Raw genomic sequence first — 72,089 nt, 5'->3', positions numbered from 1 at the left:
CTATTGGAGTTTTTGAAACCTGTGGAGGTATTCAGTGATGTTTTACTCAAAGTGGATCCACTGAATTTAATTGCTATGAGTAAGTTAGGCCCATTAACCCTACTCACAACCTGTGACATCCCCTCCCCTTCTCTTTCAGAGATTGGAAGAAGCTGGAAACCGTCATAATGCATTGCCCTTCATTTAGGTCCTTTCTGTCTGTATTTCAACAAGGTACAAATAGGCAGACAAGCTGAAATAATTGCAAACAAAGTATCTTCAACTGCACACAGTTCATTTTTCATTCTGTGAAGGGACATTTCCTTTCCAGCATATCTTTGGGTGATACCATGAAGTGGTCCTAATAGCTCTGGATCTCCCCCTTACCTCTCTGTTCACGACAAAAGCAATCCTTTGTTTCAAAACAAAATAAAATTTAACAGCAACACTCGCAGTAGCAACAGCAACAGGGAAGTTGCTCAGATAATTTTTGGGAAAAGATCAATTTAACATTTGGTCTTGAGTGAATAGCAAGGTTAAAAGTTCAATCTGACTTGGTTTTCATACTGAGAAGCAGGACAAATGACTTACATAACAGTGGAACTCATTTCTGGAGGAGTGCCAACACAAAAAGTATATATTTTGCATTTGTTTTATGAATGTAATTTTATGGTTGATTTTATGCTGGCCATCAGCATAGTATTATCACTGACCCTCTTGGGCTTGCCGATCGGAAGGTCGGCAGTTCAAATCCGCATGATGGGATGAGCTCCCGTTGCTCTGTCCCAACTTCTGCCAACCTAGCAGTTCGAAAGCACACCAATGCAGGTAGCTAAATAGGTGCCATTTTGGTGAGAAGGTAAACAGCATTTCTGTGCACTCTGGCACTCATCACGGTGTCCTGTTGTACCAGAAGCATTTTAGTCATGCTGGTCACATGACCCGGAAAGCTGCCTGTGAACAAACGCCGGCTCTCCCGGCCTAAAAAGCGAGATGAGCGCTGCACCCCATAGTTGAAATCGACTGGACTTAACCATCCATGGGTTCTTTACCTTAGCTTATTATTAAAATGCTGTTGTTATTATTTATTACCCACCATTTACCCTAAGATCATTGGGTGAGTCACAAGAATTTAAAATACAACATTTAAAACAGTTTTAAAAAGCTTCCCAAAAAATAAACATTGGCAGTCTAAATCAGTGTATGTATAGATAGGTATAATAATAATAATAATAATAACAATAGTAATAGTAATACCAGACTACTTTACCAAGGGTAGCTTTCTCCCTCTCTGCTAAGCTGATAGAGTTACGAGCTTGGTAGATCAGGGGAATGCTGTGGATGTAGTGTATCTTGATTTCAGTAAGGCTTTTGATAAAGTCCCCCATGATATTCTTGCAGAGAAGCTGGTAGGCTAGATGAGGTTACTGTTAGGTAGAATTGTAGTTGGTTGACTGACTGAACCTAAAGACTGCTCACTAATGGTTCCTCATCATCCAAGAAAAAAGTAGAGTGTCACAGGGTTATGTCTCGGGCCTGTTGTTGTTCAACATCTTTATAAGCAACTTTGATGAAGGAATTGAGGGGATGCTCATCAAATATACTAATGACATCAAAATGGAATTGGGATTCAGTATGACCTTAAGCGATTGTAAAATTAGGCCCAACCAACAAAATGAATTTCAACAGGAACAGATGTAAGGTTCCACACATAGGCAGTAAGAACCACCTGCAACAATGTAAGTTGCAGGGACATCTGGCTTGCCAGTAGTACATGTGAAAAGCATCTAGGACTCTTAGTTCTTGACATGAGTCAACAGTGTATGGGTATTTTGTCAGTATTCTTTGCTTCCTACATACCTAGAGTTCCTCTGTAATTTGTGATGAACAGTTACAACTCAAAGTGTTCAGGAAACTGCATTGCCTTAGGAGAAAGGGTTTTCCAATGGTGGTCACAGATCACTCTCTTCTAGTTTTCATAAGAGACAAATCACTTACATCACTTACCACCACATCATCACAGCTATCAATTTGCACATAAGTTACCAATCTGGCATCCCTGAGACCTCAACTGTTCAAGTGTTTGCAAAGAACCCTCATCCTCACTTCAGCAGGTAATAGTAATTCGCAGTCAAGGACCTTTAAATGTCAATTTTCCCCTCTGTTCATGGAAAGAGCTTTACAAAATGTATTTTTGACAATTGCCCTCAACGTTTTGTGCACAGAGGCAATCTTGCCTCGCTGGAAGTTTGGTTTTAAGTCCAGGCACTTTACTGGCTGTTTTGAAGTAGGCCACTTCCAATGTCAACATCCTTCTTCAAAAACAATCGATAAAGTCTTTAGATTAGATTACTGGATTGAATGCCAAACCACCAATGAGTAGGGATTCAGGAGAAATTTGAATCAGTATGCATCTGAAGCCAAATATATCAAATTAACTCTTTCTGAACTAATATGCTATCTGAAATACATCTATTCTTAGAAATTCACACTTATCTGAATTTTGCAATGCAGTTTTCCAACCAAACAGTGCTTACAAAAATGCAGATATTAGGATAAAGTGTGTGTGTAAATGAAGACATTAGTGAAAACATACAAAAATGCATTGTATTAGGGGAAATTGCTTGCAAAAATGTGTACATTAGTCAAAATGGCATATAAAACATGCAAATTGCTGTAGAAGGTAGAGATCTGAATTTAAAACTGGAAAAATGGGAAGCTAAGAGAACTGAAATTGGCAGATCCTTCCATCCTTACCAGTGATAGACATGCTTGCCCCTGTGCATGACCCATTGAATCTATTTACCAACATTTCCCCACAAGGCCTCTTGCTATATGAGAATGTTACCATTAGCACCATTCAAGAAGACATCCAATGAGATAGTATATGACATCCAAATGCGCAAAGTATGGCATAAAATTCTGGCCGTGCTGAAGTTCCAAAGCCTCCCAATTCATGCAAAAACTGCAAGCACAATAACAATCAAATGTTATTTTCACTTATAACTCAAATGCAAAGTCACAGTGATTCAAACTTTGCAAACTGAATATTCCAAAAGGCATATCATGTGTTCAAAATCAAAGTAGTTATTGTGAATAAAGCAAGTTCTGTCTCATAGACTGAACATGAAGCAGATAGATGACTCGAGGCACCTTTCAGTAAATGATGAAAGTCACTAGCAAGTGTGTGTTTGCGTGTCTGTGTATCAATTAAAAAACAGTTTCATTTATCTCTTTCTACACCTGAGCTGTATGCTTGGAGCCATCTGTCAAAAGTGTGTGCAAGGCAATAAAGAGCATTTTGTTTATCTGTGAATAAACGGAAAGACTCAAACAGGATTTCTGCAGAAGTGTGAGTAGCTCAACAATTCCATTACAATCCAGATTGGCAGCTCCCCTTTGAAAGACTTCCAGCAGACTTCAGATAGACCTATTCAGAAGGTGGATTTCAAAGATGACTCAACTACATCAAAAACACATCAAAAATGCATCCCACTTTCCCCCCTTACTATTGTCCATCATTTAATGAGAAAAGAAAAGAAACTCCATTTGAAAATTAGCAAAGGGAAAAGCAATTTTTGGTGAAATTTTCATGGGTGGGCAAAAGAGTTTCTGTTGTGCCCCATAGAAACCAGTCATCTCACTGTGGGGACTGCTAGACAATCTCTACACAAGCGACACACAATTGGCATTGACTAAGAGCTGTTCCATGTGATGATATGCTTTCAGATAATGTGCTTACCCCATCATAGAGCTACCACAAATCGAAGGAGTGCCACAAATGACCATCATTCAAAAGAAGAAAACTTCTTAGGGTGTGGATTTTGGCGAATCGGGACCAAACTATATATTAAATTTATTAGGTAGTGATTTTTGGGGGGGTTCTTTGTTAATTACATTACAGGATCTGTGTGTGATTTCTACCAGAAATGTATAATGTAGGAAAGAGAGGTGCATCTCTTCCCACCCTCTGCATGGTTAGGGTACCAATTTAAATTTATTTTTTTAAAGCCACTAGCTGTGTGTCATGATGTTTTTCCATATTCTATTCTGATAAGGGTTGAAGAAGTAAGAGGAGAGTCCTCCCCCACCCCCGTTCACTACATTTCTGAGAGGAATTGCACCTTAGTCTTTATAATTGTGCCAAAAAAGAGGAGCCATAGCTACGTGCTGTATAGTAAGTGTTCACATGAGGTTTGGCCCCTATTAATAATTCTTCCAAGAAATGATAGGAAGCCAGCAATGGTTTCTATTTGTGGCACATTTAATAGCTATATCTGTGGAAAGTCAGTATGCGCTGGAAATTTCTACTTTTTCTACAGGAGCATCTCTATATATATATATTACAAGAACTCCTACTCACTTTATGTTCAGGCAAACAAAACAAGCTGTTTACTGGGCAACTGAATGACACTGGAAACAAGTGTCTAAGCATGGAACATTGGAAGCAGTCCAATACAGAGTCAGCCCATTGGTCTATCTAGCTCAATATTATCTGTACTGATTGGAGCTACTGCCAATCTGAGAATCTTTCTACCCAGAGAGGTCAGGGATTGAACCAGGGACCTTCTGCATGCAAAGCAGATGCTACAACACTGAGCCCTTCCACATGGAGCCTTAGCTCAGCCCATAATCACGAGAGGTTTGAAATTTAACCCCATAATGCTTAGATTTCTACTCTGATTACCACATGAAAATGACTTGAGTTAAATGTACCCCATGTGATAAACGTTATCCACGTCTCATATATGTGAATGAAAACGAGCCAATCTGACAAGAAGCATCAAGAGTGGCTGAGAGCTGGAACTGCAGTGATGATTTTTTGGGAGAATGGGTTATTGGTTCATAGAAATCATAGTGTTGGAAGGGACCCCAAGTGTCATCTAGTCCAGGCATAGGCAAACTCGGCCCTCCAGATGTTTTGGGACTACAACTCCCATCATCCCTAGCTAACAGGACCAGTGGTCAGGGATGATGGGAGTTGTAGTCCCAAAACATCTGGAGAGCCAAGTTGCCTATGCCTGATCTAGTCCAACTGCCTGCAATGCAGGAATCTCAGCTAAAGCATCCATGAGAGATGGCCATCCAACCTCTGCTTAAAAACTTCCAAGGAAGGAGAGTCCACAACCTAAGAAAGTTCTTCGTAATATTTAGTCGGAACCTCCTTTCTTCTAACTTGAAGCCATTGGTCCTACCCTCAATGCAGGAGAAAACAAGCTTGCTCCACCTTCCATGTGACAGTCCTTAAGGTATTTGAAGATAGTTCCAGCCCTCAATTCGGTATTTTGTAAAGCAACCTGATTCAGCTAGAACAATTGGGAGGCTGCCCAATTTGACTTTGGAGTCAATTCTGCTTCATTTCCCCCAAAGCCTGCTTCATTTCAGGATCATAGTGGGTAAGACAATGGTTAAACCATACCCTACTCATACTGTGGTCTGAATCCAGATCATGAGTCCCTAAAACTTGTTTGTTGAAAAGAAACACAAACCTATCATTGCTGTGACCCGTATCATAGGCACAGCATTAGTTTGGTTTATTGATGTAGCGTTTGAAATCTAAATCAATAAGGCTGCAATTCAATGCACACTTAAGTAAAACCCACTGAACTCAATGGGTCTTACTTCTGATTTGACATGCATAGGGCGTCAAGAAAATAAAAGAAATTAAAGATGTTCCAAATTCTAATACTGCCTTTGAAAACCTCATCTTACATATGATCTGTATTACAGCTTTTCATTATTCCAATGTCTCAGTGGAATCCCCAGCAAGTTGTGCTTTAAACCCTCAGGCTAGATAATAAAAAAGTGAGAATGTGAGACTCTCAAATCTAAGCAATGCAAATAAAGCGAAAGAGAATATGAACTTCACGACGGCAGTTCAGCATTGCTAGAGATTGTTTTATGCAGATGCAAGAAAAAAAGAGCAACAGCCTCCCATGATCCACATCAGATATAATGAAATTTGTTAGCCACTCCCTTTGGGTGGAGGAGCACAGGGTGAATAGATGTCTCACATAATTTATGCTAAGGATTTGTGCATGCTTTAAAAGCATTCTGATAAACAGTGTGCAGGATATGTGTGAGTTTTTAATGGAAGAGAACTGTTCCCTAGTTTACTAGCAGTTCTTTGAGTGCCCTCTCATGCTCACTTAATTAGAGTGACCCTGCCTCAAGTCTCTGCACTATATAACACAAATTAAAGAGAGGAAAACGGCAGGAAACAACAGAATAGAACCAGCAGCTATGTTTCCTCTCTGCCATGAATGGAAAAACATCCTTCAATGGTAGCCTAAGCAAAGACTAGTCCTCTGCAACAGAAATGAAGATGATTCCCTGAAGAATAGGAGTGGGGAACTGGTTCTGACAGGTGAATTGGATCCTGAACACCTCCAGCCCTCTCAGGTCACTTCACCATGATGACGGGTGATAGAACTTCATAGAAAAGAAGCAGGAACATGTTCAACATGAACTTCTGGTTCTTCCCCTTCATCCACTGCAGGTACAGTTTAATCTGAAGCCACACCTCCAAAAGAATATTTGTTTCCGTTGCAGCATAGCTTGAATAGCCACATAAAAATCTTCCTTTGCATGTTGGGCTTTGAATCAAGCTTGGTAAGCACCTTCACAATGGGCACTTGCTTCTGGAGAAGATGCCATTTTAAAATGCAGCTGAAGTGAAGCCATTGCCACACCATGGCAACTAAGGTGGGAAGTCCCACAGTGAGACACGGTGGCAAAAGTAGTGGTTTAAGCACTGAGCAGGCAGGGAGTTTGACATATCTGGCCACATTAGATAATGCCGCTTGAGTGGCAGGTAAACTTGGATAACAAAATGGTCTCAGGGGACATCCGAAAAGACTGAACAGGCCCAATTGGACTGGGGGGGGCTGGAGGTTTCCCACCACTGCTATAGAAGTGCCGAGACAGGGATCTGCTGCTGGGGGAGGCTGTGAGGAAATATACTAACCAAAATGCAGCTACAGTGGTACCTCGGGTTAAGAACTTAATTCGTTCTGGAGGTCTGTTCTTAACCTGAAACTGTTCTTAACCCGAGGTACCACTTTAGCTAATGGGGCCTCCTGCTGCCGCTGCGCCGCCGGAGCATGATTTCTGTTCTCATCCTTAAGCAAAGTTCTTAACCCGAGGTACTATTTCTGGGTTAGCGGAGTCTGTAACCTGAAGTGTATGTAACCTGAAGCATATGTAACCCAAAGTACCACTGTACTTTTCGAATTGTACACTTCTCCCAATGTTATGATTTGGTTCTCTAGCCAAAAAATGTGCTAAACAAGAAATCACTCATGAACAGAAAGTGTGCACAGAAAAGGGTGTATTAGGGGATCAGACTGTCTTTAGTTAACAGTATCTTCAAGCCTTGGCTCCTATCAGCATGAATGTATCCTAGGCCAATTAACTTGAGCCAATGCACACATCACAAGCAACGATTTATTTTCACTTTCTCTCTTTGTTTTCTGGATGAGCGGTGATGTGCTAGTGTTAGTTGTGTGAGATAATCAGAAAAGGATAGGACACCACTCTAGCAACATCCATGATTTGGGAAGTAGATATTGCAGTTCTCTTGATCACAGGAGTTGCCCCTGCATTTCCTGCTCCCATAATTCCATGCTAAGTTGAAAAATACTTACATGAATGAAAAAGCAAATTGTATTAAGTGGCTTGGTCCTAAAATGCAATCAATTTATTAACTAGTTCTGAGTTCCATAGACATCATTGTGGGAAAGTGAGAATATTGTGACACTTCATTAAAAGTGAAAGTCAGAGTAAACAATATGGAATCAGTTGTATCTAGTTGCATTCACGGAAGGTGCTTGTGCTCACACAAGGCAAGGCATTCAGTTTCTCAGCTGTCCATCCTATGTGCCATGCTGTTTTCGAGAATCACCAGCCCTCAGGACCAGATTTAGCAGACATGAGCAGCAGCAGGATTGTGTGAAAATGTCCTCTAATACAAAGCCACTATTGGATTAATCCCAACATCTGCAATATCTCTCAATTCTTGAAACATTGCATTAAAACAAAAGCATAGTCACTTTTGAGTGTAGGCCAGTTACTGTCAGAAATCTCTGTAATCTGGTGAAAGAAATGCTGTCAGACACACAATCCTTTTCCAGATGGACCTATGCAACAGATATGAATGAGCTATAGGATATTTAAAGAGAGAGGAGCACTTGGTGGATTAAGTGAATGCACAGAGCACAATGCAAATTAATCCAGGCAATGAGAAATTGCTTTGCTGTGATCTGTATTCCAGTAAGTAAACAGAAAAAACAACTTTGAATATCTAGTTATTAGTCAGCTGTAGGATAAAGCAATTCTCCTCTATAATAATATACATTATAATCTCTTTTGATTTTGTTTGTCAATGGCACTTCCCTATTATTCAAGAAAGAACTTATTGCCTTTAATGCATGCCAGGAGCTCTTCATGAGATGTATTAGGCAAGGAAAAAAGAAACTGAAAACACCATTGGTCAGCTTTTGAATAAGAAGAGATACTGAATGAGACATACTGAATGAGAGCCATCTCATTATTGATCTTTTTACCTTCAGCATTTTCTACTATATGCAAATTAGGGACTTAGATTATTGTTACTATTGGGTAAAACACTCTCTGCCTTCCTAATGCCACATATTTCAGTGATACTGAGTTCAAATCTCTGTTTTTTGCTCTATACACACACCAGACATTTAAAACTGATGACTTCCCTCAGAAAATCCCAGGAACTGTATTTCATAAAGCATGCTGGGAAGTGAAACATTGTGAGGTATAAACTACAGTTCCCAGAATTCTTTGTGGTACTTACTTCTGAGTAGACGTGGTTAGAACTACAGCCATAGTCTTGAACCATTTAGCCTTTCTCATGAAGCTAATCACAAGCAAGTTTCGCATTAGTAGTAGTAGTATTTCATGTTTGAATTAATTCCATAAATGTGCACAAACACCTGTACGGAACTTTGAGCCCTGATACAGTGGGAAAAGTTATGAGTCATAAAAGTAATAATAATAAAAGAAATTAAGGTGTTGTTTGATCACAGCAAAAGAAAGGAAGCAATGATGCCAAATGAGCAAAACAGACAATTGCTTTCTGTCACACCCAAGATATGATTCTAACCCTTGATTGCTCTTCAAATAAAAGGATCTCAAAGGTGTACAAGGGAACGGTTCCTGTGATTTGAGTTCCTAACTTTACACATTCCCAGATGAATAAAAGTAGTGAGGTAGCAAGTGATCTGAATAAACCAAAGCCTCAAGTAAAATTATACCTGAGTTTTCGGTAGTTATATAGGTCTGAACTCTTATTAGGAAATACCTGGCAACAAACATGGTAGACTAAAGTATGCATTTTGGTATTTTTTGAGAAGAATCTGGAGAAAAAACTGCTCAGAACTGAGCTGACAGAAATAAGTTGAAGATCTATGGCTTGAATTTGACAAGTAATAATGACTCTTTTTCATGGTGGGTAGCCTTTGTTGTAGATAGCTCATGTTGACTAGTGAGGCTGCACAGTGGGACCACCCACATATTAAGGGGATACAGTTTTAACATGATCCAATATATAGGAAGGTGTACACAATAATGTTGATTAAAAACAACAAAGCCAAATAATTTGTAATAATTTGTAAACTGCCCAGAGTTGTATAAATGCAATTCAATCAAGGCATTTCCATTTCAATTTCCTTCATGATTCCATGTAACCCTGTCACATGACTTTCCTAGTATTCAAATCTGCATAGACTGCAAATTAATATAAGAAACACAAACACATGCACTATGGCAGATTCTGATCATATATATATATGCCTTATACCTCATTCACAGATGAAAATCATACAACAATCCATGTATCTGAAAGCTTACTTCAACAGGACTTCAGGTTTTTCCAATGTATACAATGGACATTTAAATTTTTTGCATTCAAATCTGATTTAATGCCGCTTATGTTCTTAAAGGTGAGCTCTTCTTAAGGATTAACAAGAGTCTTGTCTCCAGCAACTTGCAGACTGCAAGTCTCTTCTGAATGACATTAATGCCTATTGCAAGAGCAAGTCCTATTTCACTGACCTATTAAGAGTTCTTTGAGAATTTCTGCAGCCATATAGATAGAGGTGATCCAGTTGACATTGACCTTCAAAATAGCTTTTGACAAGGCATCCCACCAAAGACTCCTGAGGCGGCTTAGCAGTCAGAGAATAAGAGGAGAGGCCCTTCTGTGGGTCCCGATTTTTTCTCCCTCTCTCATAACACTAGAATTCATTGGCACCCAATGAAGCTGAATGTTGGAAGATTCAGGACAGATAAAAGAAGGCACTTCTTCACACAGCACATAGTCAAAACTATGGAACTCATGCCTACAGGAGGCTGTGAACAGCACAAAACTAGATGGCTTTAAAAGGATTGGACAAATCTGTTGTTGTTGTTGTTGTTGTTGTTGTTGTTGTTGTTGTTACTATTATTATTAATAATAAAACTTGTATACGTCTGCCTTCATCTGAAGATCACAGGGCAGTTCACAACATAAAATTCATGGAGAATAAGACTTTCAAGGGCTACTAGTGCTCACGGCTATGCCCTGCCTCCATGCTTTGAGGCAGTGTTCTTCTGAATACCAGTTACTGCAAATCCCAGCTTGTGGGTTTTCTACACGCATCTGACTGGCCACTGTGAAAACAGGTGTTTAGGTTAGATGGGTCACTTGCCGGATCCAGCAGGTTCTTCTTGTGTCCTTATGTAAGGGATTCTCTCAAAGTTCCTCTCCTTTAAAAAAGTGATTATTTCTCCATTATTTGTAATCATATTTTAGGACTCTCTTAGCTATCCTCCCATGGGGTTTTAAAATAGACGTTAATGGTTTGGCTGCCTAGGCATATTGCCTTTTTTCTCAATTCCCCAACTCCTCTCCCCTCACCTCATATGAGGCACCATCCATTAGAAACACATTTTAAAAGAATTTTATCAACTCTTACAGAAAATATAAAACGAATCTCTAATGTAAGGTATAATTAATGTACTTACACATATATAATGTGTTGGGGCGGAGGGATTCTGGTGCTAAAGCTGATGAAAATAGCAGTTGGATCTTTGCCTATCATACATTTGGAAATACCATCAGAACAGAAGTAAATATACAGGGGAAGATCCAACACAACACTCCTCCTTCTCCACCCTGCATCTCCAAGCATCCCCCCAAAAAACAGCTTTGGAGGGCTGGGGACACACACCCCAAGCAGAGTTTTTGGAGGGTATGGTGGGGTTGGAGGAGTGAAATGCAAAACAGGAAGTCCTGTTGCAATAGCATAGTCTCCAATTGCCCCCCAAATACCAGGACCTTCACAAAAACCCTTAAGCCATTGTGGTGTCTCACTTTACCATGCAGTATGCCAAATTCCTCACTGCATGCTTTTCTTCCTGCCCCGCCCACCCACCCCTCAAAAATGCCCTCAAATCTTTCTCCACCTTTTCATTCATTGCTTTTTCCATCTTCTGGCCAGGGAAAGAGTTCTCATCTGCATTCTCTTATGAACTGCTAAGCAACATCATGCACAACAGGGAGAGTCTGCTGTGCATCCAAAATCTCTAAGGTCCCTGCACAGTTTCTTTGAATCGTTGCCTCACTTTTCATTGCCAGTTTCATTTGGGAACCTGAATTGAGCCACAGTCACGTGAGTGTGCATTGGGCATTTCCTCTTTGGCTCCTTTTTTGAGAGGATGCAGGAGATTTGACCCTTCAGCTGGGCACTTTTTCTGGCTTAAAATGAACCAGACTAGATTCAGTGGAAGGGGATTTGGGGAGATGGGGCACAAGCTAATTGCAATAGTTTTATTTGGGCTGATTAATAAAATCTTTAGCCTTCATCCCATCCACACATTTGATGTGTTCCAAATCCAATAATAACCCCTGAATCTAAAAAGAAAATGCATATATTTATATGAGGAATAAAATGGGTGCATAGCAACTCAAAACCCAGGCCCCAGTAGGTTAGGGGTTAGGAAACAGCACATTTATAGAGTTTTAAGGGAACTATAACCACTGATAACTTGTGGGGGTTTTTTACCAGTTTGTCACTGGTCAGGGGAATAGGGTTAATAGAGTACCAGTGAGCTTTACATATACTGTACAAGCATTCCAATTCTGCACAACAGAGTGCTGTGCGTATCAATAAGATCAATGCATGCTTTGCTGCATGGCACATGAGCTCTCCAGTAATAATATTAAGTGTGTGCATGAGGAGTGGGATTGCTTGAAATGACAAGTCACAAGCAGGAGATTGCTATTCTCAAGCTACATTCTGAATACATAGTGGATACACAGATCAAGGAAACCAGCTGAAAAATCATTGGCTTGAAATATGTCACTGTTTGAAGATGAGATCTGATTGATTTTTTTAAATGCCCAAGCTTGTAAACAAGGAGAGAAATTGGCTAGAGGATTTGTGAATATTTTCTAGGGATAAACATAGACTTCAGGCACATGTTTGTGTGCAGAAAGCATTATGTGTATGTATATATGTACACACACACATATATATGGTGCTGTGGTCTAAACCACTGAGCCTAGGGCTTGCCAATCGGAAGGTCGGTGGTTCAAATCCCCGTGACGGGGTGAGCTCCCAATGCTCGGTCCCTGCTCCTGCCAACCTAGCAGTTTGAAAGCACATCAAAGTGCAAGTAGATAAATAGGTACCGCTCTGGCAGGAAGGTAAACGGCGTTTCCATGTGCTGCTCTGGTTTCACCTGAAGTGGCTTAGTCATGCTGGCCACATGACCCAGAAAAACTGTCTGCGGACAAACGTCGGCTCCCTTGGCCAGTAAAGAGAGATGAGCACCACAACCCCAGAGTCATTCACGACTGGACTTAACTGCCAGGGGTCCTTTACCTTTCATACATATACACATATACATATACATATACATGTACATACGGAGCTGATCTAGTACAGCCTAATATATTAGAAGGAATGTGGTTTCTCCTAGAGCTTAAATAATGTGAGATAACTATCACTCTCTGCTTCTGTAGTCACAATTATTAACATAAATTGGAATTGCCACATCACACATTAGCATGCATTGAAAGGGCAAGAAAACCCACCCTTTTACTCCCATTAATAATCATGATTAAATTATATTGAGCAATAAGTCATCCATATTAACAGACTTTAGCAATAAATGCACTAAGACAAATGTTGTTTTGGGATGCAAGGGAGAGGAAAATAAGAAACAAGGATCAAATCCATTTTAAAATTCAGATAGAATGGCAGGAGTGTTCACAACTGGGACGAAGTGGATGGACCCAACCTAGAACAGATGAAATTTAGCATTTTTCATGAAAACAGATCAAGCACATCAGTAAGACCTGTTTGGTGGAGAATCTCAAGTTAGGAAGGCCTGTCAGACTGGTACATTTTTTTCAACAGATGTCTAAAAACAAGCAGGAACCTTGATGGGACAAGGAATGTCACAGGGCAGGGCTTGCCACACTGAGAGCTCTGCTCTTGATAAAGGTAGACCAAACGTCGGGGGCAAAGGGGATCATCAAAACTGCCCCGCTTCTGTCTACCATCATCAAAATTTTAGATTTAAAATTCTACAGAAAATTACAAGAGGCTTTTTCTGAGATTATCCAACTTCTCTCTGAATTACCAGAGGGAAGTTAAAAAATTCAGAAAGAACACCTTTTTAAATAACCTGTTATAGAGCAACAAGTCACCAGGCTGAGACTTACCTGACCACAGGCTGCATCTTCTCAAGAGAAGGTAGGAACCCAACGACAGCTGTTGAGCAGAAGCATCACTCCTACAGGAAATCCTGCAAGAAAGCCACTTGTAAAACAGTACTGGGCATGATCACCTCCGCAATATATAGCTGTTGAGCTGAGGCATCGATCCTGCGAGGCGTAGGTGCTGCTTTTCACTGCCTCTGCACAACAGCTGTTGAGTGAAGGCAGCACTCCTATGAGGTGAGTGCTCATTCTGAAGCAGCTTGGCCTTGATTGGGGCTGGTGCTCCTGATTGGCCTGATTGTACCCCGCTCCCCGGACAGGGTGGATTGGTGGGGGTTGAACACAGCCCTACTTTCCACTTCTGTTTCCATTTTTCTTAGAATTCTCTGACATCCTTATGCCTTAACAGCACCCATTGACTTGGGAATATAATATAATGACCTCAAACCACCCCCAGTTCATCTAACTCACACTTCCTCAAACTCGGCCCTCCAGATGTTTTGAGACTACAGTCCCCATCATCCCTGACCACTGGTCCTGCTAGCTAGGGATCATGGGAGTTGTAGGCCAAAAACATCTAGAGGGCCAAGTTTGAGGAAGCCTGATCTAACTATTCAGGTTAAGCCAGTGCAACCCCAGGTAAATACTTGCATATCCTAATTCTTCCCCTCCCAAACATCCAAAAATTAACCCATATTCTTATCCTGTATATATAAAAAAACATTTCTAAGGCCATCTTATTTGGAGTTGAAAAACAGGTGGCGAGGAAACAGCTAAGACCCCCCTTCCCAACCATGGCTTCTATAGTCAAAAGCACCATCTTCCAAGGATGCTTTTCATTTTCATAACACTATGAAATTTTTATGAACATCAGTTTTCTCTTTCTTTTCTTTTTTAGAAAAACTAAGAAAAGAACATTGAGGCTTTGTTCCACTGATTTGCATCCAGTATGTTTTTTGCCTCTATTTCTACAACTTCTGTCAACTATCCAATATTTAGGCTGGTTGTCCCCCCCCCCCCGATATTCCTGCAGCAATGCAATCCAGTCTGATGGGCAATCTTGTATGTTCAATATGGTGATTTAGAAATAGTCTTTTATCATCCCATTCAATATCTATTATTCCAGTTTATTTTGCCTAACCTTCAACGAGAGCTCCATATCACTGTAACTCTATGTAAATAGCCCTTCCATTTATCTACACCTCCTACTGTCCTTTCGCTTTGTTTTCTACCAGGTCATTCTGATAAATGGTGTTGTTTTTTGTTTGTTTGTTTGTTTTTGTGGCACTAGGAATTCGATGTTCCACTAGAATACCAGAAGAGAAAAAGGTGGTGGTGGGGAGACAGACGCAGCTGCTTGTGAATTTCTGAATGATTTATTAATGTTTTCAGTCTCTAGTAGTCCAGTATATATCACAACTTCAGCTCTTGCATTTCAAATGACAGGAAAGCCATTTCATTTTCCCATCAATTTCAAAATCCTTAAAAGCTGTGGGAAGAGCTCGCCATATTCCCAAAGATCACCCTGAGAATAGAAAATATGTCATTTCGGTAAGCGGCAAAGACAGAAGATTTATAGGAACCATTCTCTCTGTCACTCTGCATTATTCCTGAGGTACGGAGTCAGTTCAAACATAATGCGAAACCATGGTTTAATACTGGGAGAACAAGTTGCAGCAAACCTCGGGCTCACACGCCACCCCCTTCTCCCCTCCTCCTCTGGTATAGCCACAAGGAGGAGTCTGGAAGCTTTCATAATCTTTTCTTCTCTGTGTTATTTACACAAATGTATTCCTTTTCATACACCACTTCCCCTAATATACTCCTTTTTGTAAACAATGCTTAGCTGGAGAACTGCATTGCAAAATTCAGAAAAATGTGACTTCCAAAGGATAGCTGTCTTTTGGGCTGCGTATTCTTTCAGGAAGTGCAAATTTGGAAGATTTGCCATTAAATGCAAATGACTCAAATTTATTCCCCATCCCTGAGCACACCCTATGATCTTTAAATTGCTTTGTCGGTGATTGGCCATTTAAAGACATGCGTTGGTATATATAGTTGCTTATGTTGTTTGGATCTGGTTTTGTGCTCAGACGTACTATTCACCAAACCTGCTGCTTGAGAGGACTTACAATGTGGGGTGTTAAGTTGTGGGTGAACATAGTAGACGACACAGCGATGTCTCCAGAGCAGCTCTTTACTTGTAAGCTGGACAGAACTGAACAGCAACCAGCTCAGCCGGCCTGCTTTTATAGGCAGCCGGCTGTCAACATTGTAGCAACAACAACCCAGGGTTTCCCGCCTAAAATAACTGACGTGGACCTGAGTGAAAACTATCTACAGTATCCCCCTGCTGGCCCAGGGTGAGAACTTCAATACATAACACCCCTCCCTACCAAGATAAGGCGTTAGTTACAATCGTAATGGTTTCCTTATATACAGCACTACACGTAATGGTTTAATTAGGCACAAAAGCATATCGGTTACATTTCCCATACTTAGACCAACAGTGATACATGTCCAACAACATAGTCCTTTAAATAAGTTGGGCGCTTGGAAACTCTGCCAGACCGCCGGGGACTGGTAGCCAAGTCCGGAGGGCCACACAATTCTTGCTGAGGCTGTGGTGCGACCCTAGGTGGCGTTGAAACCAAATCCCCTGGATCCGCTGCTGTGGGTGGAGCCTCCGCAAGTGGAGTGGTCTGAGTCTGTGGTAAGTCTGGTAGACCCTCTGAAGCGGCTTGGTTCGGCTCCACGCTGGCAGTTTGCGAGGGAGGTGTAGGTGGAGCCTCGCCATCTGTAAGGGTCTCTTCTGGAGCCACAAGCGCAGCTGGGGGCACCACGGTAGTGTCCAAGTCCCCAACCCTGCGCCTAAGCTGGTCTATGTGCCGGCGCCACAAGCGTCCGTCTTCGAGTGCCACCTGGTACGAGCGAGGTCCAGTGACTCCCACTACTGTGGCTGGCACCCAAGGAATGTCCCCCACATAGTTCCGGGCAAAGACCTGGTTTCCTGGAACAAATGACCGTGGCGCGTTGGCACAGCCTGGGGGTTCAGCCACAGCAAAGTCCGGGTGCAGCCTCTCGATGAAGCTGGAGCCGGGTCTTCCACAAACGCTGGAAGAGGGCAACGGCTGAGGGCGTCGGCATGGCCCATCGATTTCCCCAGGCGATGGACGAGCCGGTAGTGGTAGGCAGCCAGAAAAACAGTCCATCGCAGCATGCGTGGCGAGAGGACCGGTGGAGTTGGACGATCACCGGCGAGGAGGCCCAGGAGCGGCTTGTGGTCAGTGATGAGGTCAAAAGTCCTGCCATAGAGGTATTCATGGAACCTCTTCACTCCAGCCACAAGTGCCAGTGCCTCCTTGTCGAGCTGGCTGTAATTCCATTCTGTCGGAGATAGCGTCCTGGAAAAGTAGGCGAGCGGTGCTTCTCTTCCGTCTGGAAAACGGTGACTAAGGACAGCACCGATGCCAAAAGGTGAGGCGTCGCAGGCAAGGACCAGTGGCCTGGATTCACTGTACTGTACCAGCACACGGTCCGATGAAAGGAGAACCTTGACTGCATTGAAGGTCGCCATCTCCCTATGACCCCAGGCCCAAGGCGTCTTTGTGCTGAGGAGTCGGTGAAGAGGCTCAGCCACCGTGGCTTTGTGGGGCAGGAACATGTTATAAAAGTTCAGCAGCCTCAGGAACGCCTGCAACTCCGTCTTGTTCTTTGGGATGGGGGCCTGCTGGATAGCGAGGATCTTGGATGTGGTCAGGTGAAGGCCGGAGGCGTCGATAAGATAGCCCAGGAACTCTACCTGTGGAACGGCGATCTGGCACTTCTCCCTCTTTACCTTGAGCCCGGCCTCTTGGAACCTGGTCAGCACGGCACAGAAGCGCTCGAACAGCTGCTGGTGTGAGGCTGTGGACACCAAGACGTCATCAAAATATGGTACCACGCCCAGAAGCCCTTGCAGGAGACGCTCCATAAGGCTTTGGAAGATGCCAGGAGCCACACTCACCCCGAACTGCAACCGGCGGCAATGGAATGCCCCTCGGTGGGTGACAATCGTCTGGGCTTCAGCAGTGGCATCATCGACGGGCAGTTGTTGATAGGCTTGGGCAAGGTCCAGCTTAGCGAAAACCTTACCCTCACCCAGGGAATGCAGCAGGTGTTGGACAACCGGAACCGGATAAGCGTGCTGCTGAAGTGCCTTGTTGATCGTGCACTTGTAGTCAGCACAGATTCTCACCGACCCGTCTGGCTTGACAGGCGTGACGATGGGGGTTTCCCACTTGGCGTGGTCAACCAGCTCCAAAACTCCTTGGGCGATCAGCTTGTCCAGAACTTCAATACATAACACGGGCCTTGTTGGAAGGCAATAGTTAAAGGCACTCACTCTGATCTTAACCCTATTTAATCAAAAGTAGCTCCAGTTTATTCCCATGGGATTCACTCCCAACTATGCACGATTTGGATTAAAGCCAAATTTGGATTAAAGCCAAATAATATGATGGTTATTTCACAGGAAAGAAAAAACAAGGAGTGATTGCAGACCTGTATCAATCAATTTCAAAGACATTTATATCCTCTAATTACAATACTTTCCCTCCTGTGTGGTTCTGTAAAATTGCAAGGATATGCAAATCCTTTTTACAAAAAAATTGTCTTTTCTGTCTATTGACTTAGCCCTCCCTCTGTTTTTATAAATTTAGCCAACTGAGAACTTGAGCGCTGTCCAAAGCCTTTGAGCACAGGGTAGTTTATTCACCTCTCTAATTATTTTTGAATTACTGATGTATTTGGCATCAAAGTTTCCATTACATCAAAGAAAAAAACATTTTGAGGCTTATACACACTAATCTCACGTATAAACTCATTTAACCTGTCAGACAATTGACTCTTCATCTGTAACACCTCAGCCTACTGGATAAGGATATTATCCTCTTACACACTCTACTTATGTTGACAATAGAGACAGACGACGACAACTATTGCCATTTCAGCAATGTTTGTTTCAGGCATTAACTTGAATAGAAATAGGACTGCACCCAAGTTGTATTTCCTGCTCATATTACTCCATTAGAGTTCAAAACATTCTTTCTTTGTGTAGATACATAAATGGATTTCTCCTAAGTCCCTTTCAGAAGAGTTGTGTTGCCTCCATTCATTCATAGCTGCTCTGGAGCACAAGGACGTCATCACAGCAAAATATTTCACCCTCTGCATGTTCCAACACATGCCTGCAATGTGCCTATGCACACAAACATGTTTCAGGAAGGGTGAAACACTCTATGTGGGGCTGCCCTTAAAGATGACTCAGAAACTTCAATTAGTCCGAAATGCAGTTGCCAGATTACTAGCTGGGGTTTCGTTTAGCTCTTATATAACCTCTGTTTTAAAGTAGCTGCATTGTTTGCTAGTTTCTGGGTCCAATTCAGGGTGCTCTCCTTAGTGTTTAAAGCCCTAAATGACTTAGGCCCCAAATATCTGAAATATTGGCTCCTTTCTTACAGACATGATAGGGTGTTCAGTAGAAGAAGCCCCCTTGGTAATACCACTGCTCTCAGAAGCTCAGGGGTAGTGGTGGCCCAGGAGAGAGCATTACCTTTTTAGATCCTGAGTTGCAGAACTCCCTCCCCACCAAGGTGCATCTAGCACCTTTCCTGAACAGTTTTTATCAAATGCTGAAGACACACCTCTTTATCCTGGCCTTTGACACTTGAAATGTATATTTTTAGGACCCACCCAGTCCTAAAGTCCTAAGTCCAGGTGCATGTCCATAGGATGGCTGGGCTTGAATGTCACCCATCCAATTGTCCACATGGTTCTTACTTTTCACAAATAATTTGTCACATCTTGGAATTTGCAGTGGCAAACAAGTGCCCAGGATTTGTAGGTATCAACCCTGCAAATCTGTGGGTGGATCAACACACAAGAAATGAAACACTACAAATAAGTCAGAAATTAGATTGTTATAACAAAAGAGGGAAAACCCTATGGAAAATCGCATACAAATTTTTTTTGCACTCTGGCGCCAACTGGTGTTGCATGTTTATTTTTTTGTTTTTTTTAAATTTTTTATTAACTGGCCAATCACATCAAATTAAATCACATCACATAGATTCCAAATTACAAAGCCAAATTTTTAAATTTTGTTGGGGGAACCCATACTTCAAGATCCAAAGGGGGATTCAGATCATCTTCTTATTACTGCGTTAATGTCCAAATCAGTCCCAATCAGTCCAAACAAAATTCAAAATTCTATTCAGTCTTATCTTGGTGTTTCCACATCATATCTTGTTCATATAATTTCTATTTTTCCTTTACGATCTCTTCTGTTAGTCTCCTTAAGCTGATAAGCAAAATAATAATCCTGTGTGGATTTCCCGTTCCTCCACTAAGTCCAGATGGTTTCCATATATCTCCTTCGTAGATAACATCGCTCTTTCCATCATAAATTTGGCATTTTTCGCTCTTGAGTCCCACCGAGACGTATGTAAACAACTCTATTTCTCTCTTTCTCCTCCCAGACCCAAGAGCTCCAACAATGCCTCCCAAAATGGCGACGGCATTTTTAACTGCGTCATTCCAAAACTCTTAGCTTTCCAGCTTCGTCTTGAAACATTGCTTTGGTTCGAAAGTTTATCTCCACACAGCCTTAAATCCACAGCTTAAGTCCTTAGTTCCTGACTCATTTGGGGAGGGGATTCTTGTTAAATCACATAATGAAGGGCAGGTTGTTGTTTTTTCCCCTCCCCCCTCAAGTCATACCGTATCTTGACGTATCTTCTCATATTTTATTCTTGTCTTGTTATCAGAGATCTCTTCTGTCAGCAGTCTTTACTCCCCTTTTTCCTTGAAGCATGTGCAATTTATCTCGTCCAAATTGTTTCTTTTGAAGATGCTTGCAACTAGCGGCGCGAATCAGGACGGCGTCCAGGAGTGCCGAAATCCCACAGGAGGGCTTTGTGCCTAATGCCCCCACCCCCACAAATTCGGGGGTGGTATAGGGCACAGCAGGCAAGGGCCGTCCCCCCCACCATCCTGGGGGGGTTAAGGAGGCTAATTACCCCCATCATAGCCTCCAAATTACCTCGTGTGGGTCGGAGAGATGTTATTGTCAGCCATCTTCCGATGCGCCACCTAGTGGCCCCCCCTGGTGTTGCATGTTTATAATGCGTTCAAATCATTGCTTTTTTACTAATGTAGCTGAGTCCATGAAATTGACCATTATGCCACTGTACCACACCACACCACAGTAAAATGAAGATAGTCAACTGAATTCTGTAGATTGTATCTGTCCCTCAGCTCCCATATCAGACAGCAAGCAGGAGGTGAACCACTTCTTAGCTGGTAGGCACCCACTCATTTACTGGTAGGTGAACATCAGAGTGATGCAAAGTCTTGGCACAGGCATGGAGCTGATCCAATGGTTTACTGGCACGAGCAGAAAACACTTCTGCCTGCAAAATGTGGGGTTTACAATTTCTTTTTTGCTTATTTCCTCCATCCACTGAAGCCCATATACCATACTATTCCAGAGGGTCTCACAACTCCCAGCAGGTCCTGGGTTGTTGTGTGAAGGTGGGTGTGGCGTTTGCCCATTCCTTGTGATTTTGTTTGTACAGGGGGGTGGAAATGGTTAATGTAGATTGACCAATGAGAAAGCTCAGAGGTGGAGCCTACCTGGTTCTGAGGCCCAGCCCAGGGGTTTTACCATTGGGAGATAGAGGAGTCAGAAGAAGAAGAAGAAGAGGAGGAGGAGGAGGAGGAGGAGGAGGAGGAGGAGGAGGAGGAGGAGTTTGGATTTGATACCCCGCTTTATCACGACCCGAAGGAGTCTCAAAGCGGCTAACATTCTCCTTTCCCTTCCTCCCCCACAACAAACACTCTGTGAGGCGAGTGAGGCTGAGAGACTTTGGAGAAGTGTGACTGGCCCAAGGTCACCCAGCAGCTGCATGTGGAGGAGCGGAGACGCGAACCCGGTTCACCAGATTACGAGTCTACCGCTCTTAACCACTACACCACACTGGCTCTCAGAGTCAGACAGAGCCAGTAAAAGATGAACATAGCAGTTGTGACAGCTAGAGTGAGAGACAGGGATAGAACTGAGAGAGAAGAATGTGACAGTGTGAGATAGTGCCACATCTAGTTAAGGGTGCGCATTTGAGAAACCATTCTGAATATATTTAAAACTTGTTTGTTCTTCAATAAACTTTAATCTTCGTTGTTGACTTTACAACCTGACTGAGACTCAGTATTTCACCAGAATAAACCTGGTTGGTGGCATTGGAAGAATAAAGCAGTGGTGTACAGGTCAATAGTCTGTGAAACGACCGGGGGCTCTGTATGAATGCCACAGTGGGACTCAGAAAAGATTGGGTGCATGAATGGAAATGCTTTCCACTAGTTCAGAGCCAGCATTAGATGCAGCCTATGGAGATCACTGTTTAGTGTGGACTCATACCTCCGTGGGAGAGCACTTGTTTCCCATGCATAAAATCCCATATTCAAAACCCCTGGGTTAGCTAATCTGTGTCCCTCCAGATGTTGCTGAACTACAACTCCCATTGGCCATACTGGCTGTGGCTGATGAGAATTGTAGTTCAGCAAGGCTGAAACCCCTGGGTTAAAGGATCTGAGGCAGCAAAACTAGAAAAAGTCTTTGCCCAAGCCCTCAGAGAGCTGCTGCTAATTAAGACCACTCAGTAGACATACTGGGGCAGATGAGCCAACAATGTGAGTCATTCTAAAACAGCTTGAGAAGCTCCTTAGCTTCAGAGCTCTTTTGCACTCACTGCACTCATATCATTTTCTCGATGCTGATATGGAGAATGGCTGCACATTCCTCTATCTGGAGCTCTTCCCTCATTGGAATTCTGCTATCAGCCCGACAGGACCCATTCGGCTCCCTCCTTCTCTGAAAATCAAATGCCAGAGAGTTCCATTCTATTTGAAAGTCGAATACTTTCCTGAGGAATTGTTTCCACAGTGATTGCCAATTTTCTGCTTGAGAGCATTATGATCCAGCATGAGCCTTTTTGGTTGGGTCTTTCCTACTGCTAGCGTCCCAGGGACACTGGATAAGTGACTGCTAAAATTTCTTCCCCCACTGCCATTCCTGTTAACATTTACAGAAGAAATCTATGCACCTGCTAGAAGGTAACAAAAGTACTGGGAATATAAGGTTGGAGAGGAAGTGTGTGACAAGCCATGGAGATTCTTAATAAAGCAACCATGTGGAGCCCACCATGAAGGATACTGATATAACCAAGTGACAGGATGATAAACAATTAAGCAGGGTAAAGAAAATCCCTACACACACACACACACAAACAAGCACATATGTATATGAAATCACCACACAGCAGGCATGCACTAGCTAGGAATGAGAGACAGTCCCCAGTGTGTTTTCCTGATAGGAAGAATTCGTTTCAACTCCAGATTTCAAGGAGAACAGCATGCTGAGGTCACCTCTTGACACACTTGAAAACAGCTGCTCCAGAGCATATGCTAAATGGAATCTTCTATGCTAAGATACAATCTCTAAGTCAGCAGCAAACCCAGAAGCATCCACAGTTAACTCAAGGCACAGCAGGGATAAAATGTGAGTACGCTGGGAGGAACATGATAAAAGCGGGGTAGAAAAACACCACCAGATAATCTGTCACTCACACATGAAGTGATACTGTAGTAATGTGTAATATATATTCTGCTCCGGTATGGCGTGTGGCAGAATGCTGGTTTTTAAGTGTGGTGCAATTGAGTTAACGGACTACGGAGCACAGGGAGAGTGAGAAAATAAGCCTCCTGCAGGCCCTGGTTTTTATATTATTTGCATACATGGAGAGATCCATTATAATGAACACATTTTCAAACTGCAAAATTGAGATTCAGTTGAGGGACTGGAGATAAGCCAGGGAAGAAGCACTTACCATTTGCTCTCGGGAGAGGACTGAAGTTAATGGCAAAACAGAGCTGCTGTTACAATAGGAAGCCCTGGAACCTGATGCTGATGGTCTTGTCGTTCCCTTTCCCCCGCTCCCCCTAAAGAAAATTAATTGAATTTAGTGGTTACAAAAGATGCTGTGCTAACAATAGTGGAAAATTAATTCCAAGATGCTCTTCTGCAAAAGAGACACATCACAGTGACAAACAATGCACTGATAGTTGGTGTCTCTTTAATTTCCTTCAGCTCTGATTTAGGACAAGATCAAACATGCAGTTTTAAAGGAAAACAAAATTTGTGTGTGTGTGTGTGTGTGTGTGTGTGTGTGTGTGTAATATCTCCCCTTTAGTAAATGCCCCCAATGAATCTAGATTACCCAGGACTAGAAAGTCCATGTAGGAGGAAAACTCTAATCCTAATTCTCCCTTGCCATGCGGCTATACTCATTCATGATAAAGGCTTCTGGAGTAAACCCTGAGGAAAAATCTGTACCTGCTGCTTTGCAGGACAGATATGAGAGAAGAAAATGCTAAGGAGTAAACCTTGCAGAAATCCAGAGTGGATCCCCTAAGATGGTTGGATGGCACCTTGTATGTCTCCTTCCAGCAACTCCTGCAGCGCAGCTGGTGCCAAACATATTGCTCTGCTTTCCTTTGGACCAAATCAGTGAGACAAAATCTTCTCATCTGAGCAGCCTAGGCCCTCCATACACAATGCTCAGGCTTGCACTGCTAATACAGGGGTTTGACTTCACCCCTGGAGGTGAACTCCATTGTCCCTCAAGACAGATGAATGCCAACAACAAATTTGTTGTCATGAAAACAGACCTTGAAACGCCACCCCCAGATGCACACACCCTGAGGGAGGAGAGCTAACTCAGGAAGTTTGGGTGTGATGTGGAGGGTTCCCCCCCCCTCCTAGTTCTGGTTTTCTAAACATATCCATATGAAATTGTACTCTGTTCAGCAGCATCCCAAATGCCACTCTTAGATAAATGCATAAAAATTAGGAGCAGTTCTCCAGCCCTGCCCCAAACCTAATCACCATTCCGTGTGAATGATAAAATACACCAGGCATTACATTTGGATTGGTCTGACCTGGGACCATTCCTTACTGAGTAGCAATGCTAAAAATCTTTGTGATGCTCTGTTTTGTGTCAATATATTACCATTATAACTCCCAGTAGGAGAGTCACCTGTTCCACTTCCATATTGCTGTGTGCATCATACATTGCAATGTTTGTCCCATCTGTTTGCAAAGGTCCTTTGAGGTCCTTCTCCTACCTGCTTAGGAAATTTACTGTAAGACTTAATACATTTCATTATGGGAAATATCTTTCTTCTTCTGACATCAGCTGAATTTTATCTCTTTTTATTCTCAGCAAAATCCCCTTGTACTAAACTAAATTATTTATATCCTCCCCCATTGTTTATGTTCTTCCAGTGACTTTGCTGTACATTTTCTGCACTGCTCTCCTCTTAGGCAACCCAACCCTTAAGGAAAGCTGGAGAAAATAATTAATTAGGTGAATGCCGACGCATATCTTCCCCCCTGCAAATCTGAACTAGAAAGTTGACGAGAGAGAAAAAGAAGCAGAACCAACCACAGGACATGAGACAGTGAGGCAAAAATGCTGAATGTTTCCAGCAGGGAGATAAATGCTCACTTCAAAGTAAAAAACTGAAGTAAATATTCAGTTAATTCTTCCTAAGTGTGATAAACCCCAGAAATATAAGCCAAACACGAAACTCTAATGTCCCAGGAGACTATACTATTAGATTCGGTAACCTTCTCAACAAAGCTATCAAGGCTAATGGTAACATTAATAGGAGAACGCATATCAAAAGGGTTCCCTGAAGCAATTTACATCAAGTCAGCATAAGGGAGCAGAAGCTATATTCTGAAAATTAACACCTAGTCAGGAGGGAATAAGGACAAGAAAGGCACACTACTAAAACCTCATGCATATAAAAATATGTGCCAAAAGCTCTTCCTTCCTGTGGTGCTGGATGCTGAATACAGGATTTAAAGCAAATCCAAAGGTCAGAGGTCAGGATACCAACATGTATTTGGATTTGCCTGCCAGGATGGCCTTGCATTGAGAGTCAATCTGCATATCAACCTTTGAGTGTGTCTGTTTTTTATGAATGCATTATAACACTTCTCAATGGTGCACAAGCTGGGGAAAGACCATATCTCAGTGGCTGGGAGCTCATGCTTTGCCTAGAGAAGGTGCCAAGTTCAAACCCTGGCATCCCTTTTTAGGGAAGTCTTCTAGGGATCCAGTACCATCGCACTGGGCTAGATGGACCAAAGATCTAATGGAGCATGAGGCTGTTTTGTGTGTCTTAAAGGTAGAAGTTTGCAGAACAGGGCTTTCCCATTTGCCTACCCCTGTGCACCTCCTAGCTCTGTCTTGGGTGCCCCTGCAACCATCCAGAAGAGATTTAGGAAAACTGCAGGGAATGCACAAGATAAGAAGAAGGGAGAAAGTCCTGTTGTGCAAGTGTAAATCCTTAGCTACTTAGTGCTCCATTGCATACAAGCCAGAATCTTCAGCATTGCAGAGGCAGGACAGAAAGACAAAAATGATAGTCTGGAGAACCAAATTGGACTCTAGGTTTGCTCTGTATCTGTGCCCTTAAGCATAGTCCCACTCCCTCAACTGCAAGTGCAGAGGGCCTGATCAGAGCAGGACCACAGCATTGGGGCGGCAGGGGTGTGTGTTTAATACTTTGTCACCCACCAGAGTCCCACTCTGGATCACACACACATACTATTGTTCCGGCAATTTGTGCTTTAAACAAACCCTTGCCCTTAAGGGCACAGATAGAGATTGAAAGTAACACCTAGTTTAGCCCTAGCTCTGCACAAGAAGCTGTGCCAGGGAAGTGACAGGATTTCTCCACATGACCATTCTCTCCTTGCTGCCCGCCCCTGCCCCCCGCTCAGTTCTCAGTTCCATGATCATTTCAGCTCCTTGAACTCCCATACTCATATTAGCTTTTCACCAGCCAGCCTTTCAAACAGCAACCTGAAATAGCAACTGACTTTCGGCGTTGCTCTGGGCTTATGCCTTGCTGAGGGGATGCCTGAAGTTGTTCCATTGCTCCCCCCCCACACACACACACACTATATCATTTGAAGGTACAGTGAATTGCTGCTGCAGCCTATACATCTCTTCAGTTCCAGTCTCTGAAGGTCGATTCTTTCTCTGAGGTAGAAATGAGAAGCTGTCTCTGTATGTGAGGGGTGGATAGCACAGGTTTACAAGAAAGGCATTGCAGAGGACAATGGGGCCCCGAGGCCTATGCAGCAATCATTAAATACAGGAAGAGCAAGGAAGTGCATTGAACTTTTTATCTTTTCTCTATGGCTCCCATTATGAACAAGTCGTTGAGGCCCATTCCCAAGAGTTACAGTGCCAGGAAATGGAAGGTACAAGGTAGCCCTGCAATAACGTTAAAATAACACTTAGGAATAGCAGAATGGGTGCGTGTGGAGAGAGAATGGAAGCTTGGAAAGCAAAGGACAGGAAGGCAAAAGGCATTATTCTTTGGCATCAAACCCCCCCCCCCCTTCCTTGGCATCAGTTTCTTTGAGAACAGCAATAGGCTTAAGCCTGAAATGTGTTTTCCGGCAGAGATTCTGAACCATAATTGATCCATTAGATTAGAAGTTGTGATCATTCCTGGTTATGTGTTTTCTCTTCTCCCAACAGCCTTTTTGGGTGGGTGAGTGAGAAGATAGTCTACCCATTTGCTCAGGGAGGAGAAGCCAAAGGAAATGCTATTTTATAAATTTATAAATAGCAAATGCTATTTCCAAGGGTAAAGGTGGGGGGGGGGGTCCTGTGAGTTCCAGTTATGCTTATTCTTGCTGACTGTGCAAGGCTTTTTTCTACAATGGGGTGGGACCTCTCCCACCTCAGCCTCAGACCCAGAATGTGTGGCAACACCTCTTGCTTCCTGGGTGAAAAGATGTAGAAACATTGTGTGGCTGGATTGTAGCTCACTGTACAAAGAGGCTGCATCACATCCATTACTCCCCCCATGTCGTCTCTTCACCTACCCAGTTTTGCTTCTGCCCACATCCACCACTGACACAAAGCTCCCAGGAGCCTAATAATCTGTGCCAATCAGTATGAAAGAAACTCTATCTGAAAAATACTTTAGGAAAAAGGCTCCCCTGCAGATCTCAGAGAGGAAGCAAGGAGGAATATTTAGGACTAGTATACAGGAGTATGTGCCATAGACTCAGAACTAGATAATATTGTTATAAGTTTGGAGGCAGGGGGTGGTATGTATGTGTGAGACCTTTCTAATTCCCAGGAATCACACAGATCCAATTCTTGGAAAAGGGAAGCTAGCTTCCTGGTGAGGCAATGGCCAATCGAAGAATGGGCCATTAAGGTAGCAAAGGGAGTGGCTCTGTTCCAGATGGCAAATGTGGCTTGCTGGTAGTCAGAGAGACAAGGGCCAGAGTTGAGAGTTGAATTATGTGAGCTCATAGGCTCAGGTGGTATATATGCACAAATAAACCATATATCATAAAGACACCACCATCTCTGCTTATCATGGACTGGCTGGATGTGGAGGAGTGATTGGAGGCACCACCTGGGGAACCCCGAGGGGAAGAAGAAGGTTCAGAGCCAAGGGATTGGTGGTGGGATGATGATGAGTAGAAAGAGGGAGAAGAGGGGGAAGATTGGAAGGAAGGTGTCAGAAGCTAAAGAAGCAACAGGGTTTAGTGAGCAGGAGGAGGCTGGGGCAGAGAGCAGTCCAGAATCAGGGGCAGGAGAAGAGCGGTGCTAGGAGTCAGAGATGAGGCAGGCTGCTGAAGAAGCCAGGAAGTCTCCCTCTCCTGCTGTGACCAGCTCCCCTCCCCGCTGGTCTCCCAGAACATGGAGAAAAATGAAGAGGGCAAAGCAAGGAGAGACAGGACAATGGAGCCTTAGCCTGCTTGGGAAGGAACTGGGGGAAGAGCCTTAGAGAGCAGTGGGAAGGTGGGGATCTCTCATTGGGGCAAGACCTACTGGGAAGAGTTGCTGTGATCATTGAGCCTGCCCTGTGTTTGGTTCTTTGAATAAAGAGTGAACTTCACTCAGTTTTATTACTGACCTTCTCCTGATTTTGGCTCCTGACACTGCTGTACCTCATTCCAAAGGAAACATGAACCCTATAATCTCACATTGCTCAGACATTGGGGTGGAGTGCAACAATACAAAAGAACTTCTCCATTGTACTATCACCAACCATAGCTCTAAAATCTTCAGCTTTGTGTTCAGAATGAGGAGAAGGCACTGCAGGCTTTCTTTTCTTAAAGCCCCACTGCCTGTGCCAGAGTGGCCAACTGATAACTCAAATAAAAGAAAGGTGGGAGGACAAGAAATGGCCCTTTGGGGAGTGTTGTGAATCTTAAGCTTCTGTTAAGTTTCACATGCACACAGGAAAGGGAAGAGTTACTGTAGAGTTATGTTACATTTATTTCTTTCAAAAATTTATTCATTGGCTTTCTATGAAACTTACTCAAGGCAATCTACAGCTCCAAAAATAGTTTAAACCCAGCCATTTTAATAAATAGGAATACAATAGCAAAGATGGAGACACTGCATAGCCACCAAATTCAGATAAAAATGCTTGAAACAGCAAAACGAACAAACAAAAAACTTCCAAAAGTACTGGAGGGGGAGGGACAGTGAAATGACCCTGCAGAAATCCATGGGAAATGTCATGATCAGCAAAAATGCCTACCATCAAGGTGGTTTGATGGCCCAAACAAGGCAAGTTCAGTAGTTATTTTAGTTCTACAAATAGGGCAAGGCAGCACACAGCAGAGCCAAAGTTAGTTCCTTGGGCAGGACCAAAGTGTGGGTTCAGGACCATGGATAGAGTCCTGCAGAAAACACCAAACATCCAAGTTGTCTCAGCAAGGTTCCGGAGCAACTGGCTGAATTTTACAGTAGGGACAGGTGGCCACTGACTGGAGGCCATGCCCCCTGAATGCTGTCTCCTGGTCATTTGGAATGCTGGTCCCTTCTGCATCTGTTAGCTTTTTTGAGGTAACAGAGTCTCCAGCTGTGGGAATCTCTCCTTAGGACTCTCTTTATCGCCCCCGCAAGGAGTCTGTGCACCAGACATCAGAGTCTGGCAACAAAGCTGTCTGCTCAGGGCTCAGGAAATGGGAGGTGGGATATGGTGCCTGAGGATTGAAACATGATGGAGCAGGGAATAGATCAATTTTCTCTGCATTTGCTGGAGGACTCAGCATCTTAGGATTGCTGGTCTAGGGCCTTGACATCAAGACTGTTGAGCAGCTGATACTTGGCACTGAGAAAGTAGCAACTCATTTCCATCTCCTCCTAAATCCTACAGATAAGGGAGCATGTGAAAAGTCTTAATGAAGGCTTTGGATTTAATGCATTCCTTACAACCACCCCAATCTCTGTACAGTGAACAAAAGTTTTGTGACCTTGTATAAGGAAGTTAGAGGGTTAGTCCATAAGAAATTGACAGGAAGAAACATATTGTAAACTTTAAATATATACAGGCATCTTCTCTTGAGTGTTCATGGGGTATCATGTCTATGTTGTTTGGTACAACAGATTAGTTTGCTGATTCTGCGTTTGTCCTATAAAATAAGACAAATGTTATGGTTAAAAACAAAATTGCAAGGTTTCAAACTACACATAACTCCCTGTATAAATTAGGTAGCAAGGACAAGGATTGTGAATTCTTCATGTGCAAATGAAATCTATAGAAAGTCAAACCCCCCACAATTCTTAGCAAGCTTCCACATGCAAGAAGAGTAACATGGCTTTCCATTCTGTTAGGTCCATTCCATTTCCTTGTGAACCAACTTCCTTAGAACACTGGGCCATAATAACTATGCATTGCTGCTTCCCTCCCTTTGCCAGAAATAAATGCATTCAGCATTTTTACAAAAAAAAATGACTTCTCCATTAATGTGATTTGCTGTGAACCAGGAAAGGGGGAAACAAAGTTTAATATGGCAGAATGTTCCAGTTCTTATTGCTGTTCAGTAAAATCAAACTGAGGGCGGGCAGGACAGAAAGGGAAAGAAGGAATTCAGGGAGAGGCAGATCAAAATCACAAAAAACATGCCCTGACAGCCTACCAGAAAAGTCCATTAAAAAGCAAGCACCCAGATCAAGCTCCTCGAACATGCTGGTGCTGTTTCTGCCATGCAGTTTCATTTCATTTGCTCTGAAAAATAATGTTACAGTTGGAAGCTTTTGTCTACCCCATATTCAGTATGCTAAGATGCTAATCTCTTTAAAATGATTGTTCTGGAAGGGATTGCTTTGTAAAGGAGCTCCTCTTCCTTTTCTATATTTGTTTTGAATAGAGAAGAAATCCTGGAGATATATGGATATATATATTATATGTATGAATTTCAAAATAACCCGATCATACCTGTGCCTCATCAGAAATTCTGATGACTGCTGCTGGAAAGGAAGGGATAGAGGGATCAAAGTGTGGTGTTCTGCAGCTGTGTGTGTGCTTTTCTGTAATAGTTGTATCTACTCTGCCAAGGTAACTCTTGAAGTAGAAAATCCTATGCAGGTTTCTGAACCCTTTTGCTTAACGTGTGGCAAACCTGTCACAGCACATTCAACAAACACAATACAAAGAAGCAAGTATTTTCCAACTAAGTGGATAGTTCTCACTGACATTTCATCACCGCATCCAGGAAGGTTTGTTTGGTAGGTAGGTAGAGGCTTGGTCTCCCAGTTTATACATGTATTTATAAAGTGAAATGTTTGGGTGATATCCAAATAAATCACAGAGCAGACCCATTGAAATCAACAGACTTAAGTAAATTTAGCTCATTGCATTCAGTGAATCTTCCCTGACTATGACTAACATAAAATTCATATATGTTTTTAACTGAGCACACCACGGTAATCAGTTGACCCAAATTTCTTCCCTACTGCAAGAACTACAGCAGTGCCAAACATTCTTCAGTTTCAACTTCTTGATAGAAACTACCTTTTTTTGGGGGGGGTAATTCACCCTCCCCAAAGTACTTAGGTGTATACAAAAAAATCATGTCCAACCCCATGGCCCACAAGTCATATCAGTATTATTTTTCACTAGGCCTGTTGCTCCCCTCCCTCAATTTCTCAATTAATTATAGAGTTGGTCCCAGAAAGCCAGAGATCAAACTGAACAGAATAATCTTACCATGACACATAGGGTGAGGGGATGGAGGGCAGTGAAGATGGAATGGTGGGGGGAGGAAACAGTTTGTGAAATTTAATAAATCAAACACGTTTTGGGTATAAAACCCTTCCTTGGGAACTAGAAGGCAGCACAAGAGGAACATCAGTTATATACCATATACCATAGTGGCTAGCCCAATATTTTCTAATCCTCTGACTGGCAGCATTTCCCCAGAGTTTTAGGCAGAATTTTTTTTTTTTTTTTAAGAATTTTATTAGTATTTTCCACACAACAACAACACGAAAGATATCAAAAGATAACAATACACAACACACAAAAATCAACATTCGAAAACTAAAAAAGACAACAACAACAACAAAAAAACAAAAAAACAAATCCATATCTTACAAGTTAATATTATATTTTTTAAAAAATGATATTTTATTCAAATTTCAAAAAAAGTTTACAAAAATAATAAGATAATAAGAAAAGACAACAAACAATAGAACAATAGAAAATACAAAATAGGGAAAAAAAGAAAATAGAAAAAACAGTAAAATAAATAAATAAATCCATCTTTCAATATCTTACTTTTCATTCACTTGTTTCCCTGACCTCCTCACACCTCCCTTTTTTGTATTCCATTTCGAATGGTTAATTCAGCAAATCCTTTCCCTCTTTGTTTTTATCTTAGTTCTTTGTCTTGACATATTATAACCTTATAATTTCATCTATTAACAAATCATTTTTACATACTCCTTTTTAACATTGTTACTAAAACCGCTTCATTTCATTCCAACATCATTTTAACATTCATTAATTTTACAGTGTTTCTGTAAATAGTCCTTAAATTTCTTCCAATCTTCTTCCACTGACTCTTCTCCCTGGTCTCGGATTCTGCCAATCATTTCCGCCAATTCCATATAGTCCATCACTTTCATCTGCCATTCTTCCAGAGTGGGTAAGTCCTGGGTCTTCCAATACTTTGCAGTAAGTATTCTTGCTGCAGTTGTGGCGTACATAAAAAAGGTTCTATCCTTCTTTGGCACCAACTGGCCGACCATGCCCAGGAGAAAGGCCTCTGGTTTCTTCAAGAAGGTATACTTAAATACCTTTTTCATTTCATTATAAATCATTTCTCAGAAAGCCTTAATCTTTGGGCACGTCCACCAAAGGTGAAAGAATGTACCTTCAACCTCCTTACATTTCCAACATTTATTATCAGGCAAATGATATATTTTTGCAAGCTTGACTGGTGTCATGTACCACCTGTATATCATTTTCATAATATTCTCTCTTAGGGCATTACATGCCGTAAATTTCATACCGGTGGTCCATAACTGTTCCCAGTCAGCAAACATAATGTTATGTCCAACATCTTGTGCCCATTTAATCATAGCTGACTTAACCGTTTCATCCTGTGTATTCCATTTCAGCAGCAAGTTATACATTTTTGACATGATCTTAGTTTTGGGTTCTAGCACTTCTGTTTCTAATTTAGATTTTTCCACCTGGAAGCCAATTTTCTTTTTTTTTTTTTATAATATATTTATTAAAGTTTTCAAATAAAGCATATATTAGATAAGCACTTATCATTGTCCATTTAACATCTCTCAATTGTTACATGGGACTCCCCCACACCTCCCGCATACACTTACATCATTATTAAATTAGTTTCAAACAAATTATCATTTAATTCATCTTAATTAATAATCTTAATTTGGTTTGACATATAATTCAACCTTAAATCTAATTTAATGGTAGACAATTATCTGCACTGGCATCCAATTCAACACTCAGCCAAATTACAATATTTTTGTAGATAAATCTTAAATTTCCTCCAGTCTTCTTCCATCCTTTCTTCTCCCTGGTCTCGAATTCTGCCGGTCATCTCGGCTAGTTGCATATAGTCCATCAGTTGCATCTGCCATTCTTCCACAGTGGGTAGCTCCTGAGTTTTCCAATTCTTGGCAATTAATATTCTTGCTGCTGTTGTTGCGTACAAAAAGAATGTTCTGTCCTCTTTTAACACACTCTGGCCGACAATACCCAGGAGAAAGGCCTCTGATTTCTTAGTGAAGGTGTATTTAAACACCTTTTTTAATTCATTATATATCTTCTCCCAAAAGGCCTTCACTCTAGGGCAGGTCCACCAGAGGTGAAAAAATGTTCCTTCATTTTCCTTACATTTCCAACATTTGCTATCAGACGAATGGTATATTTTAGCCAGTTTAACAGGGGTCATGTACCATCTATACATCATTTTCATCACATTTTCCTTCAACGCATTACATGCAGTGAAGTTCAGCCCAGAGGTCCACAACCTTTCCCAATCTTCAAACATAATATTATACCCAATATCCTGCGCCCATTTTATCATTGTTGATTTTACCATTTCGTCATGTGTGTTCCATTTCAGCAGCAAGTTATACATTCTTGAAAGTACCTTAGTCTTAGGTTCTAACAGTTCAGTTTCTAACTTTGACTTTTCCACTTGGAATCCTAGCTTTTTGTCATTTTTAAACACTTCTTTAATCTGAGCATAGTGTAACCAGTCTCGCACTTTGTCTCTCATCTTTTCTAAACTCTGCAACTTCCAGTTGTCACCATCCTTTTCTATTATCTCCCAATATTTTGGCCAGTTGGCCTCCATATTGGCTCTTTTCCGAGCCTTAGCCTCCAGGGGTGACAGCCACCTCGGAGTTTTATTCTCCAGTAAGTCTTTATATTTTGTCCAGACATTAAAGACTGATTTTCTGACAATATGGTTCTTGAAGGCCTTATTTATCTTAGCTTTATCATACCATAAATATGCATGCCATCCAAACGCATTATTAAAACCTTCCAAATCCAAGACATCCGTATCTTCAAGAAGTAACCAATCTTTTAACCAGCAGAAAGCTGCAGCTTCATAATACAACTTTAAATCTGGCAGGGCAAAGCCCCCTCTTTCTTTCGCATCTGTTAATATTTTAAATTTGATTCTGGGCTTTTTGCCCTGCCAGACAAATTTAGAAATATCTTTCTGCCACTTCCGGAAGCACTCTGTCTTGTCTACAATCTGCAGTGTCTGAAACAAAAATAACATTTTTGGCAATACATTCATCTTGATGGCAGCTATTCGGCCTAACAAAGAAAGTTTTAGTCTTGACCAACTATCCAAGTCTCTCTTAATCTCTGACCAACATTTTTCATAATTATCTTTAAATAAACTCAGATTTTTTGCTGTTATGTTTACCCCTAGGTATTTAACTTTTTTAACCACATTTAGTTCTGTCTCTTTCTGAAGCTGTTCCAACTCAATATCTGTCACGTTTTTCCCCAAAACTTTAGTTTTTTGCTTATTTAACTTAAATCCTGCCACTCGACCAAAGTTTTGAATCAGTTGTAGTACTCTTTTCAAACTAGACTCCGGCTCCTGTAATGTCAGAACTAGGTCATCTGCAAAAGCTTTAAGCTTATATTGTTTCGCTCCGACCTGAATCCCTTCCACCAACCGGTCCCCCCTAATCATATTCAGGAGCACTTCCAGAACCGAAATAAACAGTAATGGGGAAATCGGGCAGCCTTGTCGTGTACCTTTTTCAATTTTAAACTCTTCTGTAACCACATTGTTAACTATCAGTTTAGCCTTTTGTTCTGAATATATTGCCTCAATCCCGTTCTCAAACCCCCGTCCCACTCCCATTTCTTTTAAATTCCCCTTCATAAATTTCCAAGAAATGTTGTCAAAGGCTTTCTCCGCGTCTATAAAAATTAAAACTGCTTTAGTGTTTATGTTTGTTTGTAAAAGTTCCAAAATGTCTATGATGTTCCTTGTGTTAGTAAACATGTGTCTGCCCGGGAGAAAGCCTGCCTGGTCTTTATGGATTATCTCACTTAAAACTTTCTTAAATCTTCGTGCCAAAACATCTGCAAATATTTTGTAATCCACATTTAAAAGGGAGATGGGACGGTAATTCTTGAGTTGTGTCTTTTCAGTTTCTGACTTTGGAATCAATGTGATAAATGCTTCTTTCCACGATTCAGGCGCCTTCTTCCCCTCCATTATTTCATTACTGACCTCCAACAAAGGTTGTATCAAATAATCCTTCAATGTCTTGTAGTAGTTAGAGGTCAGTCCATCTGGCCCTGGTGATTTGCCCTGTTTCAGACTCAGGATGGCCTGTTCAATCTCTTGTCGTGTTATTTTGCCATTTAAAATTGTTTTATTTTCTTCTGACAGCTTTGCTAATCCATTTCTCTCCAAAAATTGTGTAATCTCTATTTCATCTTGTGGCCCTTGAGTATATAACTTTTTAAAATACCTCTGGAAGCACTTTCTAATCTCTCCCGGGTTCTGAATGTTCCTTCCTTCAACCTCTAAGTTTGTTACTGTATTTAATCTTTGTCTCCTTTTCAACTGCCAAGCTAGCAGTTTCCCACATTTATTTGCCGATTCAAAAGTTTTTTGTTTCATTGTTTTAATCTTCCATTCTATTTCCTGATTTATCAGCTTGGAATATTGCGCCTGATAAAGTTTAATTTCTCTCAGAATCGGTTGGGACTTCGGGTTAGATCTTAACTTCTTCTCCAACTCTTTGATACTTTCCAGAATTTTATCTTTCTTTTCATTTTGCAGTCTTTTCTTTAAGGAATTCTGTTGAATCAAGAACCCTCTCATCACAGCTTTACTTGCATCCCAGATAGTTCTTTTTTCCACCGTAGTGTTCAAATTAATCTCAAAATAGTCCTTTAAGGTTTTTTGGGCCTTCTTTACAATTCTTTGATCTCTAAACAGGCCATCATTCATCTTCCATCTAAAGGAGCCGATTGGGATCAATGTCATATCCATTCTCAAGGCGTTATGGTCGGAGCATGTTTTGGGGCAGATTTCCACCTTCCTCACCTTAGGTGCCAGACTTCTAGTTATCCATATTTGGTCGATTCGTGTCCAAGTCAGTTGAGCTTCAGAAAAGAATGCTCCTTCTCTTCCCAGGGGGTTTCTAACTCTCCAGATGTCAACCCAGTCCATATTGTCAGTCATTTCAAAAAAGGTCTTAGGTAGTCTTCCCTCTTTAGTAATGTTCTGGTTCTGTGACTTATCCATATTTGTTGATACGACCCCGTTCATGTCCCCCATCATAATGACGTTGTTGTAATCCAGATAATCCAGCATGATCTCGTGCAACTTCTTATAAAAATCCGATTTTCCTTCATTTGGAGCATAAATTCCTAATATCAAAATTTTTTCTCCTTGATACTGTACTTCTATTGCGAGGATTCTTCCACTTTCATCTTTAAAGAGAAATTTTGGTGAAAGGCTCTCTTTTGCATAGATCACTACACCTCTCTTTTTAACTGTATCCGATGATATAAATTCTTGACCAAGCCTTTTATTTATTAACACCTTTCTATGGAGCCTAATCACATGTGTTTCTTGTAAGCATATAATGTCCAATTGTTCCTTTTTTAGAATATGAAAAATTTTAGACCTTTTTTCGGGACTGTTACAGCCATTTATGTTCCAACTCAAAAGCTGCAGAGACATCCTGGATAGATCTGGTTATTCTTTCTGGGGTGGTACCTTGTTCTCCGGTCCTTGAGGATCCGAGGGGGCGGGCTCCCCTGGAAGTTCTGGCGCTGGCAATCCAAGTCCTTTGTGGAGGTCTTCTCCGTGTGCTCCCAAAAACTTGTCTCTATCTTCCACTGTTTTGATTTTGATCTTTCTCCCTCTGTAGGTAAAGGATAATCCTTGTGGAAACTCCCACCTGAAGATAATTGCGTTGCTTCTCAACAGTCTTGCCAATTCCGTGTAGTTAGATCTAAGGTCCAGCAACTGCTTAGGAATGTCCTTGTAGATTTCAATTCTCTTGTCCAAAATGTCTAGTGACTTTTCGTAGGAAACCACCTGGAAACCAATTTTCTTGTCCAAATTATAAGCCTCCCTTATTTGATAATAATGCAGCCAATCTCGCACTTTATCTTTTACTTTCTCAAAACTCTGCAATTTCAATTTGTCTCCTTCTTGTTCCAAAATTTCCCAATATTTCGGCCATTTGGCCTCCATATTGAGCTTTTTCTGGGCCTTTGCTTCCATCGGTGACAACCACCTTGGGGTTTTATTTTCAAGAAGGTCCTTATATCTTATCCAGACATTAAACAATGCTTTCCTGACAATATGGTTTTTAAATGCCTTGTGTGCTTTAACCTTGTCATACCACAAGTATGCATGCCACCCAAAAACGTTATTAAAACCTTCTAAATCCAAAATGTCTGTGTTCTCAAGAAGCAGCCATTCTTTCAACCAGCAGAATGCTGCTGATTCATAATAGAGTTTAAGGTCTGGCAGGGCGAATCCACCTCTTTCCTTTACATCAGTTAATATTTTAAATTTTATTCTGGGCTTCTTGCCCTGCCAGACAAATCTAGAAATATCTCTCTGCCACTTCTTGAAACAGTCCATTTTGTCCAAAATTTGCAATGATTGAAACAAAAATAACATTCTTGGCAATGCATTCATCTTTATAACAGCAATTCGACCTAACAAGGAAAGCTTCAAATTTGACCATATTTCTAGATCCTTTTTCACTTCTGACCAACATTTCTCATAATTGTCTTTAAATAAATTTAAATTCTTAGCGGTCATGTTAACCCCCAGATATTTCACTTTCTTAACCAATGTTAAACCTGTCTCCTTCTGAAACCTCTCTTTCTCAATTGGTGTTAAGTTTTTCTCAAGAACCTTAGTTTTTAACTTGTTCAGCTTAAATCCTGCCACATGACCAAATTCTTGAATCAATTCCAATACTGTTTTAGTACTAGATTCTGGCTCCTGTAACGTCAGTACTAAGTCATCTGCAAAAGCTTTCAATTTGTACTGTTTGGCTCCGACCTGTATACCTTTAATCAGACGGTCCCTTCTGATCATATTTAGCAAAACCTCCAGGACCGAAATAAAGAGCAATGGGGAAATTGGGCAGCCTTGTCGTGTCCCTTTCTCTATCTTAAATTCCTCTGCACCACATTGTTAACAATTAGTTTAGCCTTTTGTTCTGAGTAAATTGCACCTATACCGTTTTCAAAACCTTGACCAACCCCCATCCCCTGAAGATTTTTCTTCATAAAACTCCAAGAAATATTGTCAAAGGCTTTCTCCGCATCTACGAATATTAAGACTGCTTTAGTGTTAATATCCACTTGCAGTTTCTCCAAAATATTAATTATATTTCTCGTATTGTCAGACAAGTGTCTACCCGGGAGAAAGCCAGCTTGGTCTTTATGTATCTCCTCCACTAATACTTTTTTTAGTCTTTTAGCCAAAATGTCTGCAAAATTTTTGTAATCCACGTTAAGCAGGGATATGGGGCGGTAGTTCTTAAGTTGTGTCTTTTCAGACTCAGTTTTCGGTATAAGTGTAATATAAGCTTCCTTCCACGACTCTGGCGCTTTTTTCCCCTCCAAAATTTCGTTACAAACCTCCTTTAGTGGTTGAATTATCCAATCTTTCAGTGATCTATAGTATTTTGAGGTTAAGCCGTCCGGCCCTGGAGATTTGCCCAACTGCATATTCTGGATGGCACCTTCCACCTCCTGTTCTGTGATTTTATAGTTCAACATTAACTTGTTTTCTTGAGAGATTTTTTGTAGTCCATTTGTTTTTAAGAATTGGTCTATATCGAATTCTTTCTGTGGCCCTTGTGTATATAACTGTTTAAAATAACTCTGGAAACATTTTCTAATTTCCACTGGATTCTGAATGTTCTTTCCTTCCACTTTTTTCATTTGCCAAGCTAACAGTTTTCCACATTTATTGGCCGATTCAAATGTCCTTTGTCTCATCTGTTTAATTTTCCATTCTATTTCCTGATTCATCATCTTCATATATTGAACTTGATATAACTTTCATTCTCTCAGAATCTCTTATGACTTTGGTTTCGCTCTCAGTTTCTTCTCACCCTCTTTTATTTTTCCCAAAATTTTGTCTTTTTTCTTATTTTGAGTTCTCTTCTTTATTGCATTCTGTTGAATTAGAAACCCCCTCATAACTGCTTTGCTTGCGTCCCAGACTACTCTTTTTTCAATGGTAGTGTTCATATTTATCTCAAAATAGTCTCTCAAGGTTTTTTGGGCCTTCTTAGTAACCTCTTCATCTCTAAACAGGGTGTCATTCATCCTCCATCTGAAGGAACCAGTTGGTGTTAGTTTCATCTCCATTTTCACAGCATTATGGTCGGAGCAAGTTTTAGGGCATATTTCCACTTTTCGAGTCTTAGGAGCCAGTCCTCTAGTTATCCAAATTTGGTCAATTCTTGTCCATGTCATTTTGGCTTCAGAGAAGAAAGTTCCCTCTCTACCCAAGGGATTCTTTGTTCTCCAAATGTCAATTAAATCCAAATTGTCAGTCATCTCAAAAAAGGTTTTTGGTAGTCTGCCATCCTTAGTAGCTACCTGTCTCTGTGCCTTGTCCATGTTTGTGGATACCACTCCATTCATGTCTCCCATCATGATGATGTTATAATCCATATAGTCCAGCAATGTCTCATGCAACTTTTTTAAAAATTCCGATTTCCCCTCATTTGGTGCGTAAACTCCTACTATCAGAAATTTCTCTCCTTGTGCTTGAATTTCAATTGCCACAAATCTTCCTTGTTCATCTTTAAACATAAATTTCGGTGATAGGCTCTCTTTTGCATAAATCACGACTCCCCTTTCACGACTCCGATGAAATAAATTCTTGACCCAATCTTTTATTAATCAATACTTTCCTGTGCAGCCTTATCACATGTGTTTCCTGTAAACAAATCAAGTCCAATTGTTCCTTTTTCAATAAATGAAAGACTTTTTTCCTCTTCTCCGGGGAGTTAAAACCATTAATATTCCAGCTTAATAGTTGCAGAGCCATGGCGTGGTTACTTTACTTTTCCTCCAACTGCACCCAGCAATTGTTCTTGATCTGTCGGTGGTATCACTTTCTCTGAGTTGTCCAATCCAAAGGATAGTGAAGATATGTCTAATATTCCTGGTTTTAGTGCTCTTAGCTCTTCTTCACAAGTTAATATTATAAACACTAAAACAACAACAACAAAACATTGAGGCAGAATCCAATACCATCACCTACTTCCTGAACATACTACGTACTGAACATGGGACCCTGTGAATACCAAGTATCCGTTGAAGGACTGAGATATGATCACTCCCCAAAGAGAGGTGACCCAGAGGAAGGGTTTTATGACCAAAATGTATTGGCCTTATTATTTCAGTACAAGTTCCCAGCACTGATTGAGGTCTCCTTCTCTCTTCTTTTTCTTTACCATGGCCAATTAGGGTTACCTAAATGATCATTCACTGAGAGCAACTGTGGGCAATATAAATGCTGGCAGGGGAGAATGGCAAAACGAGGAGGCATTTTCCATGGAGAAACTTGGTTAGTTTTGGCAGCTTGACTTAGTACTTACTAGCTTTTCATCAAGTCCACTGTCTAAAGATAAAATATTCTATAGCCTAAATGGCTGTAGTATCAGCAATCATGGGAACAGGTGAAGATAAAATAAATATATGGCTAAAGCATGCATCAAAGAGCTATTTGAAACATAACATTAAATAGTATTATTGATTGTTTTAGAAAATTAATTTCTTCTATTTTTCTGACAGTGCAAGTGAGTAAAGGAGATATACAGAGGCAAATTTAGGGCAGCATGACTGGTTCTGCTGCACTGGGCGCTGAGACTAGGGGCCCCTGCAAGACGTCACAATTATGACATAGTGACTTTAGCAGAACAGAAGGCAAGAGGCAGGGCTGTCGAATTTTGACCTTGCACTGGGCACCACTGAAATTTGAAAGACCCTGGAGATATATTATTATAGCAAAAGGATCGACATACATCCATGTTGAATGGCAAACACCTTTTCAAAACTCTAGTTTTGGGGAGGTGTGTCCAATAGAATACAAGGATAATATTTGCCTAATCCATGGTTGCATTTGAAGGATTAATTACTTCATGTTTCTGCAGGTCTTGAAGATGAAAAGCACTACATAAGTGCTGTGCCATGTTGTAATGTGCAGCAAGAATCTGGAAATGAGAATTCTCTATCTCATCAAAGGCAAGCTTTTGGCACTTGCTGTTTATTAAGTGTTCCCCCCATTTGTCTAGTCATTCATTCAGAGAACCAATTGCTTATTATTCTCTGTGTTGCCAGGAGATACATTTGAATGGCTCTGAACTGCTCTGAAGGAGCAGCAATGAGCTTCCGGGGAGTCAGACAGCAGGGAGGAACATCACCATATGAATACTATTCTACTGTAACTTTTGCATATTCGAAAGGTTTTATGTACAGTAACGGAAGCATGTTCTAAGCAATAAATGTTCTATGCATTATAAATCTGGCACCAGCATGAGCAAACCCGGAAGAAAGTAAGAAGACCAATGATATAAAAATTGAAATAGCTACAGGATAGGAAGAGAATATAATAAGAAGTACAAATTGGGAAATTTGTCAAAGTAAATCAAAACTGTTGCTCGACAGAGAGTATCTGTTACTGCAAATTTGTCAAGAGTGACAGTGTTCACTTAAGCATCTCTTCTCAGTAAACTATTTGAGCACACATTGAAAGTTAAGTTTGAGATAGGGTGAGTTTCTATATCGCAGGGCTATAAAAAGAACCATTTTTTGAGCTTAATACTAAACCATACACAACCTTACAGCATAGCCTCAGGCTCACATGCCTGTCCCTCCCTTTCCCACATCTGGTGTATGTATCTGATAGTACTTCAGTGCTGTATTGATGGTGTTCTTATTGGGCAGTATCTAGTTAACTTGTTCCATCTGTGCAAGGATTTCTGCTTGCTCCCTCCTCTCCCTGAATGTGTGCCATCCCCAGATCTGCTCCAGAGGGTTGGTTGGATAAAACCCCAGAACATGTTTAGGGGGCTTGGGAGAAGGGGAGAGTTCCACTGTGCAAATATAAGTCATTGTAAGTTGGACACCACCCATTGCACTGAATAACTTTATTTATTCATGTAAACTGCTGTGAGACATTTTTCAATGGAAAGAACCCTAAGTAAGTAAGTAAGTAAGTAAGGAAGGAAGGAAGGAAGGAAATTCCATTTGCTAATCAACCTTTTCAGGAGTTATTTCAAAGAAAGAAGAAGAGGTTCTTTTTTGAGATTTTGCTGTTCACAAATATCTTTAGACATAGACTTAGGGTCCACCCTGTGCCACAGTGAACTAGTAGGCTTCTTACTGACCACAGCACAATTAGTGATAGCTGGGCAATGGAAGAACCAAACTGCAATACTCTTGAACATATGGGAAAATAATATCTGGGATACAGCAATGTCTGAGCATCTCACCAGACACAGGAGGGCAATTAAAGGCATAATGAATAGAGACACCTTCCAAGAAACGTGGGCCCCGTTTTTTAGTTATGTCAAGACCTTGTTATACCAACCATGCAATATTCTCAGTGGAGGGGTTACATCAAGTAATATGTTTGAACGTTGAATGTATAAGTGTATGTCTAGAGACAACAGATAAAGCAAACACCATTAGCTGTACTGTTGGATAAGTGTTTAATTGTTACTGTGTTTGTATTTGCTTAAAAAAACAATAAAAAACTGTGTTCTCTCTCTATATATTTATAAAAGCATATAGATACAGGTATTTATATAACACATATACATATATTACCACACAGTTTATGTCACATTTTATTTATACACTTCATCCTTTCTGGTGCTGTCTATACTATGAGGTGAAAAGGACTCTTCATAGCCACGAATCCTCATTAGACTGGGACCTAATACTGCATATGTCTGGAAGCAGTCTATTCAGGCAGAAACTGCTGACCTCAAATAAGTGTTCACCCAGTTCATAAAGTGAAAGGTATTTTCTACATACTTGCCGCCTGAAAGCATCTAGGTCTAAATTCTTATGTTACAATGAGGCACCTGTTGGAAGTAATGAGACACTTTTGGAATTGAGGTGAAAATGTCTATGCTTCTCTTCTTTGCCCCCCACAGGAAATTATGCCATATCCACCAATTTATCACAGAGAACTCCTCTCATACAAAATGCCAGGGTGTGCCACACTTTCTTTGTCTCTCTCTTCTGTGAAGAGAAAGTGCAGTTTAAAGGTTTAATGGCTTTTAAAGAGTGGCAAGGAGAGCTGTAATCTGCATTTAAATGGAAGAATCTGCAAAAAAGGTACATTTCTTTTTCTCAGCGCTATAGGGAAAGCACAGAGAGTATGCATAACTTTTAATGATAAAAGGAAACCTGTGCTGCTCTTTTATTGTCTGTTTCTGCAGTATGAATCCAGACAAGCATCCCTTTAAATAGCAGCCTTGCTAGGTGGCTGTCTGATCCCTGACAAAAGTTCCCTTCCAACTGGAAGCGTTTCTTGACAGTCCAGCTCACTGAATTGGTATGCTTGGCACTCACACAAGCCACAGTAGTGGTTTTTGATGATCCCTATTGTCATAAATCCAACTATGGATTAGCTTTTTACAGGGGTAGCTAATCAAGCTAAAATTCCCATGAGACCTAGGTAGCATAGCCAGTGGTCCAGGATATTCGGAATCATGCATTTATTTATTAAATTTATATTCCACCCTTACTCCTAAACACATCAGTGATGAAACAATACTATAACAACAGTTTAAAGCCAACTGGAAGAAAGATCTCCCTTTTCAAAGAAGGTCTTCAGTAGGTGTGAAAAAGGCAGTAGAGACACTGCAGGTCTAACAATGAATGGGAAAGAATTCCAAATGGTAGGCATCACCACACCAAAGTCCTGATTCCTATATTGCACAGAACCAATCTTGTTATAAGATCCTATCAGCAGGAGCCCCTCTCCTGCACAACACAATGATTGGTTGGTTATATAAGGGATGAGGTGTTCTTCTAGGCAATAGCTCTGTACAACAGTATCTGGTGGGCACCATTTTGGCTGTCCCATGTATCAGGACCATCATGCCTGGAGCAGTGGCTGTAGTTCAAGCCAAACTCTTGTATGTATCCTTGAGGTCTCTTCCCCCAGCAGTGGAGCCAATCCAGCAACCTTGTCAGTGTATTTGCACCATGCCAACCTCCCCTATACCTTCTACTTCCCCTTCTATGAAGCCCAAACTAAAAAGATGTAGGTTCCTCCAAGTAACCTGCTTATTGAGCATTCATTGTGATTTGCTGGTCAGAAAGTTTATGTGGAGGTTCGACTATACAAGGTTTTTACTGAGCCTGCATCCTGATTTGTATATGAGAAGGTTATACGACAATGAGCATTCATCCTGATTTGTTTGCACAGTGTTTTTAATGCATTTGCATCAATCATTCCTTTTAACCTGAAAGGTGTTTCTTCTTCATTTGTGATGTATTGGGATGAGTTGCAGCTATTAACGATGAGGCTGCTGGGGCACAGGTGGAGTAATGGTCTTTCACCAGCAGGGGTGGATGACAATGATGCTGGGTTTGTGCAGGGACACCAGCAAATGCACAAATTTGATTCCACTGGTGTGTGGGTGGGTATAGACTCAACCACACTACCATCTACCCCTTCGCCTTCATGTAAGCAATAGTGGTGCTGTTGCAGCTTTGCCCCACCAGGAAAGGCACTCCTAGGTAATAGTAGGGAAGGCAAGAGTGAAGTCTTCAACATCACCATACAGTGGTACCTTGGTTCTCAAACTTAATCCATCCTGGAAGTCTGTTCGACTCCCAAAACCATTCGAAAACCAAGGCATGACCTCAGATTGGCTACAGCAGCTTCCTGCACTCAAGCAGAAACTGCATTGGATGTTCAGCTTCTAAAGAATGTTCACAAACTGGAACACTTACTTCCGTGTTTGTGGCATTCTGGAGCCAGTTTGTTTGACAACTAAGCCATTCGCAAACCAAGGTACCACTGTACTTAATTTTACACAAAACAAAGGATACATACAACAATAATATAATTTAGAAGTAAACACAGCTTCAGTTTCTAGCAAACTCATTGGTTCTATACACTGAAAAGTCTAAATCTCCTGCAGGTGGTGCATTTGCAGTAAGCAAGTGTAGATATGATCCATACATGATGAGAGACCACTGACAGCTCCATTTTGCTTTTAGCTTTTTAAGAATAAGTCAAATATGGACTACTGCTAGTAGTAATTATATTTGTACCTCTCCCATCTGTCTGGGTTGCCCCAGCCACTCTAGGTAGCTTCCAACATATATAAAAACATAATAAGCATTAAACATTAAAAAGCTTCCCTTTACAGGGAATCAATATGCAATCAATCAATTACTTAGAATGGCTCCATGTATTAGCTGTGGAGGCCAATGCCATTAATCCCTTTGCTTAAAAAAAGTGTTTGACCCATGTTCATAACATAGATAATAAATATAATAAATATAAATATTGGTTGCTTCCAGACAATGTGCTCACTGAACATTCATTTTGATTTGTTTGCAGGGAAGTTAGATGATGTTGCATCAAAGCATGTGTGATCCCACACTTTTCAGTGCATCTTCCCATCATTTCCCCTTCTTCACGAAAAGTCGGATCTTTGGGGGAAATGGGTTCATTGCACAAGTCGTCTCAATCACCTATAATTGCACAACCTGAATTTGCCAGTGTTACTGAATCCTACCCAAAAATACCAACAATCTGGAAGTCCCTCATTATCAACAAAAGATACTTCATGACATTCTTTTGTTAAAATTTAACATTGAATATGTTCAAAAGTGATCCATTGAATAGCCCCATGAATCTCAGTTCCTCCTCCTCTAAAATCTCATTCCCTGGCATTGAAACTAAAAGGCATCCCCTGTTCAAAGAATGTTCAATGGCATTCTGTACTAGCAAAGTGCCCATTGTTATATATAGCAAGTGTGATATGTATGGAGACGGGTCATTACAGAGCCTCCTGGGACGGCTGCCATGCAGCTCTGTGCATTCTGAGAACAGAGAAAATTTTGTCCCAGGGGTCCTTGACTGTCTTGGAATGGACAGATTTTGTCACCACTGCAAATTTGTACTTAAATGCAGAGTTTTAGTTGTATTATGTTTTTAATCATCAGACTGAACAGCAGCTCACTTTGAAGGACAGTTAGGAATGTCATATACAGAGCAAGTAAAGAATGCATTCTCTCAGGCCACCAGAGGGGGCAACAGAATACAAACCATCTACGTCGGCAATCCTAACCTTGTCTAGAATCATGGAATCATGGAACTGTAGAGTTGGAAGTGAGCATCAGAGTCATCTAGTCCGACCTCCCTGCAGTGCAGGAATCTTTTGCCCAATGTGGAGCTCGAATGCACGACCCTAAGATTAAGAGTCTCATGCTCAACTGAATGAGCTATTTCATGTTGTGAAGAGAGGAAGGCTGATAAAATAAGTTGTTACAAAGTCAAGATTGTGTCTGCATGTTTGTGAGGGAACAGAGAGGTCACAGTGGGCGCTTTGTAGGGCTAAAGCTGCTCTTATAGCTATTGAAACCAGTGCCTGGAACTTCTCAAATGTCTTCTAGGTTGCTGCAGCCCACCCAACCCAGAGAATTCAGTAAAAAATGTTGAGACCTGAGCCAAGCCTGCTCTCCATAATTCCACTCCTTCCTTCCTTAGCAAATCTTGCTTAGGATTCTGTCTTATTGATGTGATGCTTGAGTGTAGTGGAACTGTAGAGGCAGATGATTTCCCATAGGCTACATTGCAGTGGAAATCAAAAGCAGAAGCAGAATCTGATCTCTAGAAAGACATCACCCACCACACCAATGCAGATCCCTCCCAGCCCCTTTGTTGCACTGTGTGAGAGAGTAGTAGCAATGGCATTGCTACAATGATTGCGAGAGACATAAGGAGGGAGTCTTGGGGATATAATTCTCCAAACGATGTTTCCTACAGCTCCTGGTGTGTGCTTTAAGCTCTAGCTGCACGCTGGGCACCATACATGGGTGGGAAGGACTGGAGAGAGGAACCTCCTTAAGAGTATGAGTACTGCTGGGTCATGCCTAAAGACCACCTAGCCCTGCATCCTGTTCTCACTGTGACCAACCAGATGCCCATGGAAAGCCCGCAATCAGATCCTGAGTACAACAGATACCTCCCCATTTCCCAGCAAATGGTATTGCCTTAGACAGTGGAGATGGAACAGAGACATCATGGCTGGAAGCCAATGATGGCCTTATTGTCTTCCTCCATCCCACACTGCCTCTGGCAGAGCTATAAAGGGAGGGAGGACATTATTCTTTCTTTGGGTAAACTTAAAATATGAGTCAGAGGGCTGCAATGTTCATTTCTTATTTGAGGCAAGCATTAAGAGCTGCTGACATCCATAAATATGACTTTTGGTGACAGCACTAGAATCTTGGGCTTTTAAGAACATGACAAAGAGAGGGAATGTTGGGAACTAGCTATTATGAGAGGTTCTTTGTCTGAACCCTGACAATGAAGCAGCTTCTGGTCCTATTACTAATGAGCCCTGACTCAGATTACATCCTGCAATGTCAGTGCATCAGTTGTGAGCTCGAGTCTCTCCTTGAGCAGTCAAGATCAATTACTCTGGGCCAACATAAACCTAGGAATGCAAAGTGCTCAAATACATCAGTACTTGCCATAGGATCTGGACCATGGAACATAATATATCAAAAGCACCTGGCATCAGGAGCCAAATACTGCATAAGGCAGAAGTTCTGATGTGGTCACTGAGTGTGAGGAAGCTGATCTAGAGGTGAAAGTATATATATATGTACATATAAAACTAAGCACAGAGAAAGGCAGAAGGAGAGACACAATCCAGGGAAGACAGGTGTCATAATGTCATATGAAGACAATAATCAAGAGGCAACCAAAGCAGAGGGATCTTCTCAGCCAAAGCTGGATTTCTTTTCTTTTTTAAAAAAACAAACACATTTATTTATTAAAACTAGTTCTGCAGTGCCTTTCATGTCTACAAAATACTTAAATACGTAAATTTAGTAACTTAAATTTACGTAGAGAACAAATAAGAAAGCAGCCAACCTTGGGATGAAACATGGTACTTAAGATGTCCTGCCTTGGCCCTGGCATCTGGTTTCTTTCCTGTCAGATCACCCACCCACCCACACCTTTGATTTATGCTTTATTTGTGTATCATGACCTTGCTGTACCAACCGCATTCAGGGCTGGGCATGATTTGTCCACCAGGCAGATCGGTTCCAGCCTAGTGGGTTTGCCTACCTCATAGCAACCATCACAACTTTGGTGGTTTGGCATTGGGTATACCTTAGTCTTGGGTAGGTGGGAGGTGGTAGTCTCTGCCTGCCCCTCCAAAGGTAGGGAATCCTGTTAAAGGGATGCGGGAAGAGCTGCTTTCATCCAGATGCCCACGCAAGGGCAGGGGCCATAGCACTCCTCCCTGCAGGAGTCCCCCGATTGGATGTAAGTCATAGGAACCCCCTGCTGCTGGGTTGACCCTTGGTGTCACTTCAGGCAGGCGGGCCAGAAGTTGATGGTTACTCACTGCCTATGCCAAACCTCTTACATCTGTCCTTAGTAAAGTTGTGGCCTTATTTGATCCAGTCTAAGTTGTTGTGGTCATCATTCATAACCGCTCGGGGAAGATGGAGGGTGCAGAGCCTGGGCATGCAGAAAACCAAAAACACCAGAGGATGCCACCCCTTAGATATGCTAGGGAACCATTTTAGGGTTGCCATATTTTGAAGAGCAAAAAAGAGGACACATTTGCCAACTTCTACTTTTAACTATGGATCGCTATGAGAACTCTACCCATGAAAAAGGGGACGTGTCCTGGAAAAAGAGGATATATGGCAACCCTAGAACTTTTAAACCCCCATTGTGGGATTTGAAGCAGCAGAAAATAATTCTATGCCTCTTTTGCTCCACATGGAGATTTCGAAACAGGCCCATACAATATTCTAAACATGTATAACACAGGGTGTTAATATCCATAATAATTAAAGGTGCCGATTTTAATTTAAGCTGTGATGAGCAATAAAGTGCAGTTTTTAATGATCATTGGATGAGATATGTAATGAAAATAGATTCACCTTAATATATTAAAGGGGTAATCTCTCTGGCACATTGCCAGGCTGCAAAGAAGAGCAAGACCAGCTGGGTATCAATGAAACTCTAGGCCACGAATTACAGGGTTAGTCTTCAAGTGACCTTTGCAAAAACTATTGATGAGAGACCTCACAGTGAATGCCACAGTTACAACGGCTTGTAAAATAGAGAAAGGGATTGGCTGGGGGATTACAGAATTTCATGCAGGTTTTCCAGAGCCCATCCTGGATAACAGCAGGTTTTAATGTACTCTGACCCTAAGCAATGGGCCAGACTCCTGGAACTTAGCTGTTGGAAACTCTTAGCCCTGATCCTACTTTCATGCAAATAAAGCAGGCTTGGGAAATCTGTGGTCCTCCAAACATTGGTGGACTACAACTCCCATAAGCCACACATAGCATGGTCAATAGTCAAAATACTGGAAATTGTAGTCCAACAACACCTGGAGGGTCACAGGTTTCCACACCTGTTATACAGATTGGTGGACTATGGATTACAGTGCTCTCTCTCGCTCTCACTCTTTCTGCCCTAACAATGATTAATCTACTCAGTATTATTGTCTCCTTCCTGGAATTTCTGAGAAGAGTCTTTTCCCTGTCCTATCTGCTGATGTTTGAGACTGAACCCTGGATGTTTTGCAAGTGTAGGAACATAGCTACCTTACACCTAGTTTGACCATTGGTCCATTTGCTCAATATTGTCTCTCCTGACTGGATGCAACTCTCCAGGATTCCAGACAGGGAGACTTTGCCAGCCATACCTGGAGATCCCGTGGTCTGAACCTTCTGAATCCAAAGCAGATGCTTCGCCACTGAGCTATGGCCCAGTCATAGGGAAGGAGAGGCAGACCATGCAAACAGATATGTTCTCCGTCCTGACAGCCTCAAACATTCAAACAGCAAATCCAGGCAACCAGAAATACATTGAAGGCAAAATATACTTCAACTCTGCTGAATTGCTACAGTAATTCATATGACTATAGGGATAATAATTCTTCAGAACCAGGGTGTTTTCCACTAAATTCCCCTCTAGACCTTTCATGTGTATAGATGTGCCAGTTAACTGATTAAGGGATGTTTACATGATTGCTCACCTGTCTTTTAATTAGATCAATTAATAAGATCCAAATCAATTTGCATATAACCAAACTTGGTGTATTTTTGAGACGCTGAAGGAATGGAACATTACTTGCAAGCTGCCACTCATTAAATGCTCCCTTTTGCAAGGGAATAATTAGAATCAAAGAAGCCTCAAAAAAATAAATAAGTATTCTTAATCCTCAACTTCCTTGGATTTAACAAACAGCCATCACTGATTAAATTTGGCTCCAGTCAATTAATCAACCAACACTTTAGTTGATTAATATGCCAGTTCAATTAACCAAGATTTCAAACTGAAGAGGAACCTCAGTGAGTCGGAGTTTTGAGTAAGGAGGCTCTGCAAAACCTGCATGCATAAGTTTGCAACTGCTGTTATGGGGAAGCAATATAGAAATAAAATAAATAAAATACTTAAAGCAGCCATATAAAAATATCTACAGGCAAGTTCAGAACGATATCTATTATGATGCAATTAATGATAAAGGAACTTTATTATTTGGTTAGTGCATCCTCTTTGCATGGGTTCTGCTTTCAGGCCACAAATATATTTATAAACACATACACAGGCATTCAGCTAGCTGGTTTTCGAGCCAAACCCCACTCTCTACAGTGGTACCTCAGGTTAAGTACTTAATTCGTTCCGGAGGTCTGTACCTAACCTGAAACTGTTCTTAACCTGAAGCACCACTTTAGCTAATGGGGCCTCCTGCTGCTGCCACGCTGCCAGAGCACGATTTCTGTTCTCATCCTGAAGCAAAGTTCTTAACCTGGAGCACCATTTCTGGGTTAGCGGAGTCTGTAATATAAAGCGTATGTAACCTGAAGCGTATGTAACCCTAGGTACCACTGTATTTACCATCATGTAATTTAAGTCAGTTGTCAGGTTGCTGTCTCCCCTCCCCCACCCCACCCACCGCCTCACATACGGTGATCAGATTGCAGCTGAAAAAGTTTCCATTTTGAGAGATGGCTCACATCTCCTCTAACGCGTATTCCAGACAGAATTTGCTTAAAGACTGGTTCAGCTCAGAACCTATTGAGAGGCAAAGGAGCAGTGAAGAAAGGTGCCAGCTTTCAGACACACTGTTTATTAGATGACCTCTGATGCTCAGGCAGCAATTTTGTGAATTGTAAAGCAATCCTTGCACTGTGGAGAATTATTTGTCTGCTGCTGCTTGTGCACTGCGGTGTTTAGTTTACAGGGAGGTGATTGTTATCAGAAAGTATGCCTCCTGCAGCATTCCTGTGCAGAAATTACCAGTTTACGAAATGCACGAGAATATGCCTCAGCAGTGTAGCTAGCAATCTTCCCTTATTTTTGAATAGCGTGAGGTCATTGCAAAGCATTATGCTTTCAAATGATGACAGGTGCATGTCAGAACCCTTTGTATATACACAGCCATGGCTTCATGTGTCCCTGCTGTGCAGTGCTGCAGCTAGGGCGAGATCTTGGGAACAGGGCCTTGCAGCCTGGAGGGCCCCAAAATGGCAACCCAGAGAGTGCCAGATTATGGGGACAGTGATAATCCATCTCGACATCAGCACCCAGGGAGGCACAGGAATGCCAGAGAACTTGTGTCCTTCTCTGCAGAATCCTTCCTTCCTTCTTTATTTAAAAAGAATAATGTACAGTTGACAGCCAGGAATGTACATGGTTAGATAACCTTATTTCATTACCATCTTCTACAACAAAATGGTGTTTATCACCAAATAAATGCATTTAGAATCAGGGCAGCAGAAGCAAATTCCCTTTTACTCCAGTAGTGATAGTGGTGCAATGATTTAAGTGTGTTTAAAATGCAAAACTGCACATGCTCACGGTGTTTCTTGGTTTGCTTTGGGGTTGGCAAACTTTGGGGGAAGAATTCAGCAATTTTACGTCAACACAAGCATCTCTGCTTGCCAGATGGAATTATCTCCCCCCTCTTCCTCCTCCATGCTGTTCCGGGGGGGGGGTGTGTTCTCCCACCTTCACCTCTCTTGAGGCCAATTTGGAGAGACACACATAAGGAGAAGGGGGAGTCCCATTAAGCTAGCAGGACTCGTTGCATTGGCTCCTGCCAGCACAACTTTTTAGTTTAATCTGGCCCATTTTGTTTGTGTATCAGGAATGTTGAGGCAGTTTTAAAACATGGAATGGTGGTGTGTGAGAAGAGGAGAAATGCTAATTGTGTGCTCCACAACCGAAGTAAGACACATGGCCATAGGGAGGGGAAGGGAGGAGGCTGGAGGATCTCCACATTGGTAGTGGCTGGTAGAGGTGTATGTACCTGTGGGTCTCCACCAACTTGGAGCTCCCCAACCTCACTGGCCCCTCATCCTGTCTCTTTCCCCTCCTGGCAAGCAGCAGCGTCACCACAGCTAGGAGCATGCTTCACCCACCACTACTGATGCTAGAACTCTAGTGTAGCTTTAGTTCATTTTACTGGCTTCACCACTTCCTTCTACTTGACCATTACTCCTCCATCTTGGGTATTTTAACTTCTGTATGGGAACTGAGACACTGAAATCCGTGTATGCTGAGATGGTACAGTCTCAAAAGAGAAGTTTGGATTAGTTTGTAGGTAACAGAGCCTTTTCACTGGCAGCCCCTGAATCATGGAACTTGAGCTCAGGAAAGCCCAACACGCCTTAAAGTCTCCTTTTTCATGGTGGCCTTTGGAGACTAATCTAGTACCTGTACATTGGACACTATTTTTTGAGAGCTAATTCAGATAGTTTCCTTTCATTGCAAGGTATACTGGTCTGTAAATTTTTTGACTGGAGATTTTAAAAAATGTTTATATGATGTCAGTGTTGGATTTTGTGGATATAAATTGGAATGTTGTTGTAAAGTGCTTTGTCTAGAAAGCAGTCTAAAAGCCTATTAGGTAAAATAATAATAAATAGAGAAAGGGCAAGGGAAAAATAAGGCAGCTGCAGTTGCAAGGCCTCAACATAACGTTTGGTTTATCAGTATAGTGGTTGCCTAGCAACAACAACCACACTTCAAGCCTCAGCAAAGATGCTATCTAAAAGAGACACCTTACGTCTAAAAATTGTGACAGCATAGCAAGGCCAAAGCCACAGGGGGGTCTGTGGAGGCCTCACCCCTTCAGGGAGATTCTTCTTTGAATTTAGAGCACTTATTTTAAAAACATAAGACTACTTTCTTTTGCAATAATATAATACAAGGGAAATTGTACAGGCAGTATTCTTCCCAGTTGCTCAGTGAGAAGTTAACTTTCCACATTGTAGCCAGTAAATGCAAAGGAACTGGGATAACTGGCAAACGATGATAGAAGCCAAGGAGCTGCCAAAGCAGGTGGCGGAAGGGACACTCCATCTGGCAATATGTGAGACTTCCCAGTGACACTGACAGGCTGAAACAGCATGTAGACATTGTTGGTGGGAGCCAGACTTTCCCTGAAAGGCAGACTCATTTCTTCTTCTCCACACCACCCCGCCTTTGATAATGGGTAACCCGCTGAGGAAAACATCCACACTCTTAATGATCTGAGATAAGATTCCTTTAAGAACTACCTTTCATCACATGAACCTGTCCAAGCATTAAGCATAAAGGTCCCCCTCAGTTCTGATTAGCAGTATTTAGTTATGGCAGGCGGGCAAAACCAAAACAAAGCAGGGCCTTTTCTGTGGTGGGACTTAGAATGCAGAAAACCATCACAGGGGAGATCAGCCAGTCTTTCATTGCTTTTCAGTAGATAGTTAAGACTTCTGCTTCTTTTGTCAAGCTTTTGATCTATGGTTGTTTGCTATCTTTTTATTATTATCAGTGGATGCTGTTACTGATTTTTATGATGAGATTTTAATACACTTTTTATTTTAAATTATTTTAAATACTATTTCACAATTGATCGATTTAAATGGCATTACTATCTGCTTTAAGTAAGTCAAAAGAAATTTAAATATATTGAAATAAAGAAATTATCCACATATTTTGTATGTGGGCAAAATCAGTTCTGGTACTCAGAAGTAGGTAGATGTGTTCTGTGTGCATTATTGAGTTTGACAAGCCTAACAACCAACTCTCTTGATTCCTTCCTATCACTTAATATTACTTCTGATTTCCTTTGAGGGCTGTGAATTGACCACAAGGCTTGATGCTTGGGAATGGCTGTGTTTAAAAAGTTTCCTACTAGTCTCACAGCTCTGGTTTTGACAAGATTGTTTGGGGAAAGTTGCTTGTGTACCACTTTGAAAGCATATGCATGTTTTATAAGAATGCTTTCTAATGAAAAACTGATATACTTTTATTGTGCGAGGTATGTTGCTTTTGTATGTGGGACCAGCTTTGTTTTGTGGTCCCACGGCTGCAATGTACTAAAAATGTTTTGTAGAGGTCTTTGATGAGGTTGCCTGCAAAATGAAAATCACTGCAAAAGTATAAGTTCTGATAACAATGTTATTGCAAGACACATTTTAGAAGCCAGAATTGAATGCTTCCTAAATGCCACCTTTTGATTAAGCTGTAAGGCACAACAGGTTATATTACAGTGCAAAGCTCTTGGTGTTTTGAAATTACATCTCAACAAAGCACCTGGGAGTATCTCTGGTAGATTACTACATGACAATTTTACAGTTTTTAGAGAAATGAATAAATGAAGTCATTAAAAACATTTTTTTTCCGAGGTGAAGTTAAGTACCTTCCATCACGCACTATGTAGTCATTAGGGTCTAATGTGCTTTTGTGTGGAAATATTTCAAAGTGATCCAGGGCTTCCTTGCGCAGTGTGGCGCTAATAGTAAAATTTGTTAAAGTAATCTTAGGCTTTGTTTTGCTCGGAAGAAATAGTAGAATCACAATTACTCTGCATGCCTAATTTCAAGACACTCCAAACACATTCTAATGATAATCACCTCCCCATTTTTGTTAATATGTTTTTGTTTATGAGTGACAAAGGGGAGGAGAAGGAAACATGAAGGCAGCTGCAGTTTTAGGTCCTGAGAGAAGGAGAGTTTTGAGGTTACAAGCAAAGCCTTATGGGTAAATTGCACCAATAACCCAGAATTCCCTACTGCCACCATGCCTATTTTTCTGCTTTATCTCTTGGTTAGCCATTTTGCTGGGAGATTGATGTTTTGTGGGGAGGAGGAAGGGGGAGATACTACTCCAAAAGTGCTAAGCACCCATAGAATGCTATTTAGCCATCTACAGGTGCATCCACCGTAAAGGTGCCCTAGCCTCTTTTACTCTTGCTTGTGGTTCTCTGGGGATTTGTCTTAAAGCAAGAGCAACAAATGGACTATTGATTGGGTGAGAAGGTGAAATACAGATTCCTTCAAACCATGTATGGAGTTTCAGCTGACTGAGGCTCTTTCCCATGGGCAAATCCTATTTTTAATGGGTTTTAGCTTCACATTCATCCCCCTCTTTGTCAGCAGAGAAATTGGGAAGAACATCCCACTGAATTTTCTCATAGGGGAGTGGAATCAGCTTCTTGGATTGGGGATGGGGAAGCTTACTATCAGCAGTGGCTGTAGAACAACTAATGGATCAGGGAGTTCTGGGTTGGTGCCAACCGCATACATACTAGTGTGGCCACAACCATCAACCTGCAATTCTCCCAGCTTCACCACATCATCTCATTCTGGCAAGCAGCAGTAGCACCACTGTGAGGACACTGCTGATGCTCCACTTTCACAGCTGGCCTTATTTTTCCTGTGTGTGGGAGGTCGGAGTAAGAAAAGAGAAATCTGAGGAAAATGTTGCCTGTTAAATTGTTGCTCAGCTATCTTTTTGTTGTTGCTGCTGCTTCTGCTGGGTCTCTTCTCTCATCGTCCCATCTCATCATTTGTGCTGTGGATCCCTGCAACGTGAACCTTTTCTCTACTATTCCCCTCCAATTTTACACTCTCTGGCCTAAACCCCAAGACAAGAATGAGTGCTGCCAACTGAATCACCTGCCTAACTTCAACTTTCAATTACACAAGCTGAGTTTTTCCCAACTTACAGAGGATCACAGGTACAAAGTCTGAAAATTCTTGGGTAAAGCAACACAAAGCCTTCCAAAGATTTGCCACTTGTGGGTCTAAGCTGTACAAGGGAGGAAAACAAGAGGAAAACATGTTGCTGTGTAAGATCTATGGCCAAAATTCTCCTATTTTTTGCAGACAGACTTGTCATTATATTATACACACTTCAAAGATTGTGCAAGCATGTAGCTTTGAGTACCTAGCGCTGCCTTGCCATGATACAGATGAGGATTAAACCATTGCCAATTTACCCCAGAATTGCTGTCAAACTGCAGCTTGCTTAAAGGGGGAAGTTTGACAGTGCCTCATGAATGACAACCCAAACTTTCCACCCAGGCTAAAGGTTTCCTTTGAGAATGGAACAGATTAGACGTTGACAACCTAGCCAACAAAGAATAATTTTGATTAAGGCTGAAATCCTTTATCCACTTGCATAGGGGCATAAGGTAAGGATCAGGGTGCTCAACTCATTAAAGTTCAACGAAGCAGGAGAGGGGTGGAAAGTAATCACATCCTCATTCTACAATATCTGTTAATAGAGTGTTGCTGCTGGAAAACTGTGGTTTCCAAAAAGCAGAATATATTCTCTTGTACATTCTTTATTTTATACGCATTGACAAACAGCCCATTTTCTTTTGATCCAGGAATTGATTGAATTATTTATGTTTTGTAGGCAAAAGGGAGAACACACAGACACACACACACTTCTTCTAGGGGAAATTGATTTCCTTCACATTTGATCACATACATGTGAATCACAACTGACTGCATTTCATACAGTCTATCTGAAATGCAACAAAGGTATCCAATTTTTCATTTAGTTATACAAGATAAAAAAGCTAACTGTGCTATCACAGCATTCCGGTTTGAAAGGTGTAGGGGGAATATATGTTAGATAAGCTTGTTTCTCCTCTGCTAGTACAGATGTTTCCTTCGGCACATTTCCAAGCAATCTTTATCCAGAATTCAAAACATTCACTGCTCTGTTTCCATCAGCAATTATTTCAGTTTCTTAAATACTGCTGTCTAATATCTACCCCATATTTGCCTCCCTTAGCACATCCTTTTGGCTTTGCCAAGCTCCCCCTTGAAAGAGAGGACACAGGTTTGTTTTTTTAAAAAGATCTTAGCTCCCCACGGCCAGCTCAATTGATAATATAATGATTCTTCCACCTTTTTGTGGCCATTTCAATTTGGCTCTACCTACACCTTTCTCTCTTCCGTTTCTCATGCTCCAAACAAGTGTCACAATGTGATTCTAGAAATAAGGAACACAAAACTGTGTGTCAGTTTTTGGGTCCTCCTGTCCTCCTCTATCCCTTTAAGCAAACATTGGAAATATGTTGACTTAAAAGTTTAACCTATGTAAATTTGTCCCGTACTGAAAAGCAATTCAGAATGTCCAGTTATTTGTCATTTGAGGTCTGACTGATCTCTATATTCAAGACAGGGAAAGAGTTTTGCCTCAGGTCAGACTGGCTAGGTAGTTCTTTCACTTCCTTCTTTGGATGATGACTCAGCTGCTAACTTGCTTGAGTTGTCTTTGTGGCTGTAGGTAGGGCTCATCTGTAAAGGGCTTACATAACAACATTGTGTGTGCCTACTCAGAAAAAAGACCTATTGAATTCAATCGGGCTTACTCCCAGGTACTTTTGTTTAGAACTGCTGCTTTGCAATCCAAATTGTGGCATGTTTATTCAGAGGTGAGCTCTCCAGACTGAACAGAGTGATATTTTCCAAGCAGTATTCAAAGTATTGATGCTGACCTTTAAAACCCTAAATGGCCTCGGCCCAGCATACCTGAAGGAGCGTCTTGACCCCCATCGTTCAGCCCGGACACTGAGGTCCAGCACCGAGGGCCTTCTGGCAGTTCCCTCCCTGCAAAAAGTGAGGTTACAGGGAACCAGGCAGAGGGCCTTCTCGGTGGTGGCGCCCGCCCTGTGGAACACCCTCCCTTCGGATGTCAAGGGAATAAAGAAATACCTGACTTTTAGAAAACATCTGAAGGCAGCCCTGTTTAGGGAAGTTTTTAATGTTTGATGTTTTATCGTGTTTTAATATTCTGTTGGGAGCCCAGAGTAGCTGGGGAAGCCCAGCCGGATGGACAGGGTATAAGTAATAAATTATTATTATTATTATTATTATTATTATTATTATTATTATTATTATTACTATTATTATTATTATTATTATTATTTTCTAGAAATGTAGCCTTGCAGTCAAATGCTATGCTTGTTTACTCAGAAGTAAACCCTACAGTGTTCAATGGTTCTTTTTACTCACAGATCTGTGTGCATTGGGATTGCAGTCTCTTAACATGTAAGGTGACTGTAGCTTGGTGTATGAAGATGCCTTCCCTCAGACAGGAAAATGGTGGGTGGACAAGGAGGCAAGCTTCCAGTTCTCTTACACTATAAAATGATGTCTCTGGAAGATTTTCACTGGCTCTTCTGCAGCAAAGCAGCATCTTGTGATTATGAAAGCAAGGCCTGGCCTGCATCAACTTCAGCCAGTGTGATTATGTTTCATATATTTGCTTGTACAATGAGCTCCATCTAAAGCCCCCAATTAAGCTTTGCTACTCTGGGGAAGTAAATGTTTGGTGATGTTATCACATGTGACATGCTGTCATTAAGGATGTTTAATAATGCCAGTCATAGACTGTGATGTCACCTAGAAACAGTACAATGCAAAGGAACAATTCTGCTTCCATCTCAAATCAAAGAGTATTTTACAGCGATGCCTCTTATAAAACTATGAGCTGAATTTCCACAGCCAGAGAGTTTAGCTCCCAAACTCATATTTATTAAACCACACTGAAGCGGCATGCATAGAAAGGAGCTGACAGAGCACAGCGAGGCATGAATTTCAAGTATATTCCATCTGCAAAGGTCACAGGCACAAAATATCCCATTTCTGTGGTAATTATAAGAAGGCATCAGAGGCAAAACAAAAAACAAAAACAAAAACCTCCAGAATTTAAAATCAGGTGATTTATCTCATCTACTTCCTATTGTTCTTCAAAGGTTAACTACTGGAGGAAAATATTGCACACAATTACTATAGAGAGTTTTAGTCCAGTATGTTTCTCAGAGATTATACTCAGTGTCACTTTTTTATTTTGGCCTCGAGTTTTTTTGGGGCTGGAGTTGATGGGGAAGTCAGAGAAAATCCTGTAATTTTTAAAATCCATTTCTTTACAGTAGCCCGATGCATGTGTTACATTCCTGGTTCAATTAAACATAAGAAGAATGAGCAGATTCGTTTCTCACACACACAGTGACTTTCTGCCTCCCATCTTATGCAAGGTGGCTGTCCAAAGCGGAGCCTTTCACACCTGTGAAGTTTCTGCACACATTTTGGAACAATGATTTCCCAGGATTCTAAAATGTGCATGGAACCTCCACAGAAACAAAAGTTGCTCTCAACTTGGGAAAGGTGGCTGGCATGGTGGCGGCAGGGGACTGCAGGCATGAACTAGTGCGCTCATCCCCACTGCCCCTTCACATTGAATTAGGCAACTAATGTGTACAATGAGCAGCCATTCCTCTCCATGGTTTCGAACAGGAGTCTCTCCTAGCCCTACCTGGAAATGCTGTGGCTGGTACACAACACTTTCTGGACCAAGCCTGCATCAAGGTTCTGACTTGTAGAAGTGTTTTTTAGCACTTGTATACCACTGGGGTTACAACAGTCACACCTGGTATTTGGGTCAGTGGCCTTGATATGGCAATATTTCCTTGATGGAGTGAAAGATTAATTAATACATGGCAGGCAGCCAACATAGATCATAAGACTAAGCAAATACTCCCTACAGCAGGTGTCATTGTGATACCCTGCAGCAGCCCATCCAAATGATTTAAATTCCCTCACAATACCATCTCAGCATAAACTAGCCACAAGAAAGGAATATTTTTGTGGAATAGACAGAAATAACACTTAAAAACTCCTCGCCCCACAGGATTTCAGGTCATGTGAGGAGCATAGCTGTATACCACCGAAAACTTCAAAATGACAATGGAAATATTCCAACACACACACACACCTTGCTTTATATGGAACTGGTGGCAGCCCAGTTCAGAGACATGAATCTGTAGTCAACACTTCTAAAATGGTGAAGTATGGCTATCAAAAGTGACAAGATACCTCCAAGATGGTGGAAAGTATTAGAAAATGGAGAAAGGCCATAACAACTAAGCACATTGCTTGCTTGGCAAGATTAATGGATCGTGCTACCCTATAGCTGCTATACAGAGCTACAGCACTTCCTTTCTCGTGGAATCTTCATCAAGCATATTTCTAGAAGCACTTTAAGATATTACTAACATATAGAAATATGGGGAGGGGGAGGGGAGAGAGCTGCCATTTTCTCTGCACAGATCTTTTTCAATAAACCACCTGGTTCCAGGGTGGAGGAAGGTATTAGTTATGTTTGCTCCAGGCTGGTGAAGAGGACCTCTAACCTTCCACCCCACCCCAGGAATGCTCCATTTCAGGCTTTAAAAATCAGCTACTTCTGGCCAAAGAAATGCCAGTGGTTTGTTGTTGTTGTTGTTGTTGTTGTTGTTGTTGTTGTTGTTGTTGTTTAGTCGTTTAGTTGTGTCCGACTCTTCGTGACCCCATGGACCAGAGCACGCCAGGCACTCCTGTCTTCCACTGCCTCCTGCAGTTTGGTCAAACTCATGCTGGTAGCTTCAAGAACACTGTCCAACCATCTCATCCTCTGTCATCCCCTTCTCCTTGTGCCCTCCATCTTTCCCAACATCAGTGTCTTTTCCAGGGAGTCTTCTCTTCTCATGAGGTGGCCAAAGTATTGGAGCCTCAGTTTCAGAATCTGTCCTTCCAGTGAGCACTCAGGGCTGATTTCCTTAAGAATGGATAGGTTTGATCTTCTTGCAGTCCATGGGACTCTCAAGAGTCTCCTCCAGCACCATAATTCAAAAGCATCAATTCTTTGGTGATCAGCCTTCTTTATGGTCCAGCTCTCACTTCCATACATCACTACTGGGAAATAGCTTTAACTATACGGACCTTTGTTGGCAAGTTGATGTCTCTGCTGTAGCTCACTCTATCTGGGAGTGTAGTAGAGGGGTGAAATTTGTGATAGGCACATCCCTTCACCCCCCCTTTTTTTTGCTGTGTTGTCAACTACCTTTTACTGAGAGCAAACCCATTGAAATTAATGTACCTAATATAGTTGTGTTCATTAATTTCCATGGGTCTGCTCTGAGTAAAATCTGGGTGGGTGAATACAACCCACTGACTGTAGGAATATGTAGACTGGATTGATTCCTTCATTATTTTGATCATCTGTTTATGTGTTATAGAATGAGATGTGCTCAAGTATGGTTTATGAAAATGCTGAGGTCACAGAAGTTTAAAAAACGAAATATAACTGCAAACACAAAAGGCCCAGGGCAAGACACAAAAGCATATGATTCAGCCATATTGATGAAGCTAAGCAGGTCTGGGGGCACTCCAGGGTGGGTGGGATTCAATACTGGTAAATTCTAGTTGTGCAATTCAAGTTGATTTAGCACCCTTGCGCAAGAAACATACCTCCCTCAAAATTTGACTTTTTGCAATAGGGAACGTGATAGAGAAAAGCAATGGGATAACAATTGATTGATGCAACATTGTATAACTTCCCTGCAAACCTATTAATGTGAATGTTCAATAAACATCCAGTTTCATCCAACCAACCCACAAACTTTATGCAAACATAGCAGGATGAATGTCTTTAATATAAATGGAGTGTGGTCTAACCCCACCCTTTCTGCATGATTTGTGGCATATCTGGCTTTCTAACTTTTGCCACCCCTAAAGCAGTTTCAAACAGTCCAATAACAAATTAGGACCAAATCTGGACTTTAGTAGACCAGTGGTCTCAGGCCACTTAGATTCTGCTAAGAAGAACTTATCTAATAGTTGCATGAATTTCATTAAAGAAAGATGTCAAGTCGTGGGGTCCCATGTCCCCACTAAACCATATGATTGTTGTACAACTAATTTCTCTCACACAGCAGGAAATCCATAACTCAACAGCTTATTGACTGCGGTGTGGTAGTAGTGTTTGTGTCGGTCAGTGTAAATCAAAGTTAAAACAAAAGACCAAGTCTAAAATAAGAGACTGAGACAATTTAAGAGTTAACTGATAAGATCTGCAAATGCAGACATACAGAAGGAAAAAGAGAGATTTTTAAAAAGATTGTTATATATCGGTTGATATCGTTTTTTATCTTCACAGGAAAGCCCAAGGCGGATAGGTTATTTTTTTATATAACTTTCCAGTGGCAACAAAATGTCACTGAAGATTATCATTTTCCAGCTGCCCTCGCAGTTTACAGCATCTCTTTGCTACCTGCACTTCAGTTCACATTATTATTTTCACCAAATCTGATGCTAGTAGCAGTTGTTCAGGCAATAGCTCTCATTTATCAGATATAAAAATGTTACTTGTGTCTTTAGGTGGCATCGCTTTTCTGGTAAACTAGCCTTCTTTCAAAGTCACTCCAGTTCTTTCCCTAGCACAATCCTTTGCATCTTTAGAAAGCAGAGAACACTGAAAACCTAGGAACTGCATGCTACCTACGACCCCCACACCACTCTTTTTTTCTTTTTTCCCCCTTTTTTTTTTGCAAGTAGCATGTCCTAGGTTAGATTTCAGGCATCTGACTCAAAACTCTGAACAAGGAGGAGCTAGAAGGAAACATTAGGGATGGAAGACTCAATCTGGTTAGTATTGCATGTGTTCTTTCCTAAGTCTGTTGTGTCCCACTGTATGTCCTAGATAGTTATTGAAAAGACTACAGTGAGTGAGTGAGTGTAATTGTATTCAAAACTATTTTAGAATACATTTTCTCATTTTTGGATTTGTTCATGCCATGTAAATCACAGGTATTCTGCTGAGGGAAGGGGATTAAAACCTGCAAGTTTCAAATCAGTCCTCCATATTTTATTTTAAAAACTCTCTAAGAAGTCACAAATTAATGGGTCGATGGTTAGCATACATACCAGGTTGTATATTGTTGGGTAAAGCCCATATAGCTTTTGGAAGGCATCAATAAGGCCCTTCCTTATTGATGAAAGCAACATGAGTAGCCTGCAAACAACTTGCTTTTTGAAGCAAAATGCTTGTATGTGATAAAATTTAGCAAAATGTAATACTTTTCTTTATCTAATTAACAAACCCATTTAACAAGAGCTCTTGAGGTTCTTTTTTTTTAATTGAAAAAACAATATGTATTTTGATGAATAATTCCCCTACCCAGTATGTTCTATCTTTGATCCAAAGCCAGTGTTAACGGTAAGTCCTTATGCTGATACATCTGTAGTTGGTCTCATAGTTATCACTCTCCAACAGGGAGCATGAGGACACCTGCAGCAATTAAGGGACATAATTACTTCAACTGTGCTTCCTCTAAGTTCCTTATTTCTTGCCAGTTCCCAAAGAGTCTTAAGCTCCGTTAATTATTCTCTGGGGATTAGGAGAAATGTGAAAGAGATATGGGGTGCGGTTCTCTCCACATATTAGATGAACAGGAGTGGGGGAAACATAGCTAATTTCATCTAGTGGCTACAATGTTGGAAGTGAACTTGGATTCACATTTCAATTTAATCAGGAACTTCCAGCCTGACTGTCTGTGGCAGTGTTTGCAGATCTCTTTAAGCCATCACGAAACTTAACTATGGTTTAAAGGCAAAGCACACTATGTGAAAAATGCATTCACTTTCCTCTTTCCTTGTTCTTTTTGTTGCAGTGAGATATGCCATGGTTTGGCGTTAGTACTGTATCAGAACTAAGGACAGGCAAATACTAAGGATGGGCAAATTTCAGTTTCTTGCAGCTTTCCCAATCTCATAACCTCCAACATTTTCGTCCCCAAAATTGGGGTGTCAGAAGGGGTGCACCCTCTGTGCCAGCACTCTGGCACTCAACAGCAGGGTTGTGCCAGAGCACTGGACCTTTGGCACTTTGCCATGACCCTGCTGACGGGCACCAGAGCGCCAGAACGGAAGGCTCTCTGGACCTTCTGGTCCAGTGCTCTGGCGCTTGTCAGCAGGGTGTGTTGTGAAGTGCCCTGAGATCTATGGGTATGCAGTGGTATACAAAATAAATAAATAAAGCCAAAGTGAAACAGGACATTCTGAGATGCAAACAGAAGCTGTGATTGGCTTCTGTGATTCCAGGATGTCCCGCTTAAAACCGGACAATTGGGGTGGGGTATGCAATCCGAAACTCAGTTCTCCGCATTATACATAAATATATATGTATTTTACCTATTAATTGATGTAGAACTGCTGCCGACTGAACTGGGGCCTCATTGCTTCTCTTTTTGTTGCTTTTTGTGTGTGTGTGTTTGCTGCCATAGGCAGCCTATAAGCACTAAGACTGCAATCCTAATTATGTCTATTCAGGAGGAAGTTCCATTTAATTCAGTGGCACTTACTTTCAGATAAGTGAGGCTACATCCTATTGTGAACCTTAAAAACCAATGAGATGCATCATTCATGACTGTTCTTTTCACAAGAAATAAATGATCTCATTTATTACCTGTTGACTTTCTCTGTGCTCCTCAATTAAATTTGGAGGATTTCAGGCTGTCAAACACATCACCATGTTTACTACAAACACAAATTAAAACATAATAGCTTGAGCTTTACAGACCAGCACATGCACATACATAACCACTTTCTGTATAAAATACACATTGAGGAAACAAAATGTTACATTACGAAATGGACTTTTATAAGTGGCATTAAAGTGTCTGTAAAATGTTTAATATGCCCACAGGAATTAATACAATCAAGGACACAAAGGGGGGGAAGTGTCAAAAGGGTGTAAAACTGCCCTACTCTAATGCCTGAGTGAGCAAGAGAAAGAATGAAGTTTTTATTGAATGGTAAAATCAAAATAGCAAGTTTATTTACCTGGAAATAAGCCCAGCTCAGTCAGTAGAGCATGAGGCTATTAATCTCAGGGTTGTGGGTTCAAGTCCCACTTTGGGCAAAAGATTCCTGCATTGCAGGGGGTTGAACTAGATGACTGTCGTGGTCACTTGCAACTCTACACTTCCATGATTGTAGACAAAGTTAGGATTGCCAGCATAGTTGGCTTTGCCATGGGCCATTAACTTTGCCTTTAAGGTGCCACATTGCACTTTGTTAATTTTGCTGCAAAAGACTAACAGGGCTATTCCTCTGCAAATCCATTAACATTCAAGGGGGACACACAGGGATGTTAAATAGATTTGGGAAGGTATGTTGATCGCTGAGATATGCATGTATATTTTGCAATATTATACACACACACACACACACATATTTCCAATATACACATTATAAAAAATGTATATTTCTGCATCAATGGACAAAAAAAGGTAGAAGGAGTTATGCAAAACAAAACAATTGCAGCAGAATGGAAGTGGAAGTGAATTGAGGCACATTTGTACATCCTTAGTGATTCCTCATCTCTCCAGCTCCATTATGTACCTTTTCTGGCTGCCAGATCCTTCTTCTAGTGTTCCCCATCTTTGTACACAATTCTCTTCCAGGGGCTCATCCACACTTGTGCTTGTTCTGTGTGTTCTTCCACTTGTTTTGTGCTTCCTAGGCATGGGCCCAATATGTTTTTGGTTTGCTTTCCCCGGGAAAGCCCAGTTTACCACTGAATTGGAACAAATGCCAATCTGCAGTAAACCCAATGGACATTTGTTATGATTCGGTGGTAAACAGCAGCTTTTCCCAGGAAAAGTGGCAGGGAAAATGAAAAACGTCTTGCACCTGTGCCTGAAATGCATAGGGATGAACCCCAAGTCTCAATCCACATTTGCTAAGCTTTGCATCCTTTTGTCTGCTGCCATCTCAGGCCTCTGACTCTTGCTTTCCTAGGACCATACTGCTGCTAAAATGACCTAACTGCACCACTGCCTTCCCTTCCCTTCGTCATCTTTGTAGTCCTGCTTCTCTCTAGGATGTGGCCAGCTCAACCCAAAGACCCGCCCCCCCAGGACCATAGCAGCTCAGCCAATGGGAAACTTCTGCCTGCCCTTTCCTTCTGTGACAACAGAGCAGCTCTGAACACTGCCTAAGGGTTCCCTTGCTCCATTGGGTCGATTCAGTGCTTAGAGGAATCTTCTCATACTTTTGCTTTTTTATTATTTTTTAAAAAACTGAAACAGAATATGATTCCAGCAGCTGGAGGCTGGATCTCCACAGTAGTATCATAAAAACTCTGCTGAAATCAATAAACTGGAAACATATATAGCTAATTACAGACTGAGAATTTATACTTAGTCGTCGATATGTAAGAGATATGACACAGAGTATTTTGAAGAGAGGACAGGGAAGTTATCTTTCAAACACATTGTGTGTGTGTGTGTGTGTGTGTGTATTGATCTCTTCTCTCTGTGTGTTAAGGGCACACACTGACTAATGGAGTGCCTGCAGCAATTTGGGAGTTATGTACGCAGTGCAAACACTCTGCCTAGAGCCTGGAGACAGAAGGAATATAGGGATCTGCTCTCCAATTACCAGTCTGCTGGGCTGGACTCTCCTCCAGCATTTGCACATAGGCAGATATGCTCTGTGTGCTTTAATTTATTTTTTTTCCCCCTTGGATGCTTATTCCTACCAGGCAGCTCTCAGATTTTTTTTCAAAAAAGAATCCCTCCTCTTACTCTTCATACCAGCTTTCCTCTCTCTACTGCTAGCGAACAAATCCTTCAAACAAAAAAGAGTGGGTGATTTTCAAAGGCAATATGGTGGCCGTGCAATTCAAAGGAGGAAGAGAGAGACAATTATGTTGCTTGTGCATTGGGGAGATATTTGATATGAACATACGTGAAGGCCTTGTGAAATCAGAGAGAGAAATGGATTTTGGTATTTTGGAAGACTGTGGCCTAGTCGTAAAGCAGCTGTTTTGTGTGGAAAAGATCCCAGGTGCGGCTAGGAAAGACCCTGAACAGCCACTGCCAGTCACTACAGAATGTACCAAGGGCCTGACTAAGTATAAAGCTGTTTCCTATATTCCGATATAAAGCTCTGGAAAAGGCATAGGCAAACTTGACCCTCCAGATGTTTTGGGACTACAGCTCCCATCATCCCTGACCTCTGGTCTTGTTAGCTAGGGATGATGGGAGTTGTAGTCACAAAACATCTGGAGGGCTGAGTTTGCCTATGCCTGCTCTGGAAGATGAAACAAACAGATTCAGAGGTGAGCAAAAAGCTGGACAGCCCAATCCTGCAAAGGGTGAGGAGCTCTGGGCATGGTGTTCCTGAAGAACAACTTTGCTGCTCCTGCAGTAGCAAATACTATTTAAAGTAGGGTGGTCCAACTTTCCCCTCCAAGTGGGTCACAAGAGTACTTCAACATGGAACATGCAGGCTGCACAATGCCTTGTTGCATGGGGCAGGATGGGGGGAGAGGCCAAAATTTGATGCTGGGTAAGCAAGGCACCAAACTTTGGCAAGGAAGCGCAAGGCTCAGGCAGGTCCTACAGCCTTCTTACCTCCTTTCCCAATCTGGGCAAACGCTAACTAGGGAAGTGTGAGGATTGGGGCAGGGCATCAAGTGCTGCTGAGGATCTACAAAAAAGCCTCAAGGATCGCATGCGGCCCTGGGGCCATGTGTTGGACCACCCTAGTTAAAGGCTTAGAATAGTCAGGACTGGTGTCAAGGGGTAGCATGGTTGGACATGTCTTGAGGGAGCCCATTGACAAGAGCCTCCTGAGCCACACTCAGGGAGGGTGTCTTGCCCAAGGACTCTGCAAAACCTAGAGCTGAACCTGAAAGTAGCTAGATTTTCAGCTTCAACTGCGCGCTTCTGCAATTTATACTGTAATCTAGTTGTACTTTTATTTTAATTGGGGTTTTTATGTTGGTGTTTGATGTTTATGCCGGGTTGGATTTTATGTCTTACTGTGTACTTTTAGTGTATGACTGCTATTCCTTAAATTCATTGTACAATGCCTAGATAACTTTTATAAGGCAACTAACAGTAAAATAAACAAATAGCCATCACTACCCACAGCTGCAATAATCTATGCAAAGTATGCAAGCCTTTGTCAAATTATTTCCCTTTGAGTTTTGCTACACGACTCAGCACGCAAAACAGGCCACAAACTGTGAATTGCTTAACTCTGAGGTAAATCTGAATGCGCATTATTTATGAAAGCCCTGCTTTCATAAATAACGGGCATTTTGGCACTTAAGCAAAGCCCTCCCATGGATGGCTACTGAAGCTCTGCAGATTTGCCACATTAAACTAATTGAAACCTGAAGAAAAATGGCTATGAAATTGTTTCGATATCAGATGCTCCAGAGGAGGATGAAGACATTGCGGAGAGAGCGAACAAGGTAGCTTCAATTTAAACCTCATCTGCTTCTCACTAATGGATCCTTTGATGTATGCTCACGTTAAAGCTAGATGCCCTGAAATGTATACAGAGTCCTGGGCCCACGAGGGCTGCTGCATTCCTCCTAATGGAAGGAGTTGAGTCGCACAGGCAAAGAAGCAATTCCACAAACTGAATCCCCGCTGCAACGGAGACTTCTCCCATATTAAGGAATTCTATGCGCTTACAGAACACGCACAAAACTCTGATGGTTATTTTGTCAGCTCCATTTGTGCATGCCTTGCATCAAAGCTGGGCAGACTTCAGGTGCATGGGATCTCTTGGATACCTGAATCCATCAGCTGGGGGTAGATGCAAAAGAGTGGCTCCAGCAGCTTGTCTGCATGTTAAGTAACAGGGTGCACATGCTCAGCTCAGGAATCTGTGATCCATACCAGAACTAGTGTCACAAATCTTTTGAAACGAGTTCCCACTACTCTCAAATTCCCTTCAAGCATTCTTTTTCAGCAATCTATTTTTTTTTCAGGGGGTGGAAGGAGGCTTTTAGTTGCTGCTGCTGTCAAACAATTTAGAAAAAGAAATCCTTGGAGATCTACTTCAAATGACCGATATATCTACCAGTAGTTTTTGATGCACTTTCTCCTGCACCCTGCTTTCTGTCATAGGATTACAGTCCTAATAGGTAAATCAAGGTAAACTCCAAGAATCGGTTTATGTTCAGCAATGTATCCCACAATTTATTAATTAGACATCATACATTTAATTCTGTTGCATTAAATGTTTTTATGAGTTTTCCCTCTGGGGCTTTCTGTGGATTCTGGGATGCACTGTTTTCATTGGAACCCCTAAAAACATTGATGTCTCAATGCTTTAAGGTAAATTTTTCATGTATATTTGTTCAATCAATAGGTAAATTATTCTCTAGCAAACTATTTTTTTAAAATAAAAAAACAGAATAAAAGTATATTGCTGCTCATTTCTAAAATAATCTGGATGCCACCAATAATTCCAATATTTTCAAACTGCTTCTACAATGAGAAAAGCTTGTCAAAGAAGCTACACATTGCAAAGCAGAACAAAGGATGCCGGCTACTTGCTTGAATGGTTCCAATGAAAATGAAAATAAACTTAAAGAGCCACATTTCTTTCTATACAGGCAGCCTAGGAAATGTATAATACAGAAAAGAAAATTAAAGCTATTTCCCAGATTCACTACTAAACTAGGCTGGCCTTATCACATACCTCATACTCATAAAATAATTCTGTATTGTGCATCACCACTACTAAAAGAGGGGCCTCTCATTTTCTTTTATGTGCAAGTCTGTGTTGTGTGTTGCCAAATGAGCTGAAGGAGATACTGAGCAAGAACAAAATGAACCAAAAGCAAAACGAGATCCATTTAAACTGGCTGTATCTGACTAAGTCACGATTAGAGTAGACCAACTGAAATCAACAAAGATGACATAACTTGAGTCCATGGCTTTCCAGTGGTCTACTCTGAGTATGACTTAATTGGATGCAACCCTATGTGCTTTATGTATATCATCTGATTTCTATTGTTAGCTAATCATAAAAAACCAGCCTTGCCAGCTCCTTTGCCTTCAGTAGCTGCTTGCTGTGCAGAAATCAGCAGGTGAAGCTTTTCACAGCATGAAGGTACCACCTGCTGATGCTTTCATCTAAAGCTGCTCTTAAAGGCACAGTGACAGAGGCCCACTGAAAAATCCATTCATTCATTGCAGGGATTTGTAAGCCAAGTGTGACTTATGAAGGACTAAATACACAAGCAACAAATAAAATGGAAGGAAAAATAAATAAAAGTAAGAACAGCAGGGCAGGAGCATATAAATTGTGAAAACTGGAAATTAACATTAACAGGACAGGAGACCTAACAATTCTGAGCAAATACAATCATTTCCTGGGAAACCTCCTGAGAGTCACATGCCTTTGGAGAGGCAGAGGTGTGAGTGAGGGGTGTAGCCTTGGATCCTTGAGGGCCGCATTTGGCCCCCGGGGTTTAAGGCTTTAACTCTTGAGAGCCAATGTGGTGTAGTGGTTAGGAGCAATAGACTCGTAATCTGGGGAACTGGGTTCGTGTTTCTGCTCCTCCACATGCAGCTGCTGGGTGACCTTGGGCCAGTCACACTTCTTTGAAGTCTCTCAGCCCCACTCACCTCACAGAGTGTTTGTTGTGCGGAAGGAAGGGAAAGGAGAATGTTAGCCGCTTTGAGACTCCTTCGGGTAGTGATAAAGCAGGATATCAAATCCAAACTACTACTCTTCTTCTTCTTCTTCTTCTTCTTCTTCTTCTTCTTCTTCTTCTTCTTCTTCTTCTTCCAGGGGTTTGAATTGTGGTTAGAAACAAATTGAGAGACAGTTTAGCTGTTCCACTCACAAAGTCCCAGTCAGTAATCTAGAAACACTGAATTTTGAATTAATAGAAGTATCTAAGAAGTATATTTAACTTACCTACCTGCCACATAAAATGCATTGACATAATCCAAATGGGATAGAGCGCTAGATAACTATGGCAAGGATACCTCTGTCCAGCACAACATAGAACTGGTATACCCGCACTGGCTTTTTAAAGGGGCTTTGGGACACAGATGTCATCTGGACATCTAATAATAAGGTTGGATCGACCAGCGCTGCAAACCTGATTCTTTATAGGACATGCAGTACCATGTAGACAGATGGGCACCATCTTCCCAGCAATTCTACATTGACACTTCTAGTGGCTTTAGCATGGATTTCTTTGTCAATGTTTTTGTCAGTACACCTGAAATCTCAGTTA

Source organism: Podarcis filfolensis (genome assembly GCF_964270895.1).
Source record: "Podarcis filfolensis genome assembly, chromosome: 3".
NCBI lineage: Eukaryota > Metazoa > Chordata > Lepidosauria > Squamata > Lacertidae > Podarcis > Podarcis filfolensis.
Note: the sequence above shows the minus strand (reverse complement) of the source record.